Source organism: Cannabis sativa, chromosome 4, assembly GCF_029168945.1.
Source record: "Cannabis sativa cultivar Pink pepper isolate KNU-18-1 chromosome 4, ASM2916894v1, whole genome shotgun sequence".
Classification (NCBI taxonomy): Eukaryota; Viridiplantae; Streptophyta; class Magnoliopsida; order Rosales; family Cannabaceae; genus Cannabis; species Cannabis sativa.
The window spans coordinates 75,270,612-75,336,640 of NC_083604.1; the positions used below are offsets into that span (position 1 = coordinate 75,270,612).

The 66,029-nt window shown below is 32.1% G+C and overlaps 8 protein-coding genes across 21 annotated transcripts in view; all 8 read left to right on the plus strand.

Moving 5' to 3' along the window:
• Positions 1–3,662, plus strand: part of LOC115713000 (B3 domain-containing transcription factor VRN1) — a 4,599-nt gene extending 937 nt beyond the window's left edge. For 2 of the 3 annotated variants that reach the window (XM_061114509.1, XM_061114510.1), the window contains 7 exons: positions 979–1,072; positions 1,372–1,804; positions 2,008–2,213; positions 2,336–2,615; positions 2,718–2,905; positions 3,022–3,307; positions 3,442–3,662. In XM_061114509.1, coding sequence (XP_060970492.1) covers positions 986–1,072; positions 1,372–1,804; positions 2,008–2,213; positions 2,336–2,615; positions 2,718–2,905; positions 3,022–3,307; positions 3,442–3,518 — 1,557 coding nt within the window. In that variant the 5' untranslated portion in view covers positions 979–985 and the 3' untranslated portion in view covers positions 3,519–3,662. Of the gene's footprint in view, positions 1,073–1,371; positions 1,805–2,007; positions 2,214–2,335; positions 2,616–2,717; positions 2,906–3,021; positions 3,308–3,441 lie in introns of all 3 variants that reach the window. The other variant, XM_061114511.1, reaches the window with a different exon arrangement.
• A 3,614-nt stretch (positions 3,663–7,276) lies between these two features.
• LOC115712608 (B3 domain-containing transcription factor VRN1) lies at positions 7,277–10,191 on the plus strand. Of its 7 annotated transcripts, none has more exons than XM_030640913.2 (6): positions 7,277–7,717; positions 7,861–7,978; positions 8,805–9,234; positions 9,313–9,446; positions 9,547–9,826; positions 9,943–10,191. In XM_030640913.2, the coding sequence occupies exons 2-6, from the start codon at positions 7,871–7,873 to the stop codon at positions 10,008–10,010; spliced, it is 1,020 nt and encodes a 339-aa protein (XP_030496773.2). In that variant the 5' UTR covers positions 7,277–7,717; positions 7,861–7,870; the 3' UTR covers positions 10,011–10,191. The 7 variants fall into 7 exon arrangements, with proteins under 7 accessions (XP_030496773.2, XP_060970479.1, XP_060970478.1 ...); XM_061114496.1 differs by having other exon boundaries at positions 7,277–7,666; positions 7,826–7,978; positions 9,946–10,191; XM_061114495.1 differs by having other exon boundaries at positions 7,277–7,666.
• Positions 10,192–19,023: 8,832 nt separating this feature from the next.
• LOC133037154 (B3 domain-containing protein LOC_Os12g40080-like) lies at positions 19,024–22,057 on the plus strand. The gene is made up of 7 exons (XM_061113996.1): positions 19,024–20,075; positions 20,205–20,335; positions 20,459–20,519; positions 20,893–21,117; positions 21,198–21,329; positions 21,434–21,519; positions 21,653–22,057. Exons 1-7 carry the CDS (start codon positions 19,733–19,735, stop codon positions 21,914–21,916), a joined length of 1,242 nt encoding a protein of 413 aa, XP_060969979.1. The 5' UTR covers positions 19,024–19,732; the 3' UTR covers positions 21,917–22,057.
• Positions 22,058–28,502: 6,445 nt separating this feature from the next.
• Positions 28,503–38,947, plus strand: LOC115715055 (B3 domain-containing protein Os03g0620500). 2 transcript variants are annotated; one of them, XM_061114498.1, is made up of 12 exons: positions 28,503–28,874; positions 29,063–29,480; positions 29,612–29,790; positions 29,886–30,162; positions 30,247–30,405; positions 30,482–30,633; positions 30,780–31,119; positions 31,207–31,364; positions 31,582–31,819; positions 31,975–32,115; positions 32,235–32,416; positions 38,403–38,947. In XM_061114498.1, the coding sequence occupies exons 1-12, from the start codon at positions 28,806–28,808 to the stop codon at positions 38,661–38,663; spliced, it is 2,574 nt and encodes an 857-aa protein (XP_060970481.1). In that variant the 5' UTR covers positions 28,503–28,805; the 3' UTR covers positions 38,664–38,947. The 2 variants fall into 2 exon arrangements, with proteins under 2 accessions (XP_060970481.1, XP_060970482.1); XM_061114499.1 differs by having other exon boundaries at positions 32,235–32,270; positions 38,403–38,546.
• Positions 38,948–39,534: 587 nt separating this feature from the next.
• On the plus strand, positions 39,535–43,350 carry LOC133037380 (B3 domain-containing transcription factor VRN1-like). 5 transcript variants are annotated; one of them, XM_061114501.1, is made up of 7 exons: positions 39,535–40,000; positions 40,742–40,857; positions 41,228–41,642; positions 41,793–42,004; positions 42,122–42,398; positions 42,490–42,624; positions 42,709–43,350. In XM_061114501.1, the coding sequence occupies exons 2-7, from the start codon at positions 40,759–40,761 to the stop codon at positions 42,756–42,758; spliced, it is 1,188 nt and encodes a 395-aa protein (XP_060970484.1). In that variant the 5' UTR covers positions 39,535–40,000; positions 40,742–40,758; the 3' UTR covers positions 42,759–43,350. The 5 variants fall into 5 exon arrangements, with proteins under 5 accessions (XP_060970484.1, XP_060970483.1, XP_060970487.1 ...); XM_061114500.1 differs by having other exon boundaries at positions 39,540–40,000; positions 42,714–43,350; XM_061114504.1 differs by having other exon boundaries at positions 39,544–40,000; positions 41,507–41,642; positions 42,714–43,350.
• A 1,631-nt stretch (positions 43,351–44,981) lies between these two features.
• Positions 44,982–45,873, plus strand: LOC133037155 (B3 domain-containing protein At1g49475-like). Its single transcript, XM_061113997.1, has 3 exons — positions 44,982–45,047; positions 45,127–45,137; positions 45,249–45,873. The coding sequence occupies exons 1-3, from the start codon at positions 44,982–44,984 to the stop codon at positions 45,871–45,873; spliced, it is 702 nt and encodes a 233-aa protein (XP_060969980.1).
• On the plus strand, positions 45,839–48,404 carry LOC115713769 (B3 domain-containing protein LOC_Os12g40080-like). Its single transcript, XM_061114517.1, has 7 exons — positions 45,839–46,090; positions 46,201–46,700; positions 46,788–46,945; positions 47,067–47,304; positions 47,468–47,545; positions 47,666–47,847; positions 47,946–48,404. The coding sequence occupies exons 2-7, from the start codon at positions 46,526–46,528 to the stop codon at positions 48,204–48,206; spliced, it is 1,092 nt and encodes a 363-aa protein (XP_060970500.1). The 5' UTR covers positions 45,839–46,090; positions 46,201–46,525; the 3' UTR covers positions 48,207–48,404.
• On the plus strand, positions 45,914–46,495 carry LOC133037156 (B3 domain-containing protein Os11g0197600-like). Its single transcript, XM_061113998.1, has 3 exons — positions 45,914–46,090; positions 46,201–46,371; positions 46,475–46,495. Exons 1-3 carry the CDS (start codon positions 45,914–45,916, stop codon positions 46,493–46,495), a joined length of 369 nt encoding a protein of 122 aa, XP_060969981.1.
• Positions 48,405–66,029: the final 17,625 nt, after the last annotated feature.

Here is a 66,029-nt window from a genome sequence, read left to right on the forward strand (position 1 = left end):
GAAAACAAAAAAGTGAAGAAGAAGAAGAAAAAAAAAACTACATATATAGATAAAAAAAAACTGGGGAGTAGATTTGAAAGTGGCAATGCCATTTCTTTCTATTTGCATTTTTCTTGGATTTACTAGTCCTTCCTTTGCTTTCCTCTTATACTTCATGTTTTGAACAATCATACAGATTTCACATTCAAAGATTTGTTTTTCAAATGTCATTTTTGTTTGTTTGTTTTTTCTTTTCATTGGGATTAGTGGCCTTTTGTGGTTCAAAGCCACAGGAATAGTCAAGAAATCTTTCTTTAAGCTTCACTATCATTTTAATTTGGTTTTTGGGTGCGTTTTAAACCTGAAAATCTCACTCATATAGTTTGTTTATGCACACTTATTGACCTACTGATTTTTACTTTATTTGTAACAAAAACATCCTATATTACTAAGTAGTTGGGCCTGTATATCATTAGTCTATGGATTAGAAGTTCTGTTTATGTATTATACAAGATATTGGATTCTCAAGTATGCTATTCTCATGGTTTGGTTTATAAATTTGAAAAGCAAAAGTATATATGATCTTTGTATATTGAAATCGTACTCATAAAATAATATTGTATTTTTTGTGATAAGAAATCACAAACTACTTTAGCAGTCTGCGATCTTCATCTTATATAATCTTTACATATATTATTTCTATTATCTTTTCATTCTGCAGCAAGTGAGTTCCCCACAAATTTATAAGAAAATGTGGGGAAACTTTTATAATATACCTAAGCAAATTTGCATATAATAGCCCACATTTGTATTTGTATTTTGCTGTGCCTTTACCATACTAGTCTGAATGCAGCTTCATTTTAGCATCAAAGATAACTTTGAATTTTATTTTGTTTAATAGCTTTGATAATGGCTACATTTTGTTTTTGTTGGACTTACTATGCATAGTCTTGATATATAAGTTGCCTCAGTCTCAAGCCAAAGCTTTTGATTTTGAAGGGGAAAGATGCTAAGTGAAAAGCCCACATTTTCATCGAGGAATCCACATTTTTTCAAGATAATTCTGACAGAAACTCTCAAGGAGAACAAAATTGTAAGCTTGCATGCATCTCTTACTGTTTTTCTTTATATGAAAAACATGTATGATACTCTTTTGACCAAACAGAGTGATGAACCTTTGACTGAAAAACATTAAATGTTAGGTAGTAGTACTACAACATGGGAGTTGTTCACATTGCTGGATTGTCATTTTTGTTCAAGAGAAAGAAAGTTATTTGTCGAAACCATCTATTGAAATTTTAGGAATGTGAATCTTATGCCGAGGGAAATTTATTGACATGGTAGTGATTGATTATCTCAAATTTATTCAAGGAAATTCTATTTTCTTTGCAGCGGGTTCCACAATATTTTGTGGAAAAATGTGGAGAAACTTTAACTGAAAGAGTGTCTGTTAAGCTTCCATGTGGTTCCAAATGGCCAATGAAGTTAGAAAATGACAATGGGAAGTTCTGGCTGCAAAACGGTTGGCCAGAGTTTATGAAGCATTATTCTCTTAAAAGAGGCCATATGCTAACTTTTAGATATGATGGGAATTCTGAGATTTATGCTGTCATATTTGATACAAATACAGTAGAGATAGATTATCCTTCTATCCCTGTTTGTGTTGATAAGTCTACTATCGATGGTGAAATCCGAGTTCCCAAGAGGGAAGTTATTGATGTTGTTGACAGCATTGAAATCTTGGATGATATCTCCCAATGCCACGAAACAGGACTAAAATCCTCATGTTCTCGGCCTTTTAAGAGAATGAAAACAAGCTATACAGGTAAACACTCAAAGCAACATATTTTGTTTGAAAAGTACTAACGCCCATTATAGCGCAATAATAGTTGAGAATTCAATGATCAAAGGGAGCTCCAGGAATTCTAAGATAGACTAGAAGGCTTGTGAAATTACTCTTATAATAGTTTATAGAGTTCTAAATGAACTGATTTAAGTTACTATTTTTATGTTTCCTTCTGCAAATAGGGAAATTTGATTCACCTAAGAAAAGTAAAGGGGATAAATCTGCTAATACCACCACAAAAAAGATGCCATATGGGATTCCTAAATATATGAAAACGTTGGATGAAAGCGAAAGAATTGCAGCTCTCAAGAGGTCTAATGGTTTCAAATCTGAATACCCATTTTTTAAGATGGTCATGCAACCATACTACCTCCTTGGTGGGAAACTGGCAAGTCTCATTATAAACTTGCTAAAAGCTCTATACCAATTCCATGTTTGCCAAATCCCATTTAGAATGTTTTGTTTTGTCATATCGCTTAGCTTCCTTGTTTCAATTTTGTTTTGTTACAGACATTTCCACGCATATTTGCAAAGAAACATCTCAGTGACAGATCATATAAGGTAACACTCAAAGTTCCAAATGAGAAGAAAACTTGGTCTGTAACATACACTTATAGAGAACATGAGAGGGCAAAACCCAGGTTCCAAGGTGGTTGGGCAAAATTTGTTCGGGAAAATAATTTAGAAGTAGGTGATGTCTGTGTGTTTGTTTTGATTAAGGAGACAAATATTTCATTTGAGGTAGTAATTTTTCGTGCTGGAGCAAGCTCAGAAGGTTCTGTGGACATAAGTAAGTTTTGATCCTTTTTCTTTTAACTACTTTTAACTAATTGTATAATGCCCATGATTACATCTTTTTCTTCTTTTATCTCTTATACCTCTTTGTTTTTAGCTCATAATAGTTCTTCTGAGAAGCAAGAACATAGATGCAAATCAAGTCAGAGAACAGATCCACAGCTGGTTGAAAAACAACTTCCCTCGACTTTCCATGAGAGAGTCAAAGTTCTTGAGAAAGATGCTATTGAACATGAAAATACTTTATTCAAGATTGTTATACAACCATCAAACAAGCGGCTTGTGGTAAGTTTTTGTATAATCTAAATGACATTCTATATTCTCCAATTGAGAAGAAAGAAACATGTAACTATTTATAATCATTGCATCAAATTATCTCTCTTATTGTCTTTTCTTGGCAGTGTGTACCATTAGACATAGTTGAGAAATACATCAGGAATGAAGGTGATGCCATTCTTTCGATTCCAAATGGTAGACAATATTGGACTGCTCAATTTAAGATGATGAAGAGCTACATAGATGGGAATTGCAGAGCTATTATTTATAATGGTTGGAAAAAATTCATGGAGGACAACAATCTGGAAGTGGGTGATGTCTGTGTATTCGAACTTCTTAATGGGATCGAAATTTCATTTCAAGTGTTGATTGTCCGAGTTTCTGGCAATTTAAATCACCAAAGGCCTCAAGGTGAGTTATGATTTTTTTTTTCTTTCTTTTAAAACAGTGGTTGAGTACTCTATTAAGTTTAATTAGTATATTAGAATATGATTGTGAGTTGTAGTACTAAAGCATATTATTGCTACTCTTTACTTTGTGTTCAGCCAGTAACTCTGTAGAAGGTGAGAACAAGTCAAAGGAAGATGAGAGTGTGAAAATTGAAAGAGATGATGAGATGTGAAGATGTAATGAAACTGGGCCTTTGAAATGAATATACATATGTATAAACTTAGATTTGAAGATGACATGTCTCTTATATTAGATGTATAAACTGTAAACTTAATATTGTATTTTTTTTTTAATATATACTTGTCGCATTTAAGGTTATGTTAGTCGTTATTGTAAGAATATTGTGATCATATTGTGACAACTTGTTAGGCTCATCAAATTGTTAAGTTTGAATGTTTGGGTGTCCCTGAAAATATTTTCAGTCACTACAAATTTGGTAAAGGAAAAAATCAATCTTAAACTTAGAAAACAACTAACACGTAAATTAGTCTGGCAATGGAGGCCTCTCCTTTAGTGGCGTTGCTTCAAGAGATGCCTGTCAGTGTGCTGCATTGATGAGCTCCATAGTATTGACAGCCTTGAGTTCAATGGAAGAAGTGAAGGTTTGATCACAAACCATCTCAAAAGAATTCAAAAAACCAGTCTGATTAAGGGACAAGTACTCCCTGGCTGTTCCATGACCAAGCCACAGAGAGAAAGGGTCCATACAGTTAAGGTTAGTTAGTTAGTCAAGGCTGCTCTAGTAGCTGTTTTGGTTGTTTATGTTGTAATATAATAGTCTTCTGTAATGCGAGTTTATAAATACTTCTATCAATGCAATTGCTCAGTTACTGAGTTTTGTTATTTGTTATAATATATCCAAACTCTTCAATGTATATTACTTCACTTTTGTCATTTTCTAAGTCAAATCCCACTTTAGTGAGGGAATCTTTTACTCAAAACACTGACAGTGACATAACTTTTGTCTTTTGCCTAAGTCAAATCATAAATATGGATCGATTTTTGTGACCCAACATAAAATTAATATGAATTTGAGAGACACGACTTGATAGGAAAAAAAAAATGCTTAGACATGATACGAAAAAATATGAACTTAGGCATGATAAAATATGAAAAAAATAAACTTAGACATGATACGATATGACAAGCTCAAATATATAAATATTTTTTATATAATTGTGTGTAACTATTATTAAAAAAAAACATAAAAGTATCTAAAATTATAAAAATACACATATATTTTAATACTAGCAAAAAACTACGTGCGAGGCACGTATACTAAATTTTATGCTAGATTTTTTCTATGTTATTTGAAAGTGATACAATTAAAAATTAAAGATAAAATATTATTAGTTATTAGATGAGATTATTATTATGTGTATCTGAATATTATAGTTTATATTGTTGTCAATTAAAAGTGAATATCGAATGCAATATATTAGTGTTTAAAAAAGCTTGACGATTTAAATATGTTCTTAAATTAATCCAAAAATAAATTAAAAATTAATGTTCCAATACTTAAAGAAACATTACTTAAATGAGTGTAAGATAAAAAGAAAATTAAAAATCAATCTCTAAATTATTGATAATTAAAGATAGCATTTGTCTAAAAATTGTAGATAAGAAAACTAATGATAGTCATTGGTGGATTTCAATCTTCATTTGCTTCGATAGAGACAATAGTGTAATTTTTGTATTTTGCAGTTTTCATTCTAGCCGAGTCCGCATATATCTGGATTGTCCACTTTTTCGTTAATAAATTGAATATGGTAGTGTCGACAAAACGGCGGTGTTCCTGCAAACCGTGATGTATTTTCATTTAAAATGATTAGACATGGTGTGTATAGCTTATTTAATTAAAAAAAATCAACTTATGAAAGACATGTAAAACTATAAAAAGTGACCCATGAATTTCTCATATACTATTTTATTTTTAATAATAAATTATTTTATTTTAAAATAAATAAAAAGTCACCCATGAATTTCTCATAAACTATTTTATTTTTAATAATAAATCATTTTATTTTTAATATAAATAAAAAATCACTCCTGAATACCAAGAATTCTGTTATATTTAGGATCATTCTCGAAAAAAAATTAAAGTAGAGCAAAAAATCTATATGTAAAGAACTACGTAAAGAATAGAAGTATTTTTAAGCTATTTTAAAAACTTCTTTTAGAGAATTTTTCAAAGATTAAAAACTTGTTAAGTTCTACGTGACCTTTTTTTTTCTAACCATAATTAATAAAAATTATATGTATTATTTATTATTAAAATTCATATGAATATATAACCATGAACATACTTATTGAAATTGAAATTAAGATTGAGACACATAATACTTCAGTCAATAATACTATTAATATAGAAATTCAAATTATAAACATAAATAAAATTATGATCATATATAACTTATGGTTGACATATATAAAAGAATAAACTTACTTAAGCCCTCTTTAAAAAATATGAAACTTTTACCTCTCTATTGCATAAATAATAGGTAGATGATGATACTAATTTATTTGAGAAATCTATAAAATAAATAAAATCATAAACATAAATAAAATTATGATGATGATACTAATTTATTTGAGAAATCTACAAAATAGATAAATCAAACATTAAAATCAGGGTAATAAATGATAATTAATTTTAGTGTAGTGTAAGTCATATATAATGGTTAATTTATTTTTTAATTGCATCATATATACTTATACACGCATGGTGAGGTGTATTTCAATTAGATATTTTATTTTATTTTTATTATTAATTATTAATTGATCAAAAATTTTAATCACTAAGATAAAGAGCTTTTTTTTCTAAGCTACAGTAGCATAAAATGAATCATCGGAAAGGATCTAATCTAATTATGCCAAACTTTGCTAGGTACCTTCGATCTACCGCTTCGGTCGTAATGGATTGAATAACGTTTCAGATCACCAACTTCAGAAAAAAGCTCCTGCAGAATTCATATTTCGACCATATAAGAAAAATACTGCTTGTTCCATGATTCCATTAATGTTTATGTAAGACAATGTTTCATGTGTGCATACATACCCATGTTTACTTTAGACTTTAACATGATAATAAAGAAAGTGATTTCTACTCAACGTCATATACTGCTCACGTAAATGAATACTGTACTACCCGGTTGTTTTCTTTTTAAATAGGGGAGAGCTATTTAATATCAGTTCAAATATTAATAGGATTTGTTTTATTATTATTTTATTATATATAAATAATATTTTATTATTTTATTAAATAAAAATCAAAAGTCACCCCTGAATTTCTCATAAACCAAGAATTTTAGTTATATAGGCACACTTTATATAGAATAGATATAGCTCATCATTTGTATTAAAAATGTAAAAACATAGAACAGGAATTTGAACCCGTATAAAAAAATAAGTTAATTTATTTAAGAAAAATAGATCGATCCGAAGCACTACATGAATCTGAGCACGATACAAAATTACTGGACTTGCGGGTCGTGTCGGGCCTATTCTATAAATTGTTGTACAACACGGTTTGACCCATATTTTTATAGTACGACACGACACGACCCGTATTTTTTTATAGTACAGCACAATATGACTCATATTTTTTTGGGATTATTTCACAAAAACATAAAAACAACAAAAAAATTATAAAAATATGGTTTCACGGAATTTTAAATATTTTTACGATTTTTTTGATTTTAAATATTTTGGGATTTTTTATGTTGTAGTCTTGTTAATTTGTTGTTGATTTTTTGTTATCGGTATGTTATTTTTTATTGTTATTTTGATGTTATTTTCATGTCACTTTTATGTAGTTTTCTTGTTGATTTTATGTTGTTTTCGTATTATTTTTTGGAAAACCGTAAAAATATAAAAAAAAAAATTTTGAACGTAAAAATGCAAATATTTTATTAAAAAATGATTTCTTATCTAATTATTTTTTATTTTTTATTTTTATGGTTTTTATAGCCCAGCATGGAAAAATCGTGAAAAATAGGATGGGGTAGCACAGCGGAGTTATTTACAGGTATCAAATCCCAGCAGGAATCTCTTACACAAAAGACTGACATAAGAGAGAATTGGTGCACTAGATTCTTCTATAAAACAACACACTGACATAGCATAGAATGAGTAAACAAACAGGGGCTCTCTTCCATATAAAGTTTATCTGACTACGTTTCTTATATCTCATCATCACCAAAAACGACTTATTTCTTGTTTCCCTTTAGATAATACGTCATAGTGCTTTCTTTTAATTCCATAGAAGAAATGAGCTTGCTGCCCCAAATATTGTAACCAAAACTACAATACTACATAAAGGTTCTATCTTTTTATCTTTTGCATACAAAATCGTAAAATCTTAACAAAAGGGTATGTTAATTTTAGCATTATTAAAGATTTTAATTTTGTTTCTTGGTTTTGGTTTTATTAAGATGAGTATTCATTCATGGGTTGATTTGACTTGCAATTTTCTCTCAGCTACTACTCATCAGTAATTTTTCAATCTTTTGAAGTTGATCAACCATGTCTCGTGGTCCTGTGGGAGACAGTAGCCAGCAGCAACTATTTTCATCAAGAACTCCCCACTTTTTCAAGATTATTCTTGAAGAGACTCTTCAAGCAAACATGCTTGTAAGCATTATTCATCTCTTTCTTTTCTCTTACTAAACACATAACATTACTCCTTATAATTCTAAGCCAGTAATAAAGTTTTCATTAAGTAACAACCTCAATTAACCTCTATAAATAGTACTCTATCCCCTGCCATTTCGGGTGGGGGCTTGTCTTGTTACACAGAGAGAAATCACATAGTGATCGAGCCAATTTTTGAGAGAACGGAGGGATGTAAAAGGGGATTGTCTACTCTTGAAATAGCTTCCCCCATGTGAGATTGATATGTAATTTTGTTACATTGTTTAGTGGCTTGAATCTCTATCTTTCTTTCTGTAATTGTCATCAAAGATCATCAATAAAGATTCTTCATGATTCATGGTGGTATTGAGTATGAATCACATTGATCATAGCTCAATCTACTAAAACTCTGGTGTCATTCTTCCCTACTGTTTTATATTAAATTGATTATTTGGATTCTTGTTTAGTTTGTACTATTCTCTACTAACTGATCTTGTTCAAGTACTGTTCCTGTTTTTACACTTGCTTGCTTGTATATCTGTTACTAGTAATTTGAATCTGTTTATATGTGCTTCTTCTACACCAGCAAGAATGGTATGGTAGACCTATAGGAGTGTGTTTGTTTTAGACTTATATGATCCTAAAGATATTGCTTACACTACACATAACACATAACACATGCAATGTATGCATTTCTGATGACTTTACTGGTTTAGTGGTAACTGGGAAGTCCTTTTTTTGTAATACCAATCCCATATTTGCTTAACCTTTGATTGAGAGTATAATTCACTAGAGATTTGAGTCTGTTTAACTTTTTGTCTTGCAGCGAATTCCTCGCAAATTTATAAGGAAATATTGGAAAACTTTATCCGAATCGGTGCTTGTCAGGCTTCCATGCGGTTCAAAATGGAATATGAAGCTGAAAGAAAAGGAGGGAAGTATTTGGTTAGAGAAGGGTTGGCCAGAATTTGCAAAGCATTACTCCATAAAAAGAGGCAGCATGTTAATTTTTAAATATGTGGGGTATTCTGAGTTTCATGTTGTCATATGTGATACTAGTACTGCTGAGATAGATTATCCTTATGATAACATTGACTTACAATTCCAAGTTCCTAAGAAGGAAGCTGTTGAAGATGATTGTGTCGAAATCTCGTATCATTTTTCGCCTTCCTCCGGTGCCAAAACAAGGGAGAAATCTTCATATTTACCTTGTTCTCGGCCTCAGAACAAGAGAAAAAGAACAACAAGTCCTACTGGTAATTACCTAATATTGCTCTATTTTTTTTTCATGACTTACATGTTTTCTCATACACTTTATTTTCATCTGTTGCTAGAATTCAAAGGTAGAAATAGCCCTTACATATCTTTGGCTGAAAAAAATATAATTCTTGCAAGAGTTTCCTTTGAATCTGAAAGACCTTTTTTCAAGGCTGTTATGCAACCATCATATGTTAAAGCTGAGTTTTTTGTAAGTACTCACTATATGATCTACATTACTTTTCGCAAATACTTGTAGAGTAGTTGATTAGAAATATCTAATTATATCTCCTCTGTCATTTTCTGAGCAGAATGTACCACAAAAATTTGCATATAGATACCTTAAGGATCAAGGCGATGCTGTTCTTTGTGTTCCAAATGGTAAAAATTGGTCTGTGCAACTTAGAACAAGCATTCTAAGACATGAGTATTCTATTTCTAGACTCTGTTGTGGTTGGCACAAATTTGTGAATGACAATAAAATAGAAGTTGGCGATGTCTGCATTTTCGAGCTTCTTGATGGAACTGAAATTGCATTTCAAGTTCACATTGTCCGCCGCGTTGAATGTGAAGGTCTTCAATGGTGTAAAGGTTAGTTGTGAATGTGAACAACTATAGTAGTATTGAACTCAGTTCATGTGACTAATAATATTGTAATTTTCTTGGCTACCATATTAATTAACATGAGTCAAGTTCTCATTGTTTAGCAGGTGATTATGTTGCTAGCTCTAGTAAGCCAAACAAAGATGTGAGAGTTAAGATTGAAATGGACTGAAGAACTAGCACTTATTATAGTGGACATGGTTGTAGATCATGTAAAAAGTTTTTTTTTTGAGAACTAAGTAAAGTTGCTTATTTGTTTATTAAGCAATATGTTTGTAATGAGAATGTTATTATCTAGTAGTAACTTTATCAGATGAGAGGGTCAGTGGTGCTTAGCACTCTTTTAGGTATCATATTGTTAACCACTTTCGTTTGTCCATAAATTACACTATACTTTGGAGTTGTTCCTTACAACTGAAATAATTCCTTCCAAACTGAGAAATGTCTTGTCTCTATCCAAGATGATCAACTGAGAAATGCCATGGAGCTTTGCAATCTCTTCTACAAACACTGCTACTACTGTAGGTGCTGAAAAGGGGTGGCGAAAGGGGATAAAATGACCATATTTGGTGAGGCGATTCACAACTAACAAGATGGAGTCATAACTATTGGAAAGAGGAAGTCGTTCGATGAAATCCGTGGATATGTTCTCTTCTACGATCTGTATCAACCCCGTAAGCCGAGATCACATGACCGAGATACTCCACTTGGGGTTGGACAAAAATACATTTCTTTCGGTTAGAGAAGAAGGCTTTTTTAGGCGCTCCAAAACCATACCAAGATGAGTCACATGGTCTTCTAAAGAGGGACTGTAGACGAGAATGTCATCAAAAAATACTAACACAAAGCGCTTCAAAAAATCGTGAAATACCTTATTCATGAGAGCTTGAAATGTTGCTCGTGCATTTGTCAAACTGAAAGGCATGACTAAGAACACATGGTGCCATTGATAATTATTTGAGAAGAGAAAAATAACAAATAAATAATTTAAAAAAAAAGATGTGTTGAGAATCATGGGGTATGTTGAGAATCATGGGGTTCCAACTCAAAACCAATTAGCAATGAGTGGAGTAGCCCATGTTTCTTATATATGGCTCAATACTTTCACATTTAATCCATGTGGGACAATATTCTCCAATATCCCCCCTCAAGATGGTAGCTATTTTTGCTTACCAATCTTGAATCACCTTATCATAAGTAGTGCCATTTGCTCGCTTATTTTTTTTATTTTGCGGCTGGGAGTTCCATTTGCTCGCTTATTCTTGTTCGCGGCTGGGAGTACCATTTTGCTCGCTTGCGGCTGGCTAACTCTTTGTTAGGTGTGGATCGAAAGCCCGCTAGGGATATTGGAGAATATTGTCCCTCATGGATTAAATATGAAAGTATTGAGCCATATATAAGAACATGGGGTTCCATCTCAAAACCAATTGGCAATGAGTGGAATAACCCATGTTCTTATATATGGCTCAATACTTTCATATTTAATCCATGAGGGACAATATTCTCCAATATCCCCCCTCAAGATGGTGGCTATTTTTGCTCACCAATCTTGAATCACCTTATCATAAGTAGTGCCATTTGCTCGCTTATTTTTTTCATTTTGCGGCTGGGAGTTCCATTTGCTCGCTTATTCTTGTTCGCGGCTGGGAGTACCATTTTGCTCGCTTGCGGCTGGCTAACTCTTTGATAGGTGTGGATCGAAAGCCCGCTAGGGATATGGCTCTGATACCATGTTGAGAATCATGGGGTTCCATCTCAAAACCAATTGGCAATGAGTGGAATAACCCATGTTCTTATATATGGCTCAATACTTTCATATTTAATCCATGAGGGACAATATTCTCCAATAAGATGAAAAAAATAATAAACAATATTAAGAAAATAAAATAAAATTTCAAAATAAATTAAAATAATAAATTTTCAGAATTTTTCTAGATTTTTTTTGTCCTAAAAAATGACATGTCGTATGAGGTCTTCATCTTCTTTAGCAGCTGGGTCATTTGACCCGTTTCTTTGGTACACGGGTTGTGCGGATCCAACCCCAACCCGAACGGAAAAACCATTTCCAACAACCAAAATGCATGATTTCAATTCTAAAAGAATATAAATGCAAAAATTAAGAGATTTATATATATTTCATGCATTGAAAACATGTAAAATATGGACTTTAAATTCACAAAACATATCAGGTGTGAAACTTGGTTATCTAAACAAAAAATTCAATCTCCATGATTTTTCAAATTTTATTCATGCATAAAATCGATCTAAAATATTATATTAATGTAGTAATGCATATGAGATTCAAAATGAAAACCGAAAAATGAAAATAAAAATTTTTCGTATACAACGAACGAGGAATAAAATTTATGCATATATGTATATACTAGATGAGAGTTACGTGGCGACAGGGCCGGCCCTGGGCATAGGCGGGCTAGGCCTGTGCCTAGGGCCCACCTAGTCCAGGGGCCCAAAAAAAAATTTTGCCCTTTTAAAATTACACAATTTTTTTGCTGATTTTGAAAAATACTATTTTTTTTCTAAATAAGGGCCCAAAAAATAATTTTTACCCTATAGCCCACTACATTTCAGGGCCGGCCTTGCGTGGCGAGCCACGTAAATATTAGTTTTATATAAGTTCTAGTGGTTTTTGTTTAAGAATTTAGTAACTAAGCAACGGCAACAATAATAGTAGATAGATCTATTTAAATTTTTCATATTTGTAAAGATTATTTCGTAAGACCTCAATGTTGTTTATAACCAGTTTTGGCTGCCCAACATGATACAAAACATCAGACGATCAAAATTCAAGGAAAATAGGCAAGCACTAATCTGAACAATACAGATTCATTCAAATTAGCATTGCTTATTCTCCTTCCTCTTCATCCAAATTGTTCAAACAAGCATTGAGAATTATGATATAAATCAAATCTAGCCAAACCAGGTTACTTATATTACCTGAAAATGATCAATTTCAGCAGCCATTGACAACAATTCCAACAAGAGGCAAGGCCAGTCAGTACACGAGTTAGCTAAAGACCTCGAAAACCCACCTGTTTGATTCAAATGGGCAATGGCATTGGCTCTCCAATCTTGCTGAACCTTAATAACCTCCTTTGCCAATCTCAGAACCACAACTGCCTCCCTATAGTAGGAAGCCTCTTCTATGGACAAACTCTTCACTTTCTCGTCCAAACTCAAAACCCCATCAATCTCTTTGGCATTATATCGAGCAGATTGGGCGAAAAGCGCCCGATCCCACAAAACCGATTTGGAAACCTTCTCCGAAATGGCGGCCTTTGGAGAATTATTGCTTCCAATGATTCGTCTAAGTGCTGTACTAAGGCCATGCCATTTGTTAAGGGTCGAAAAAATTTGTTGGGAGTGTAGGAAATTTAAGATAGTATTTTACTATTCTGCCCTACACCAACAAAACAAACAAATCAATTTCGACCTTTCTCTGTTCACTTGACTTTTCAAAGTCAGTCCCCAAAACGGCTTCGTTTTGTCTTTGAACAAAACCAAAGAAGGATTCGAGAACCTTCTCATCCACTCCCTCACTCTCTGATTACTCGAAACCCTAGCAGAGAGTTTCTCTCTGAGAAACTCGAACCCTAACCCTAGCAAACCCAGAAATCCAAATACAAACACAACAACAAGATCAGATCTACAATGATTTGATCTAAACACACTCACACACACAAAACCAGAAAGATTTAAGTTAGAAAACACCAGATTTTTCCCGAAGTTCACCAATAAAATTGGCTACGTCTCTGTTTGAGCTGCTCCTCAAAGATGAGAGCTCGATTCCACTATATTTTGCTGTTCAGAAGTACATCAATGGAGATTCCAAGCCACAGGTAATTTCTGACTGGTAATCTCTTATTTAATACATGTATTTTGTGTTTAATCCCTCTCTCTCTCAATCTCTAACTCTCTGTTGTTTCTTTGTGCATGTACGAGCTTCGATCTTTTGTTTCTTCAAGTATTCAAAGCACTGAGTCTTGAAGAACACTCTCAACCTTGTAGATCTGGTTGTTGATGCAGGTATATATAGATCTAGGGTTTCTGGTTTTGTTTCTGTATTTGTTAGTTAGAGTAGTTACAGAAATTAGTTAGGTGTGGATTAACCAAATCCATTCTAACTAATTTCTGTTAGGGATTATAGAGGTCGAAGGCCAAATTAGGGATTTTGCATGTATTTCCTTTTCTGTCCTTTGTATTAAGTTTAATATCAGTGTAAGTGGAGGTTTACTTCAACAGGGAGCTTATAGTGCCAAGCTTAACACCCTGGTAGGCCATGGATTCTAGGCACTCTTCGAGCTTGGTTCTGCATTCCGACAAGTTGGGTTTCGGGCAATTGGACCAAGAAGTCCATGGAAGCGACTCCCCGTGTCGTGGGTGATGATCTTTGATGCATTCGGCGAAGTCTACGTAGCCAGTGAGGTGAGGGCCTTTGTTCCAGTCTCCAAGAAGACCTGAATAAAGAAAACAATAATGAGTGAGAAAAATGGTGAAAACAAATTGACACAGAAACGAATGGCGATTCAATTATGTTCGAGAATGAGAGTGGTTTTGCCAACGCCTCTGGGACCATGGAAGATAGGAGACTGATGAACTCGGGGATGGTTAGCGTGATTGTTTAACACAGTTTCCAGCAGTGGCCTCAGAAAAATCCGCCATGGTTTGTTGACCATTTTCTAAAATGTATTCAAGTTGCAGAGAGAATTGGTTTGTTAGAGAGATACGTGGGTAATATGATTTTTTTTTAATTTAAAAAAAGATTGTTTAATTTTTTGGGTTTAATTATTGGGTTTATTTGTTAACGGGAGATCAAACCTATTAACATCGTTAAATTTAACAGAATATTCAAGGTATATTTTGTTAAACCAAAAAATATCGTTAGATAAGCACTTTTAATATATAAAGATATAAAGTAGAATATTCTACTTAATATTATGCAATAAAATTATTGAATAAATAAGCATTATAAGTAAACATATATGAGTGAAAATATAATTATACATATGTATACAATACTAACAAAAATATGTATGAAAATAATATTTTGATGTATAGAAAATGATAATGTTGAATGAATAATAATATAAATCAAAAGGATTAAAATGAAAAAAAAATTCTTTCCATCAGCCATGAAGATCATGAAGGACAAGTATAAATATATATACACAAAAATATTAAAATTTAAAATAATCAAGACAGAGATAAAATCAATCTCGCACCAACGGTTACAAATTTATATGAATTATACGAAGCAAATATGACCATGTGAACTCCTCATCTTCCTCACTCCTCAATCAGTTAATTGTTTTCGTCCAGCTTTCTGTATACCACTGAATAACCCCCTCAGTCATCACTGAGCGAGCTCTTAGTCTCAGAGATTTCTAAAATAGAGGAGAGAGAAAGTGAGGAGCAATTACAGCGGCTTGTGTGTTTCGCAAATGAAGGATGCTTGATGACATGGATACATTTTTAGTATTTTTTAATTGATGCTTACTATTGGAATGAAAAAGAATATCACAAAAGAATGTATACCATAATGTTCTTTATATCCTCTCTTTCTTATTTTTTTTAATTATTATTTTATCATAACATAAGAAAATTGGTTTATGTAATATGTATTAAATAATAATATAATATTATTTGAATAATTTTTAAAGATGCTTATCATTAGATCATTTTAGACATAAAAAGTATAAAAAAATAATGTGAAAGACAGATAAAATAAAATAATATATTTTTAAGTGATGTGAAAGTTTTTGATATGCTACCATTAGAGATGCTCTAAACTATTTCTAGTGAAAATTACATGAAATATGGGATTTCATAACAAAGTTAGAAAAATATGGCATTTTTAGGTTTGCCACTTTTCTATGGCATTTTTTCACATTTAAGTTTTTTATGGTATTTGATATGCCATATTTTTATAAACTTATTATCCAATCCCATATTTTATGTTTTTGTTTTTAGCTTAATTAGTTTTATTTATTTTCTTAATTTATTTTACACTTACATTTTAGGGTTTCTTTTTATTTGAAAAATTTACACCAAATACTACATTTTTTTTCAAACATTACATTTTTAATTTGACAAGAACATTTTACTTTTATACTTTTATTAATTTTTTTTTCTTTTTTACTTATTGAAACTTCAAAAAGTTTTTTTTTTTTTGTCTTTTTTATATATTTTTTAGTCAATTTTGTTCTCTTTTTTTCTTTTCGAAACTTTTAAGTCGATTCTACTTTTTTTTTCTTTCTTTCGCTTATCTCTCTCTATTTTTTTTTTCTAATTTCTCTTTGTGTCTCTCTTTTTTTTTTTTCAATTTTTTTCTCAACCTAATTTTTTTCTCTTAATATATATAATAAGTGTACATTTTTATATTTCATTTTTTTTTTTACAAAAATTAAACTTGTTTTTTTATTTAAACTACTATTCGTTTTTTTTTTTGTTAAAAACTAATTATTCCATTAAAAAAGCAGAAAAAAAAAACCAGTTTCATCAGTATCATCCTGAAAAAAAAAATATAAAAAATCATAATCTAAAGAGAATCCAAACTTTAAAAACTAGTTTCATCAACATTGAAAGAAACTAATAATTTCATTTAAAGAATACAAAAAATAGTTTCATCAACAAGATAATGAAAAAAATTACAATCTAAAGACGATACTAACTTTAAAAACCAGTTTCATCAATATTAAAATAAACGAATTATTTCATTAAAAGAGGCAAAAAAAAAAAAAAATAGTTTCAACAATAACATAATAAAAAATACACAATGCCTAATAACTAAACTTTTACAAATTAACGATACTAAATTTAAAAACCAGTTTCGAACATATAAAATTTATATCAATACCTAATAATCAAACTTCTAACTTCATTCTTTATTTTGGCATTTAATTTTTTATTTGCTTGCTTTCAAAAAATTAGAGTTAATTTAAACATCTGATATGCGACAAATATAACAAAGAGAATCACAAATTAAAATCAAAGAGAAAAAAAAAAGAAACAAAGAAAATTAAAGAGACAAAAGTGCAATAAAAACCATAAAAGAATAACAAAAAAAAAAACAGTGGAATGTGAGAAACCAGTTAGTAAAACAACCAAAATAAAAACAAACAAATAAAAACCAGTTTCTTGAGATAAATTAATAAAAAATTGAATAAAACTCAATTATGAACAACAATAAAAAAAAATAATTAATTAAATAAACCAGTTATGAAAATAATAAAATAATATGTATGTCAGAAACTGATTAATTAAAATAAAATAAAAATTGTTGTTCAAATATCATACAATAATAAAACTGGTTTTATACAAACGAAAAAATATATAATAATATCATAAAAATTGAGCAACCCCATTACAGAATAGTTAAAACATGTGAAACCAGTTTCGACATGTGAAACCAGTTTTGACGTTATAAAAAATCATAACAAAATACAAATGTTAATAATAAAGTTAATTGAAACCAGTTTCATCAGACAATCAAATAAAAACATACACACACACAAATATACAAAAAAAAAATACTAATCACAAATATAATCAAAACAACACATAATGCCTACCAATAATTTAATAACAAAATATAAGTGTAAGTTTCCAACCTAGAAACAAAATAATAAAAAAGTAACTTGAAAAAAAATTCTAATAACATAATGAAATTATTTTTTTTATTCTTTTAATGAAATTAATAGTTTCTTTTAATGTTGATGAAATTGATTTTTAAAGTTTATATTATCTTTAGATTATAATTTTTTATATTGTTTTTTCTTCAGGATGATGTTGATGAAACTGGTTTTTTTTTTTTTTTAAATTGCTTTTAATGAAATAATTAGTTCTTAACAAAAAAATAAAGAAAAAAAATAGTAGTTTAAATAAAAAAAAAACAAGTTTAATTTCTGTAAAAAAAAAATAATATCTATAGTTGAGATCATTTTTTATTTATTTTAGTATTTTATTTTTTTAAAAAAGAAAAAATAAATAAAAAGAAACACAAATTTTAAGTTTTTTATGGCATTACTCAAGACTTTTTCCCATATTTGTAAGTTTTTTTTAAAAAATGCCATATTTAGTGCAATTAAGTTTTTATGCCATATATATCAAAACTTATCTTTATTTTCCCATATTTTTGTAAATAGCCCCTATTTCTATTGGGAGATGTAAAAGTTTAGCTATATTTTGTACAAAAAGTAGTTTTGTGATATCTTTACATCAACTTTTACTATTGTGCTTCAATACATAATTGTAAATCTTGATACAAAATTTAATATGCTATTTAATGTTGACTTAATAATTTATTAAAAAATATAAAATAATAATAATAATACAAAGTTAAATATAAAATTTAATAATAAAATAATAATAATGTAAGTCATTTAATGCAAAAGAGTATGTTAACTAAAATTGAATAATAAAATATTAAAAATGACATAATAGTAAATGTTTAAGCATAACATTTATTGTGATACAAATTTTACATCATGCTATGTTGTATTTGGATCACTTTTAATTATGTGAGATTTTTGTATCATAATTTAGCACACCATTAGAATAGATAGAACAGACTTTTAACAAAGTGAACAGACTTTTAACAAAGTGAACTATATTTTGCATTTTTATCTCTTATTTGGATATCCATTAGAAATGCTGCAAGAGCTCTTCTATTATTATTTGAAGAGAAATGTTGAAGGGCACTAGTGGTGCCTAACACATTCCTTTGTGTTAATATTGCTATTGGTCCAACTAAGTATCGAGTCCTATATAATTTAATATAATAGCTTTTAGAGAGTATCGCTAGCTAATCGCAACGCGACATGTCGCAAAGGTGCTAGGCACCACTGGTGCCTAATAACAATGCTGTTATTTGAATTTCGGATTTCTTTTTCTTTTAAATTTTGGAGATTTAGAGTTTTGAATTTTCCTTGTTGTTTATTAGTAAAGGCTTCTGAATGGATTGGGGGTAACGTAACATGTTTCAATGGCAGTGTTAAAAGTAAGGAAGATTAAAGGGCAAGCTTTGTTTGTAGCTAGATAACTTATCACCCTGAACTTTCCATATTAATGATTGAATTGAATTGAATTGAATTGAATTGAATTACACACTTATCCAAATATTGCTGCTTTAACAACCTATCATTAATTAAATAGCAGATTTTGTTGTTTGATTTGGGGATGAGGAACTGGTTTAGTATGAAATAACTGCTCCACATTTTCTCAGAGCAAAAGACTTCAACCATGGCTTCTGCTAGCCAGATAGCTCAGCAAAAGTCTTCTCCAACTGCACCACATTTTTTCAAGATTATTTTTGATGAAACTCTTGGCCACACCAAGTTAGTAAGTGTGCTATGTACTCGTACTCTCTCTGCTTCAACAGTACATATTTTTCATCTGTGATTTTTGTATGCACTTCAACTATGATTTCTGGTATCTTTACCTAAGTTTGAGGATGGAATATATTATCTTTGTTTTCATTCTCTCTACATTCGAGTTCTCAACTCTGTTCTTTTTGCACCAAGTTTGTCTAAAATGTCTACATTCATAAAATCTAGCTTGAAACTATTGTCTATGTATCAAATATACAAGGATGACATGTTCTAGCGAGTCTATTGATGATATGTAGATTTATAATTTATTAAGTTCATAGACTCTGCAACATGAAGTTTGTAAAGCTTTACCATGATATTTATTGTTTGCAACCATAGACTTTATCAAATTTCCAGAACTGAAGATGACTTTTGATTTTTGTAGTGTAGTCTTGGCCTGCACTCATGTAGTTATGTTTCTCTAACATGAACTCTTCACTTCAGTGGTAGCTTATTTTCCATTTTATTTTGATTTTCCCTTGTGCAGCAAATTCCTAAGACATTTTGGATGAAATACTGTGGTTCCTTGTCGAGTCAAGTAATTCTTAATCTTCCATGTGGATCAAGATGGGAGATAGGATTGACAAAAAGCAGTGATGGAAAAGTATGGTTAGAAAAAGGTTGGAATAAATTTGCACAACATTTCTCTTTAAGCAGAGGAAATCTGTTGGTTTTCAGATATGAAAGGAAAGAGTTCCATGTGATTATATGTGGAATGACTACTGTAGAAATAGATTATCCTTCTACTAAAGTCTTGGATAACATTCCATTGCATCCTAAAACAAGGGTGAAACCTCCATTACCATGTTCTCAGCTCCACAAGAAAATGCAACAAAGTGGTCTCGGTAAAGGTATTTAATCTAAATCTAAACCCCAGAATCCATCTACCACTAGAGATTAATTTTGTGAATTTGTTTATAATAAAAATGGTTTAGTAATATTTTCTGCATTGTCTTTCTTACATGTTCACCTGGAACTAGCAAGCGCATCAATCAAAGTAGAATCAGTTGACACTATAGCTGTTGAAAGAGCCAACGACTATTTTCAGTCTGAATATCCTTTCTTTACTGTTATTATGAAAGCATCATATACAACTGGTCGGCATTATTTCGTAAGTAAATCTTAAGCTCATAATTTCCATGACATAAAATGTCTGTTTAGTTGTTTTTCGCTTGCTTCACTTCAACTAATTCAATCTTCCTTCTTTCTTGTTCTTTTTTGTAAATTCTTGCAGCATATACCATGCTGGTTTGCACAAACATACATTAAGAAGAAAGAATGCGAAGCTAGCCTGGGTAAATACCATTTTGGACCCTCTGTTTTACAAAAGTTACCAATTGGACCCTGTGTTTTGTTAAATGACAAAATGGACCCTGTATTTTCTAAAATAGTACAAATAGGACCCTGAATTGATTTTTTGTCAAAATAAAGTTTAATTATAATCCGATCTAAAAGTGCTATGACAAAACTGTTTACATTTTTTGTATCTGTTCGTATTAAGCATTGTCTTCAAGTTGGTTGTATTAAAAAAAAAGTTGTCAAAAATTAAACTCAGGGTCCTATTTTTACTATTTTAAAAAATACAAGGTCCATTTTGTCATTTAACAAAACACAGGGTCCAATCTGTAACTTTTGCAAAACACAGGGTCCAAAATGGTATTTACCCAGCTAGCCTTTGGATTTCAGATGATAAATCTTGGCCTGTTCATTACAAAGTTCGATTTTCAAGTGGATCGACAGTAGCTGTACTCATACATGGATGGAAAGCATTTGTGCTGGAAAACAACTTAAAAGCGGGGTCTATTTGCAAATTTGAACTAACTAATAATGTCAATGATGTTTCGTTTAGAGTTTCGATTGTTAAGCCTGATGATGGTGCATATAATTACTTAGGTAATAAGAAGTAGTTTACATAAATTTCCAATATAATGCAATGTGTGTATGGTTACAGTATTAACAAGTGCTGTTTTCAGCTACCAAATTAGCAAGTACATCAAAACAAAATGTGAAACATTATACTTCTTCTACCAAGAATGACAGAAGGAACATGATTCCACAGAACATATTTTCAGAGAGAGAAGAGAAAAATGTTGCTAAACTTTCAGGTATGAGTATGAATCAAGAATACCATTTTTTTTAAAGTAAATTTATTATGTCTGTTTAAGTATTAGCTTGCTAAACTTTAAGCTCATATCTGAAGTGAATACAGGCAATCAAAGCACTTGTAATATGCCTCCATCTTCAGAAAATCCCAGCTTCCAAGTGGCTTTGCAATCAAATCGCTCTCATAATTTGGTATGTAGAAAATGTTGCTCTGGTTTAGTGATAAAATGTGTACTTTCTAATGTCAAAGCTGTTACCATTTTTAATCTATCATCAAGAGAGTATTAGTAGTAATGAAATTCAATATTAATTATATTTTGTGCAGCTTATTCCATTGACTTTTGCAAGGCATTATCTTGGAATTAAAGAGGCACAAATTATGACTCTCTGGGTTGGTGAGAAATATTGGCATGTGAAGTTGTTAGCTTATAGATCAAAATATGAGTTTTCTGCTGGATTTGCTGCATTTGCAAGAGCGAATTCTCTAAAGCTCGGGGATATCTGTGTCTTTCAGCTGATTAAGAGAAATCAAACTGAGATGAAAGTTTCCATAATTAGACGAAATATGAAATTACTACTTCCCAATTAATATGTAATGTGAAAGTTTGCTACTTGTGTTGTAATTAAACTACTTAGATTTATATTTCATTATTATTGTAGTTTTTGCAACAATATTATTGTGTACCAGTACTATTATTAAGCAAAATGACAATTTTTATATTTTGTAGGTTTCAACACAATGTATATTATTATTATTATTATTATTATTATTTGTTCATGTTAAAATTAGACCTCACTGTAACCTTTATTATTACAGTTTTACAGATGAAGTGAAAATTACAAATAAAAGCAAACAGAATACAACAGACAATCAGATCCTAGGTGGCTTCGCCTCTAGTGGATCAAGAACTAGTTGTTAGTTACAACCGAAGTTGTAACTAACTCCTAGTTCTGTGATCAACCCTAGAACTACAACTATAAAAGGAACAGAAGAGAAGAGATGAAAATATACCAGAAGCAAAAGCCCTAGGTTACCAGATCTGAGAGATTGTTCAGCTCCATATGTTGTTTCAAGTTCATGCACAAGAAACAGAAGTGAGTTAGTGAGATAAACCAGAAAGAAAAAGAAAAACAAACACAGAAAACAAAAGAGAGAAAACCTAGAAATACCAGTCGATCTGTGACTTGGATTTCTTACCTGTTGTAATATTCATGCTTCATAGTGAAAGATCTGAGGTCGATCTTCAAGGCGAGCTCAAAGAGGATGTACCCCTGATTTAGGGCGAACCTCTATAATCTCTGGTGTTAATTTTCTAACCCTAACCTAATGATCTATGTTTGATATTTGTATGTGTGTGTTTTGGGTTGTTTCTGGGAAGGTTTCTGGGTAAGATCGATCAATAGATCGAGGAGGATCTCGGTTCTAGGTTTGAGAACCAGAGAGAAGGCAAGAGAGAGAGAGAGAGTTTGAGAAACTCTCGAATGTTCGAAGGTGCAAATGAGCTAGGGTTAGCTCTGATTGAACTTACTTTTGTTCAATCAAGAACGACAAATCGTTTGGTTTAAACGATTTGTCGTGTGAGTGAAGAACGACAAGTTCCATTGTCGTGCAGGAGAAAACGACCAAAGTTTCTTTGTCGTTGATTGAGGTTTTAAATTGAATTTTCTGGGACACGTTTGTCCCTGTCGTTTTGACATATTTCTTGAGTGGTGTAGGTCAAACTTGGAATTTCACCAAGTAAAATTCCTACAGTGGTATCAGAGCTTTGGTTCAAGCTTAAATCAACTCAAGAAAGAATCAAGAAAGTGATCGAAGGGCGGGAGAAGAAGAAACACAACAAGAAGTTGTGGACAGTGGGAAACCTGTGGAAATTCCACAAACTGATAATAAATCAACCTTTCTAAACTCAACTCAATTTAATTTTGATTTTTCTAACATGAGCAATATCAAGGTTGACATTGATCGTTTTGATGGATACGTGATTACGGGATGCGGAGGAGAAAGATCGAGATCCCCGCCGGCTCAACAAAATTACTTAGGGTTCTTGAAGACCCTATTGAATGGCGAGCAACACTTCAAAGATTCAACAAGAAGAACCGTTGGAAACCACTTTGGAATCATAATTTTCAACCTTTCGATGCCATTATCGGATTGGTTGATAAAGCAAGAAACACCTTAAAATTTGGAAGAAACTTGAAGACAGCTTTCAACAAAAATCCCTAACTAACAAGATCTACCTAAAAGAAAGGATCTTTGGGTTTAAGATGAGTCACACTAAAAACCCTAGATCGAATCTTGATGAGTTTCTCGAATGCACATTGAATTGGCTAATTCAGAGAGAATGAAGCTCGAAAGTGATGAAAATCGAGGCAATAATCATTTTGAATTCATTGCCCGATTCATACGTAAAAAAGGCAATCAAGTATGGAAGGACTTCAATCACACTTGATGAAGTCATCTCACTCTAAAATCTAAAGACTTAGAGATGAAAAGTGAAAAATCAGAATTCTGCAGACATGGTGAAATGAACCTAAGTAGGGAAGGCCATCTCACAAGAAACCCTACCGGAACAAGGGTGAAGTAATAGTGCACATCATCATAGAAACTCAAACGAGAGGGAAGAGTAGATCACCATCAAGAGATTCGGTGATTACGGGGTGTTTCTATTGTGGAAAACCCGGACACTATAAGAAAGATTGCTATTTCTACAACAACAAATACAAGAACAAGAAAGGTGGAAGGTTTCCGGAAAGATCAGATCAAAAGCAACAAACGACAAGCAACAAGAAGCAAACTACTCGATGGCTATATGATAGTGGTGAAGTCTATGTTGCATCTACATCTTTCAAAGATGACTGGATTTTGGATTACGGGTGTACTTTTCACATGACAAATTCTAGGAAATACTAACGACAAAATTCTAATGGTGGCAAAGTAATTACGGGAAATAACAACACATGCAATATAGAAGGTTCGGAGTAGTGTAAATTTTAAAATGTTTGATGGGATTGTCGTAACCCTAACCGGTGTAAGGTATGTACCTAATCTTGCTAGAAATTTAATTTCTATAAGTGTTCTAGATGACATGGGTATTGTTAGCAAAATTGAAGCGAGTTCAATGAAGCTAAGTAAGGGTGCTATGACAATAATCAAAGGACACAAACATGAAGGGTTATACTACTTAGATGGAGAACCGGTGACTCATCGCAACAATGCGGTCACCAAAGAATCGAAGACCTAAAAATGTCCTATGGCACATGAGAAGGTAGGGGCATATCGGTTGAGAAAGGCCTACGGATCATGAGTGATCAAAGGCTACCGGGTAAGGACAGTAAGTAAAGTGGATTTCGTGAATCCCGTGTCCTAGGTAAACATCATAGGTTAAAGTTTAAAACTCGGTATTCACAAAACTAAGCACATATTGGAGTATGTTCACTCGATCTTTGGGGACCGGTAGAAAACTCCAACACATGGTGGAAATGTGTATTTTATGTCTATTGTTGATGACCAGTCTAGAAAAGTTTGGGTATTTTTACTTAAACATAAAAATGAGGCTTTATCTAAATTCATACAATGGAAAACCCTAATGGAAAATTTAACTAATCAAAGGGTTAAAACCCTAAGGACTGACAATGGCTTAGAGTTTTGCAGTGATGAATTTAACGAGGTATCGTGGCCTGTTGGAATTCAAAGGCACGAACGCGTGAGAATTACTCCTCACCGTAATGGGGTAGGCGAGAGAATGAATAGGACCTTGATGAACAAGGTCGGATGCCTATTATTGCAATGGGCTTACTAAAGGATTTTGGGAGAAGCCGTGTTAACGGCGGCCTACCAGTGAACGAAGTCCATCCGGTGCCATTGAATTCAAGACACCAGAGGAGATGCGGTCGGGGTAAGCCTCACGATCTCTCAAACTTAAGAGTATTTGGATGTGCCTTATGCACATCGTAGTGTTGGTAAGTTAGAGCAGAAACTCTAAAATGTGTGTTCCTAGGCTATCCCGAAGGTACTAAAGGCTACGAGATTATGGGTAAGAGAGAAACAAGGTTTTAAAACCATAAACAAAAGTAGGGATGTTGTTTTTAAGGAAGATTTATTCCCTTGTATTACTAATAATAATGCAATATCTAGTCCTATTTTAGACACTAACCCCCGGGCACATCTGTGGACATGCAAACAAGGAACACTCAACCTAATACCGTTCGGGTGGAACCGAATTGTGGAAAATACTCGGGGAGATGAAAACTTGGTAGGAAATGACCAAGTTCGGGATGACAACATTCGGGTGGAACCTATTGCGAAGAAGGACAAGAAAATGAGGAAATCCAAGACTACGTGAACCGAGAGATAGAACTAGAAGGGTTCTAGACCTACACGAGATTCAGCTTCACAGCTTGGGAAGAAGTGCTAGCCTATGCATTCTTTTGTGCTATGGGAGTGGAAATGACAGAACCTAAGTCCTATGAAGAAGCTATGACTGATAAAGATGCCAAGAAATGGTCCAAGGCAATGGACACAGAGATGGAATCTCCGAGAAAGAACAAAACCCGGATACTTAGTGAAGAAACCTAAAGGAAAGAGCATAGTTTCATGCAAGTGGCTTTTCAAACACAAAGAAGGACTCACCGAGACGGATCCTAAGAAGTTTAAGGCAAGACTAGTGGCTAAGGGATTTACACGAAAGAAGGGATAGATTTTAATGAGATATTCTCACCGTGGCTAAGTATAAAACCATCGAATTATACTTACCATAGCTACTCAATTTGACACAGAAGTTGATCAAATGGATGTAACTACGCATTTACACATACGGGGAACTCGAGGAAGAAATCTACATGCAACAACCTAAAGGATATGAGGAAAAGGGAAAGAAGACTTGTGCACTTAACCGTGATTAAGTCCCTGTATGGACTTAAACGATCACCAAGACAATGGAACAAAAGGTTTGATGAGTTCATGATCAAGAAAGGGTTTTCTAGAGCTATTATGACACTGTCTATACTACAAAGAGCACTAAGATTGATGAAGTCATCTACTTACCGCTGTATGTAGATGACATGCTCATTGTGAGCAAGGAAAGGACCGAGTTAACCTAATGAAAGGTTGGCTAAGGGAAGAGTTTGAGATGAAGGACTTAGGCAAGTGCGCTAAGATCCTAGGCATTAACATCTCTAGGGACAGGGAACATGGGACACTAAGGCTACATCAGAAAAACTACATTAAGAAAGTCTTAGAGAATTTCTCTATGACTAATGCAAAGCAAACTAAGCAACCTATGACTAATCACTACTACCTAAGCAAGGAGCAATGTCCTAAAACTACGAGAGAAAGAATCTATGGAGTGAAGTGCCTTATTCTAAAGTGCGGTGGGATCGATGATGTACCTAATGGTAAGCACCTTAGGACGACTTAGCCTATGCCATTAGTGTACTAAGTAAGTACATGGCTAACCCGGAGTAAACAACACTTTGGGAGGCTATGAAATGGTTACTAAGATACTTACCGGGATCTACGAAGTGGGATTAAACTACAAAAGAAGGGACAACAACACGAATGATCCGGGTACGGTGATGCGGACTATCACGGTGACGAGAGATAGTAGAAAATCTACCGCCTATTTCTTTACACTGTATGGGAATTGTATCATTTGGAAAGTACAACTGTACTCGTTGTAGCATTATCTACAACGAGAATCCGAGTATGTATCAAGTATTCAGAGGCTATTAAAGAAGCCATTTGGCTTAAGGACTATTTAGATGAACTTAAACTCCTAGATGAAGAACCTACAATCTATTCAGACAGCCAGAGTTGTATCCACTTGTGTAAGAATCCTGTCTTTCATGACAGAACCAAACATGTGGAAATAAAGTATCACTTTATACGAGATAAAGTGACACAAAAGGTTGTACAGATAGAGAAAGTTCCCACTGAAGAGAATCCTTCTGATATCGGTACTAAGGTGCTACCCTTAACCAAGTTCAAGCATTGCTTGGACTTGTTAGGGGTTGGTAATGGTGGATGACCACTTTACCACTGAGCTAAGACACGAGGACGAAGAACTATGATAATAAAGATTACAGATGAGATCTAAGGTGGAAATTGTTAAAATTAGACCTCACTGTAACCTTTATTATTACAGTTTTACAGATGAAGTGAAAATTACAAATAAAAGCAAACAGAATACAACAGACAATCAGATCCTAGGTGGCTTCGCCTCTAGTGGATCAAGAACTAGTTGTTAGTTACAACCGAAGTTGTAACTAACTCCTAGTTCTGTGATCAACCCTAGAACTACAACTATAAAAGGAACAGAAGAGAAGAGATGAAAATATACCAGAAGCAAAAGCCCTAGGTTACCAGATCTGAGAGATTGTTCAGCTCCATATGTTGTTTCAAGTTCATGCACAAGAAACAGAAGTGAGTTAGTGAGATAAACCAGAAAGAAAAAGAAAAACAAACACAGAAAACAAAAGAGAGAAAACCTAGAAATACCAGTCGATCTGTGACTTGGATTTCTTACCTGTTGTAATATTCATGCTTCATAGTGAAAGATCTGAGGTCGATCTTCAAGGCGAGCTCAAAGAGGATGTACCCCTGATTTAGGGCGAACCTCTATAATCTCTGGTGTTAATTTTCTAACCCTAACCTAATGATCTATGTTTGATATTTGTATGTGTGTGTTTTGGGTTGTTTCTGGGAAGGTTTCTGGGTAAGATCGATCAATAGATCGAGGAGGATCTCTGGTTCTAGGGTTTGAGAACCAGAGAGAAGGCAGAGAGAAAGAGAGAGAGTTTGAGAAACTCTCGAATGTTCGAAGGTGCAAATGAGCTAGGGTTAGCTCTGATTGAACTTACTTTTGTTCAATCAAGAACGACAAATCGTTTGGTTTAAACGATTTGTCGTGTGAGTGAAGAACGACAAGTTCCATTGTCGTGCAGGAGAAAACGACCAAAGTTTCTTTGTCGTTGATTGAGGTTTTAAATTGAATTTTCTGGGACAAGTTTGTCCCTGTCGTTTTGACATATTTCTTGAGTGGTGTAGGTCAAACTTGGAATTTCACCAAGTAAAATTCCTACAGTTCAAAAGATATCTAGTAAATGGTTTTGAATATTAACAGTCACTTCAAAATTACTATCCTATATTCCGTGGTTTTGTTGTGGTTTGTCTTAATTTCATTAGTTTTTAGAGTTAGTTGGCCAGTTTATTTAATTAATTAGTGTATAGACATGTAATGTAATGTGGTTAATAATCATTAATGCAAGGTAAATAAGTCCAAGTTAATAGCTGCTAATTACTCAAGGAAGGGGAAAAGTTTCAAAAAAATAAATAAAAGGGGCAGCATGTTTGTCTAGACGTTTAATAATATAATATAACATTTTTTTTTAAGAGAGTACACTGTTTGTTTATAAATGTATTGTGTTGTGCTTTAATATGATCAGTTCTCTAATAAAGTTGTTTGTTTCAACTTTCAACAATGGCTTCTTCTCCTACTGCTCCCCATTTTTTCAAGATTATTCTTCAACAAACTCATCTGAACAAGCTTGTAAGTATACCTTATACCCTAACATTTCTTCTATGATTTAATTTATTACACCAAGCCAAATCATATATTAACTTCATTTCTTCTATAAACCATGAATAATGTCTTGATTTAAAGAAAAGGAACATATTGTATATACATAAATATTTATAAATTGTGTGGTCATGTAATGTTTCTATTTCCTTGTGCAGCAAATTCCTTATGGATTTTGGGTGAAATACTGTGGCTGTTTACCAAGTCAAGTATTTCTTAAAGTACCTTGTGGATCAATATGGGAGGTAGAGTTGACAAAAAGTAATGATGGAAAAGTATGGATGGAAAAGGGTTGGGATAAATTTGCACTACATTTTTCTTTAAGCCGTGGAAATTTCTTAGTTTTTCGATATGAAGGAGACTCTCATTTCCATGTTATCATATTTGACACAACCAACACGGAGATAGATTATCCTCATAGTCCTAACCATTTTGAAAAGCAGAATGTTCATATTGATGATGATGATGATGATTCTATTCAAGTCTTGGACAGTTTTCCAAGGAATCCTAAAACCAGGGACAAGTCTCCAATACCATGTTCTCGGCCCCAAAAGAAAATGAGACCAAGTGTTCCTGGTAAACCACAAAGCAGCAATACTAAAGGTCTTTCTTTCTTATTATTATTTGTTAATAAAACAGAACAATAGTTTTAGTAATTTTATTTTTGCACTGTCTTTCCATAATACATATGATCACCACCTTTGAAGTTATGAAAAATGGAAGCTTATCAAGTAAAGTAGACAAATCTACCCCGAAAAGATACCAGAAACCGTCGCCTGTCTACAGAAACACCACAGCTCTTGAAAGAGCCAAACTCTTTGAGTCTGACTATCCTTTCTTTGCTGTTATTATGAAAAAATCATATGCAACTGGTCAGAGAAATTCTGTAAGTAAATTGTTGTTATATCCTTTCTTTCCTTCATCATGTACTTCACTTAAAACTAATCATTTCATATTTTTTTTTTCTAAAATAATTTTTAGCAACATATACCACGCTGGTTTGCAAGAACATATATTTGTAAGAAACAATGTGAAGCTAGCCTTTGGGTTTCAAATGGCGAATCTTGGTCTGTTCATTACAAAGTCATAGGTGGATCAAAAGCAGCCCAATTCGTTCATGGATGGAAAGCATTTGCAGTGGATAATAGTTTGGAAGTTGGTGATATTTGCAGATTTGAATTGACTAATAGTTATGGCAATGAAATTTCATTTAGAGTTTCCATTGTTAAGTGTGATGATGATGCGTACCATGACTTAGGTGAGAAAAAAGTGTTCTTAATTATCATTATAATTCAATGTGTATAAATGGTTGAAGGATTAACTTATAGGTGTTGTTTTTCAGCTGCAGAGATAGCAGCTACACCATCCAAGAGAAATGTGAAACTTGATTCTTCTTCTCCAAGCGATGATTCTTCTTTTGCGAGTGATGATGAATCCAGCATCCTTTCACCGAACATAATTTCAGAGAAAGAGCAAAAGAAAACTATTGTTGAAGATTCAGGTATGGATGTCAATCAAGAAACATTCTTAAAACAAAACTGAGTTATCAGCACTTGTTATTTAATGAAAATGTGCAGATAAGTCCGCAAAGTTGATGTCCAAAGCAAACACTGGAAACAAAGGCGCTTATAAGAAGCCTTCATCTTCTGAAACAACCAACACTTTCAGCTCAAAAAATGGTAGCCACAAAGTGGTTTTGAGACCAAGTCACTTGAAAAGACATAAACTAGTATGTAGAAATATGTTGCTCTTATAAATACACATCATTATCATGACATCTTTGTGTCAAATTTTGTTACTTTTGTTTTTAATCAATCAAGCATCAAGAGAGTACTAATAATAATTAAAGTCAAACATGAAGTCTTATTTGTGCAGAATATTCCAAAACATTTTGCAAGGCAACACTTTAAGGACAAGACACAGACTTTGACTCTTTGGGTTGGTGTGAGATGTTGGCATGTGAAGTTTTTGGTTTGTAGAGAATCTTCTTTTTCTGCTGGATGGAAGGAATTTACAAGAGCGAACTCTCTAAAGCCAGGAGATGTTTGCATCTTTGAGGTGATTAATAAGAACCAGTCTGAGCTGAAAGTTACCATTATTAGAAAAACTGGTGAGAATTCTTCTTTTGAGAGTGATGATGAATCCAGCATGGTTTCACCAAACATATTTTCAGATAAAGAACAAGAGAAAATTGTTGTGGAAGAAGAAGATTCAGGTATGAATATGAATCAAGAAAAGTCAAATATTCTTAAAACTAAACTAACAGAGGTATCAGCACACTTGTTTTATACACTTAATGCAGATACAGATGAGTCCACCAAGTTGATATCTAAAGTTAACACTGGAAACAAAGGCACTAATAAGAGGGCTTCATTTTTCGAAACAACCAGTCATTTCTTCTCGGAAAATCCTAGCCTCAAAGTGGATTTGCGACCCTTGCACTTGGAAGGACATAACCTAGTATGTAGAAAAACATTGCTCTTATAAATATATGTTTTAATAATAAATATTGCATATGTCTTTCAAATGTTAAATTTATACGTATATCATCTTGAATAAAGATATATCATGACTTCTTTATGTCAAAATTGTTGCTTTATTTTTTTCTTTTAATCTAGCATAGCATCAAGAGAGTACTAGTAACAATGAAAGTCAATATCAACTCTTCTTTGTGCAGAATATTCCAGTGCATTTTGCAAGGCAACACCTTAAAGATAAGACTCAAACTATGACTCTTTGGGTTGGTGAGAGATGTTGGGATGTGAGGTTATTGGCTCATAGAAAATATTTTTCTTTTTCTGCTGGATGGAAGGAATTTACAAGAGACAACTCCCTAAAGCCAGGAGATGTTTGCATCTTTGAGTTGATTAAGGGCAACCAATCTGAGCTGAAAGTTACCATAATCAGAAAAAGTGGTGAGAATGCTAGTATGTAATGATCATGTTAGAAAGTGTTTACTTTGTTTAGCTGTTGTTGTTATTGTCATGATGATCTTCTAAACTATTTTCTCTGTTCTTGGTTTCTTAATGATCAATATTTCTGTGTAAGATTGGTTATGTGTTGTTTTCAGCTTCAAAAATATCAACTGCAACACCATCCAAGCGAAATGTCACGCTTGATTCTTCATTTGCTGGAAACAATAAAGCTAGAAACATTTCACAGAACATAATCAAAAAGAAAGACAGAGAGAAAGTTATTGCTGAACTTTCAGGTATGAATATGAATCGATCAAGAATAATGTCATTCTCTCTTCTCTCTATGTTTATTTTTTGTTTCTTAAGAAAATTATATCAGATTATTACAAAGCTGTTTATTGTAAATTTAATGCAGATAAGTCCACTAATCTGATATCTGAAGCAAACACTGGTAATAACCAAGACAGGCCTTCTTCATCTTCATCTAAATTTTCAGTGGTTAAGAGAGCTTTTGAAGTAGCTAGCCATTTCTTTTCAAAAAATCCAAGCTTTAAAGTGACTTTGCAATTAGATCATTTGCATCGAGGATATAATCTGGTATATGCAGAAATTAATAATGTTGCTCTAATCAATATTTGCTTTAATGATTGTTGGATTAAACCTCCACTTACACTGATATTAGACTTGTTAGCTAAGCATTCTGTTACTTTCTGTTAGTTAGTTAATATTAGTTAAGTTCAGTTTTGGTTGTTATTTTCTTATTCAGCACGTGTACTTTGTATCATCTTAGTATATAATAAAGAGGTCTCAAAGCTAACCAGTTGGTTAAGCTTTTCTTGGCATTTTCATTCTTTGGCTCTGCCTTTATGCTCTGCTTTGTTTTCTCTTCTTTGTTTTTGTTTTCTGCCATTAATAAGCTTCTACATGGTATCAATCGCCATTGACCTCTGTCATTAATGGCTTCCACTGGAACCAACACCGATCCTTCAAACTCTACTGCTACCGCTGCTACTACTCAACAAATCTCTTCGTCTACATGGAGTCCTTTCTCCAATTCTCTTTCTGCCTCTCTTACTGTCAAATTAGATCGTACCAATTTTCTTGCTTGGAAATCTCAGGTTGTTCCTACGGTCATTGGGCATGACCTTGATGATACTCTGTTTACAGGAGTTCCTCCTCCTCAGCATCTTGTTAATGGTGTCTCCAACCCTCAGTATCAACAATGGAAGAAGAACGATCAGCTTCTTCTCTCTTGGTTGCGATCTTCGATGTCTGAAGGAGTTCTTGCGTCTGTTGCGAATTATACCAGTTCTTACTCTGTTTGGAAGGCCCTTGAACAGAAATTCACCAGTCAATCACGTGCGCGTCTCCTACAACTCAAAGGTGAATTTTCTCACATCAAGAAAGGGTCTCTGTCAATATCTGATTATATTGATAAAGTCCAAACTCTCTCCGATTCTATCTCCATAGCTGGCTCCACTATTGGGAGTCAAGATGTTATTCTTCAATTACTCAGCGGATTAGGTCCCGAATATGACCCAGTTGTTTCTGGAATAACATCCAGAAGTGATGAACTCACCTTGGAAGAGGTTCAGGCTCTCTTAATGGCTCATGAAAGTCGCCTAGATCATCACAATACTGTCAATGATCTTACGCTCAAGATGGAAGCAAATCTTGCTTATGGGGCATCAAGAACTGGTTTCTTTAAACCATCTCAGAATCCTGGACGTGGCTCAACAACTGATGGTTATGCCAGAACTCAAGGACGAGGCTTCAATCGTGGTTCATATGTCAACTCCAAGCTCATTTGTCAAGTCTGCATGAAATCTGGACACACCGCAGCTGTGTGTCACTACAGATTCGACAAAAATTTTGTCTCCCCCAAACCTGGTGTCTCTACTCCTCGTGCTTACTTGACTGAATATGAACTACCTACTGATTCTCATAACACCACTGTTCTTCCTGACTTTGGTGACGATCTATCATGGTTTGTTGACACTGGGGCAACAAATCATATCACCAACAACCTAGAGACTCTTGAATCATCAAATGTCTATGCTGGATCAGAAGCTCTGGCTGTTGCTGATGGTAAGAAAATTCGTATCTCACACATTGGATATACCTCTTTACCTTCCTCCATTAATTGTCCATTAAAGCTAAATTCTGTCTTGCAAATACCCTCCATTAAAAAGAATTTAATCAGTGTTTCTAAACTAACTGAGGACAACAATGTGTTTCTTGAATTCCATAAAAACTGGTGCTTTGTCAAGGACAAAGACACTGGACAGGTACTGCTCCGAGGGAAACTTAAAGATGGGCTATACCAGTTGGGAGATGCTTCCTCTTCAACTACTCTGCAATGCAATCTTGTATCTAGTCAGTTTGTTGACTCTGAATGTGTCTGTAATCCAACATGTTCCAAGTATAATAATCCTGGAACAAATTGTACTTTCTCCTCAATCAATAAAACATCTACTGCTTCTGATTGTTCTACCCTTAACCCTGCTCTTTATCATTTTTCTACAAACAAAGATGTTAATACCTGGCATTGCACTCTCGGACACCCTGCTATAAACACTTTAATCAAACTTTTGCCCCATCTTCCTCACACTGGCTCAATTAAAGATTTGGCTTTCTGTAGTGCTTGTCAACTTGGTAAAAGTCATACCTTGCCCTTTCCCTCATCTGCAACTAAAACCAGTCAACCTCTTGCCTTGATACACACAGACCTATGGGGCCCCTCCCATGTTGATTCTAAGCAGGGATATAAGTACTATGTACACTTTCTTGATGATTACAGTCGATACACTTGGATCTTTCCACTTACTCTCAAATCTCAAGCCCTTGAAGTGTTTCTAAAATGGAAAAGTTTAGTGGAAAAACAATTTAATCTTCCCATTAAATCTGTCCAAGCAGATTGGGGAGGGGAGTACAGACCATTTAAGAGGTTTCTAGAGGATCAAGGTATTCACTTTCAACATCCTTGTCCAAAGACTCATGAGCAAAATGGCAAGGCAGAAAGAAAACATAGGCATATTACTGAAACTGGCCTAACTCTCTTAGCACAATCTGGTTTGGATTTATCTTATTGGTGGTATGCTTTTAGCTCTGCTGTTTTTACCATCAATAGATTACCAACAAGAGTCTTACAATATCTCTCACCATATGAGACTCTCTTCCATACAAAACCAGATTACAACATCCTAAGGTCCTTTGGATGTGCTTGTTTTCCCCATTTGAGGCCTTACAATAGATACAAAATGGAGTATCGATCTCAACAATGCCTTTTCTTGGGCTATTCCTCACATCATAAAGGATATCTCTGTGAAAGTCCTGAAGGCAGACTGTACATTGCTCGAAATGTTATTTTTAATGAGCATCTCTATCCTGCAAAAGGCTCCTCTACTATGACTCAGGTACAATCAAACATCTCACCTTCTTCTACTTCTAATACATTCTCTCCTATCTCTGTATCTTTGCATACTGACCCAACTTTTGTTGCTTCTGGTCCTGCAATATCAACTACACCTGCTGCAACTGAGTCTCCACTACCCACTGCTCACATAGCCCTCCTCAGAATTTACCCCAACCCCCAATATCACCTGTTCTGTCCCACCAACAACCTTGTCTCTCTCCCAGCATAATCCCCAAACACTTGCACCTGAGCCAAATGCAACAATTTTACCTACTGGTTTATCTCAAACCCGTGAAGATCAACAATCATTAACCCAAAGACTTGCACCTGAGCCAAATGTACCATCTCACCCTACTAGAAGCCACTCCATGAAAACTAGATCCCAAAGTGGCATTACCAAACCAAAATCGTACCTTGCTACTAAACACCCTCTCCCTGAATCCCTTATTCCCACAGAACCAAAAAATCTCAAAGAGGCTCTTAGTAATCCTAAATGGCTGGCTGCTATGAACTCGGAGATTCATGCTCTCACTCACCAAAAAACATGGACTTTGGTTCCCTATACAACAGATATGCAGGTCATTACAAATAAATGGGTTCATCGTGTCAAGCTTAACTCTGATGGCAGTTTGGACAAGTGTAAATAAAGACTTGTTGCTCGTGGTTATCTTCAAACTCCAGGCATCGATTACGCAGACACCTTCAGTCCAGTTGTTAAACCGGTCACTGTTCGACTTGTTCTTTCACTTGCTGTCAACAATAACTGGCCCGTGAAGCAATTGGACGTGAGTAATGCCTTTCTCAATGGCAATTTAAATGAGGTTGTGTACATGCAACAACCTCCTGGATTTGTTGATGCCTCTAGACCAGATCACGTTTGTCTACTTCACAAAGCTTTGTACGGGTTAAAGCAGGCTCCAAGAGCTTGGAATGATAAGTTGAACCAAACTTTGCTTCGTTGGGGTTTCCAAGGATCTAAATCTGATTGTTCTTTGTTTATTCATGGAGCTGGAAACAATCTGGTTTACATCCTTGTGTATGTGGACGATATTCTAATAACGGGACCAAACTCATCTCTCATCAACCATTTTATCACTGGTCTAAACACAGAGTTCTCTTTAAAAGATTTAGGCCCTATTCACTATTTTCTGGGAGTGGAGGTTTACAGGAATGACAAAGGTATGTATCTTAGTCAAAGCAAATACATTACAGATTTGCTTACACGGGTTCACATGGAGGGTGCTAAAACGTGTTCAAATCCTACTAGTTCCTCATCCAAACTCAGCTTAAATGACAGTGATCTGTTTGAAGATATCACACTGTATAGGAGTACCATTGGTGCTTTACAATACCTCAATTTGACAAGACCAGATGTTGCTTATATAATCAATAAACTTAGCCAATTTCTCCATGCCCCCACTGTCAAACATTGGGAGGCCTGCAAGAGGTTGCTTCGGTATCTAAAGGGAACTTTATCAGATGGGCTATGGCTTAAACAAAGTGACACTCTTCAACTTCAAGGGTATACAGATGCAGATTGGGCCAGCTGCATAGATGATAGAAGATCAACAGGTGGCTATCTCATGTTTTTAGGAGAAAACTTGATCTCTTGGTCAGCAAAAAAGCAACATGTCGTTGCTCGATCAAGCACAGAGAGCAAGTTCAGGGCCCTTGCTCTTGCTGCTGCTGAAGTACAATGGATTACTTCTCTGCTCTCTGAACTCCGTGTCACTCTCTCTCAATCACCTGTGTTATGGGTTGACAATCAAAGTGCCACTGCACTTGCTGCCAACCCTGTGTTTCATGCTCGATGCAAACACATTGAGATCGATCTTCATTTCGTTCGAGACCTCATCTCAACCAAACGACTCTCTGTTCGCTATGTTCCTACGTTTGATCAAGTGGCAGACATCTTGACTAAACCATTAACTACTGACAGATTTGCTTATCTTAAAGGCAAACTTCAAATGGCTTCCTCGCCATTTCGTTTGAGGGGGGATGTTAGCTAAGCATTCTGTTACTTTCTGTTAGTTAGTTAATATTAGTTAAGTTCAGTTTTGGTTGTTATTTTCTTATTCAGCGCGTGTACTTTGTATCATCTTAGTATATAATAAAGAGGTCTCAAAGCTAACCAGTTGGTTAAGCTTTTCTTGGCATTTTCATTCTTTGGCTCTGCCTTTATGCTCTGCTTTGTTTTCTCTTCTTTGTTTTTGTTTTCTGCCATTAATAAGCTTCTACAAGACTCAATACAATTAATACAAAAGGACAGAACTATAAATACAAGTAAAAATCCTAAGTTGGCCTTCGGCCTCTAGAATCCCTAACAGAAATTAGTTAGAATGGATTTGGTTAAATCCACACCTAACTAATTTCTATAACTACCTAACTAACACATGCAGAAGCAAAAATAGAAACCCTAGATCTATATATACCTGCATCTAAGCCCAGATCTATACAGTTGAGAGTTTACTTCAAGATACAGGAGTTCTAAGCTTGAAGGAGAAGAAGGAAATAACCTCGCATGTACCAGGAAAACAAACAGAGAGTTAGAAATCGTTAGGGAAAGGGATTAAACACTTAAACTTGTAAAATAAAAGAGATTACCAGTCAGAAAATTACCTGTGACTTGGAATCTCCATTGATGTACTTCTGAACAGCAAGATTTTGTGGAAATCGAGCTCTCATCTTTGAGGAGCAGCTCAAACGGAGACGTAGCCAATTTATTGGTGAACTTCGGCAAAAATCTTGGTATTTTCTAACCTTAATCTAATTCTGTTTGTGTGTGTGGTTGTGTATAGATCAGATCATTGTAGATCTGATCTGTGTGTTGTGTTTGGGGTTTGATTTCTGGGTTTGTAAGGGCTAGGGTTCGAGTTTCTCAGAGAGAAACTCTCTGCTAGGGTTTCTAGCATTTCAGAGAGTGAGGGAGTGAATGAGAAGATTCTCGAACCCCTCTTTGGTTTTGTTCAAACACAAAACGAAGTCGTTTTGATGTTCAGACTTTGAAAAGTCAAGTGAACAGGGAAAGGTCGAAATTGACCTTAAATATTGATTCGTTTGTTTTGTTGGTGTAGGGCCAAGATAGTAAATTCCTATCTTAAATTTCCTACAATGATAATCTCAAATTATGCATACTATAATTAAATTATGATGACATTTTTGGTGCAGCCTATTCCATTGGATTTTGCAAGCCATTATTTTGAGGAAAAGACAGAAACTATTAGTCTTTGGGTTGGTGAGGATGAATACAGGCATGATGTGAAGTTAATTGTTGATGGATCAGAATATAAATTTTCTACTGGATGGGCTGAATTTGCAATGAATAACTGTCTTCATCCAAGAGATACATGCATTTTTGAGCTAATTAAGAGGAGTATTCAACCTGAGATGAAAGTTAACATATTTAGACAACATGTTTTATACTTTTGAGCTAAACTACTGAAACTCAAGTTAACTAATTATTTAAGAATTGTTAGTGCATATATAATGATCACTCTTCTGTGAGAAATGTTACTGGTGCCACTGTTAGTTATTAATAGACTTCTGAACTAAATGTTTTGTTGCTACTAGTTTTTATTTTTTAATGCATATTTCGAGTGGAAGGATGGCCTTGATATACGTGGCGCCTAAGCTCCTGAAGTACAACGCAAGAAAGACGGAAAATGCTTACTCTGGCATTAATATGCTCATCTATTTAGTGTCATTTTTGTTTTTATATTTGAGCTATAGTTTTAACTTTTTAGTTATTATAAATTAATGCTCAATTAATTAATTTACTTTTTTTAAAAAAAAAATTAAAATTATTGACATGGCTGATTTTATGTTGTTTGAAAAGAATAAATAGACCTTTTAATAATAATAATAATAATAATAATAATAATAATAATAATAATAATAATAATAAGAGAATATATATAAATTACATATATTTTATTTGGGTATGAGAGATTTAAATTTGTGAGCTTTCTTTGTGAGGAAAAGTGAGGAATTATTAGGCTATGGTTATGATTAAGGATGCAGCCAGACTATCCATTGTAATTAAAGGTTATGTTATGAGTAAATCATGAGTCATTCAAAAGTGAGAAGTGGTATAATTATATAATTATGGATTTATTACATGTTAGATTACTCAAACTGAATAAGATCTCCTGTTAAACTAATCTAATTTTTATTAAATATGTTCATTAATGTTGTTTACTTTATTATTAGAGGTTTAATTTTTTATAAATAAAAAATTAATTGACCTGTTAAATTTTAATTGGTTTAACACAATGTAATAGGAGATGTTGATTCACTCAAACTCTACGACCAAGAGAATAATTAGAGATAGGGATGTCGTTTCGTCATTTCATTGTCGTATATGAAAAATACCGTACGTGGTTTCATTTCTCCATCTCTCTCACGCAGCACTAACCCTAATCCTCATTCCTCGTCACTCTGTTCATTGTTTTCCTTCAACTGCTTTCTGCATACAACCCATCAACCCCCACTGTCTCACCACTGACCAAGCTCTCAGAGATTTCTAAAATGGAGGACAGAGAAACTGAGGACCAATTCCAGCCGCTTGCGTGACCCGCAAGCAAGTTTCATTCTGGATTATTTGAATTCTGGATTTCATTATTTTCGAGAATTAGGGTTTCGAATTTTCGTTTTTGTTTATTATTGGTTGCAGATATTAATATATAAAACTAAAAGGCTTCTGAATCGATTGGGGGTATCGTATCGTCTTTCAATGATGAATGAAAATGGCAGCACGGTTCGTTAAAGTAAGGAAGTTCAAACGGTCTTTGTTTCTAGCTATTGATATATAGAATAGCTATAGAAAGAAGAAGATGAAGGTTTCCATAATAATGATTGAATTACACACTTATCGAAATATTCATGTTTTTACTTATCATTACATTTTTTTTTTATTAAGCAGATTACTCTGATGAATGTGATTATAGACAATTCTTTAAACCAATCACACATATTGATAGTACATATTGGGTTTTTCTGTATAAAACTTTGTTAATTAGGATTAAAAGAAAAAATTAATAGAAAGAAATAATAAAACTATGAAAAAAAAAACCTGAACAGAGAAACATTCATGTATTAAAATTAAAATAGTATATGTAGTAACTCATAAATTACTTTTTTGTTTTTTAAATTGGTCTTATATTGCTTTTAAATAATAGTTTTTTAGAAGTTAATTAATATATAGTTTATTAGTTATTTATTTATTTTATATTTTATCCAAACAGAGTTTTATGTATGCATATATATATATGTGTGTGTGTGTGGTCTTGCACTTATTACATTTCTATTTGTATGTCCATAACAATTCTTGTAGCAGTAGAACTACTGTAGAATTGACTCTGGCTCTGTGCTTTGCCGTTGCTCACAGACTGCCTTGTGATACTTAAGTAGAGCAGAGCTTGAGAGAGTTGCTTTCCCTGTCAAACAAGCTTTTTTTTATTTTTTTTATTTTACCTGATCTCTAGTTCTAACAAAGTTCTTTGTTTCAGAGCAAAAAAGTTAAACCATGGCTTCTGCTAGCCAGAGAGCTCAGACAAAGTTTTCTCCAACTGCTCCCCATTTTATTAAAATTATTCTTAATGAAAATATTGGGAGAACCAAGTTAGTAAGTATGCTATGTACTCTCTCTACTTCAACACATAATTTTCTTCTGTGATTTATGTAATGTATCAACCTCAAATACGAGCGGTTTCTATGACATATTTGTATACATATATATTGTTGTGATTTGTGCCACCAAGTTAGTTTGTCTAATATGTGTACTTCCTTGGAACTATTGGTAGTGAGTCTTTTGATGGTATGTAGATTTATAACTAATTAAGTTCATAGGTGCTCTCATCAAATTCAGATTAAATGCCTTTGATCTGTATAGTGTGGTCTTAGGCTTCAACAATCATGTAGTTATGTTTCTGTATCGCTCTTCACTTTAGTGGTAGCTTATTTTCCCTTTTATTTTTTGGTTTTCCCTTGTGCAGCAAATTCCTAAGACATTTTGGATGAAATACTGTGGTTCCTTGTCGAGTCAAATAATTCTTAATCTTCCATGTGGATCAAGATGGGAGGTAGGGTTGACAAAAAGTAGTGATGGAAAAGTATGGTTAGAAAAAGGTTGGAATAAATTTGCACAACATTTTTCTTTAAGCAGGGGAAATCTAGTGGTTTTCCGATATGAAATGAGAGAGTTCAATGTGATTATATTTGGAATAACTATGGTAGAAATTGATTACCCATCTAATCCAATCCTTGTTAAGAAGCATGTACATATTGATGGAGATGATGTTTCTTTTGAAGTCTTGGAAAAATTTTCACTGCATCCTAAATCAAGGGTAAAATCTCCATTACCATGTTCTCAGCCCCACAAGAAAATGAAACAAAGTCCTCTTGGTAAAGGTATTTAATCTAAATCTAAAATGAATTTTACCCCAGAATCCATCTACAACTAGAAATTAATTTGTGAATTTTTTAAGTTGTTTGTTTATAATAAACATAGTTTAGTAATATTTCTGCACTGTCTTGTCTTACATGTTCACCCCTTTAAAGTTATGGAAAAAGGAAGCTCATCAATCAAAGTAGAATCTGGTGACACTATAGATAACACAACCACTGGCTTGCCTACCTCGAAAAGATACCAGAAAACCTTGTCTGTCCATAGAAACATCTCAGCTGTTGAAAGGGCCAACTACTTTCAATCTGAATATCCTTTCTTTACTGTTATTATGAAAGCATCATATACAACTGATCGGAGAAATTTCGTAAGTAATCTTAGCCTTATATTTTCCTCGGTGTAAATTTTTTGTTTAGTTGTTTTTTGCTTACTTCATTTTAACTAATCAAATCTCTTTTCTTGTTCTTTTTTAAAATTCTGGTAGCATATACCACGCTGGTTTGCACAAACATACATTAAGAAGGAAGAATGCAAAGCTAGCCTTTGGATTTCAGATGATAAATCTTGGCATGTCCAGTACAAAGTTCGATTGACAAGTGGATCAACAGCAGCCGAATTCATCAATGGATGGAAAGCATTTGTGGTGGAAAACAATTTGGAAGTGGGATCTATTTGCAAATTTGAACTGACTAATATTGTCAATGATGTTTCATTTAGAGTTTCTATTGTTAAGCCTGATGATGATGCACATAACTACTTAGGTAATAATAAGAAGTAGATTTTCTTAATTTCGAATATCATTCAATGTGTGTCAGTGTATATGGTTACAGTATTAACAATTGTTATTTTCAGCTACAAAATTAGCAAGTACATCAAAGCAAAATGTGAGATATGATGCTTCTTCTACTAAAAAGAATGACAAAGCCAACATATTTCCACAGAACATAATTTCAGAGAAAGAAGAGAAAATTGTTGTTAAACTTTCAGGTATGAATATGAATCAAGAATGCCATTTTTTTAAAAGTAAATATCTGTTTAAGTATTAGCTTACTAGCATATTTTGTGCATTAGTGCAGATAAGTCCAGGAAGCTCATATCTGAGGGAAATATGGGCAATTTAGGCACTAGCAAGATGCTTCATCTTCAGAAAATCCCAGCTTCCAAGTGACTTTGCAATCAAATCTTTCTCATAATCTGCTTATTCCATTGACTTTTGCAAGGCATTATTTTGGGCAAAACACACAAATTATGACTCTTTGGGTTGGTGAGAAATATTGGCATGTGAAGTTGTTGGCTTATAAATCAAAGTATAAGTTTTCTGCTGGATTTGCTGTATTTGCAAGACAGAATTCTCTTCAGCCCGGAGATATCTGCATCTTTGAGCTTGATTAAGAGAAATCAAGCTGAGATGAAAGTTTCCATAACTAGACCAAGTGTGAGATTATTACTTCATAATTAATATGTAATGATGATGCATATAATCATAATCACCTTGGTGAAATGTATTGCTGATCATACATAATCACTTCAAGGTCAAAACTTCTAATCTTTGAAAGTACTAGTTAGATTTTATTATTGCTTTATGTAGCTTTACAAGTCTGTTAGAATTGTAATTTTCATTGAGTGTCGTTTATATGTTTAAAGAAACTGTTTAGATTTTATTTTATTATAAAAAAAATGGCCTCCTCTTTTGAAGGGATTTTTTTTTTGTTAGAGCCTGCTTAGCCAATCCTCCAGAAAGCTAGATAATAAGATTTTTATGTTAGTAAAGATAATTCCTAGCTCATTCTGATATAGTGGCTACTCCAATTCCAAAATTAAGGACAACGAATCTAAGAAGATCATGTGATGATAGGTAATCCAACAACATCTTGTACCCATTTTAATCCTACCAAAAGAGCCAAAGCTTTTGTGTGAAGACTCAATAAATTTGTTACACAAAACCATTCATTGAAAAAATTTATCAATCCTAATTAATTAATATTTCAGTTTAATTAAGAAATACTAATCAGAACTGTAACTCTACATTTATTAAATTGGAGTTATAGTTAAAAACTTAATTATTAACAAATATAAAAAACCTTGTAATAGTTTAGATAGGAATATTCGAAACATGGTTATGTGAGAAGAAAATAGCTACTCTATCCAATCCAAGTCCAACCATGTTTTGAGTTGGAAACTATAGTGGATACTGGATATTGTCCCACAGAAATAAATGGTAGAGTCCACTTGAAACTTCATAATTCTCAACAGAAACAATTCCACTTCTCCCTAACTGTATTTATTGTGTCCCTCCTAGAATTCCTTTTGGAGCTTGACTCTTCACCATATTGTTTTTTTCTTTTTAAACCAAATTATCACAAACCAAGCCGCACTTAACATTTCCTCAAAAGCTTCCATATTGAATTAAGATATTGAACTTTTTTTCTTTTTTATATATTACACAATATACAATAATAAATGAATCTATTACTCATTTTCCATATCAAATTATTAAAATGGTAATCAATCACAAATTAGGGTAAATTTTTATTACTAAATTTGTGGTCTATAATAAATATTAAACTCAATATATACTACATACCGTATATAATCAAGCAGAAAATTCTCTATTACATATACATTTTATAGTAATTGATAATCAAATAGAATCAATTTTGTAACAAACTAATAAATGCATTTATTTTAAATGAAATGATATCTCCTTAAATATATCGTAATTACCGGAGTGGGGTTACAATATTATTGTGTACCAATATATTGTAATTGTACTTATTAAAAAAGAAAATGACAAACTTTTATACTTTTGTGTGTTTATTAAATATATCAACACAATGTATTATTATCTAACAAAAAAGAAAATCATGGCTACAATCAACAACGCTAGTCTCTAATATTGTTTTTGAATATCAACAGTCAGTTGTGGTTTGTGTTATAATATCCAATTTCCAACGTTTTTGGGTTGCCTAATTTATTAAATAATTAATTACTATAAAATGTGTAATCTAATGTGGTTGATAATCATTAAAGCAAGGCAAATGACTCCCAAGTTAATAGGTGCATAATTACAGAATGAATAAGGAAAGGGAAAAGTTTTAAATAATAAAAATAATAAATAAAAAAATAATACATAGGCGTTAAAGGATATCAATATAATCATCATCATAAAGATTTCATATCTTTTGATAGATGAGGAGTTTGGAGAAGACCTATAACCAAAAAGCATTGATATGACACAAATAGTTTTAAATAATATTACATTACATTTCTTTATTAGCTCTTTTAATACAGAAGAAAGTGTTTGTTTGTAAATATATTAAACTTCTTTGTTTCAAATTTCAACCATGGCTTCTTCTACTGCTCACTACTTTTTCAAGATTGTTCTTCAACAAACTCTTCTAAACAAGCTTGTAAGTATACCTTACCTTATAGTTTATTACACCAAACCAAATCTTATATTAAGTTTTCATTTTTCCAACTCCTTATAAGATGATTATATAGTGAGTCTTCTTTGACATAATTAATTTTTTAGTGTGGAGTGTCTATACATTTACCATGAAACTGTTTGCAACCATAGAATACTATGTCTTGATTTTATAAATATATGTAAGTATTTTGTTTTGGTCTTTCCTTTTGCAGCAAATTCCTAGTAGATTTTTAAAGAAATACTGTGGTGGTTCCTTACCAAGTCAAGTATTTCTTAAACTACCTTGTGGATCAAGATGGGAGGTGGGGCTCACAAAAAGTAGAGATGGAAAAGTATGGATGAAAAAGGGTTGGGATAAATTTGCACAACATTGTTCTTTAAGGCGTGGAAATTTCTTAGTTTTTGGATATGAAGGAGACTCTGAGTTCCATGTAATCATATTTGACACAAACACTATGGAGATTGATTATCCTTCTAATCATCCCAACCATTATGAGAAGCATAATGTTGATATTGATGAAGAAGAAGAAGAAGAAGATGATGATGATGATGATGATGATGATGATGATGATGATGATGATGATGATGATGATGATGAGTCTATTGAAGTGTTAAACAGTTTTCCAAGGTATCCTAAAACCAGGGACAAGTCTCCAATACCATGTTCTAGGCCCCAAAAGAAAATTAGAACAAGTGGTCCTGTTAAAGCACCAACTAACAACCTATCTCATCTTAGAAGGTCTAAAGCCAAAGGTACTTACTCTAAACCAAAATACATTATTTGTTTAGAAAACAGAACAATAGTTTAGTAATTTTATTTCTGCATTGTCTTTTCATACCTTTGAAGTTATGAAAAAGGGAAGCTTACCAAGTAAAGTAGACAAATCTACCCCGAAAAGATGCCAGAAACCGTCATCTGTCAACAGAAACACCACAGCTCTTGAAAGAGCCAATCTCTTTGAGTCTGACTATCCTTTCTTTGCTGTTATAATGAAAAGGTCATATGCAACTAGTCTGAGAAATTTTGTAAGTGAAATCTTATATATAGATTGTCATTTCAGGCTTCCTTGATCATGTAATGTATTTCACTTGAAAACTAATTAATTCATTTTTGTTTTAATATAAATTTATGGCAGCATGTACCATCCTGGTTTGCAAGAACATACATTATTAAGAAACAATGTGAAGCTAGCCTTTGGGTTTCAAATGGTGAATCTTGGTCTGTCCATTACAGAGTCGTAGGTGGATCAAACGCAGCCGAATTCAGTGAAGGATGGAAAGCATTTGCACTGGAAAATAGTTTGGAAGTTGGTGATATTTGCAAATTTGAATTGACTAATAGTTATGGCAATGAAATTTCATTTAGAGTTTCCATTGTTAAGTGTGATGATGATGCTTATGATGACTTAGGTGAGAAAGAAGTGTTCTTAATTATCATTATAATTCAATGTGTACAAAAATATGGCTGTAGGATTAACTTATAGGTGTTGTTTTGTAGCTGCAAAGATAGCAGCTACACCATCTAAGCGAAATGTGAAACTTGAATCTTCTTTGGCGAGCGATGATGAATCCAGCATGATTTCACCAAACATAATTTCAGATAATGAACAAGAGAAATTTTCTGTTGAAGATTCAGGTATGAATATGAATAAAGTAACATTCTTGAAACTAAACTAAGTAACAGTGTTATCAGCACACTTGTTGTTTTGTAAATTTAATGCAGATACAGATGAGTCCACCGAGTTGATATCTAAAGCTAACACTGGAAACAAAGGCACTTGTAAGAGGCCTTCATCTTCAAGAACAACCAACCATTGCTTTTCAGAAAATCGCAGCCTCAAAGTGGTTTTGAGACCAATTCACTTGCAAAGATATAAACTAGTATGTAGAAAAATGTTGCTCTTATAACTATATCATCTTGAATAAAGATATGTACATTATTATCATGACATCCATGTTTCAAATAATGAAATTCAATTAATATCAAATCTTGTTTGTGCAGAATATTCCATTGTATTTTGCAAAGAAATACCTTAAAGACAAGACTCAAACTATGACTCTTTGGGTTGGTGAGAGATGTTGGGATGTGAGGTTTTTGGTTGGTGAAAAAGATTTTTCTTTTTCTGCTGGATGGAAGGACTTTACAAGAGAGAACTCTCTAAAGCCAGGAGATGCTTGCATCTTTAAGTTGATTAAGGGGAACCAATCTGAGCTGAAAGTTACCATTATTAGAAAAAGTGGTGAGAATGCTAGTATGTAAATGTAATGATAATGTGAGAAAGTGTTTACTGATCTTGTGAAGTTGTTGTTTCTTAATGATCAATAATTTGTTGTTTTCAGCTTCAAAAATAGCAACTGCAACACCGTCCAAGCGAAATCTCATGCTTGATTCTTCTTTTGCAGGCAATAGTAAAGGTAGAAAAATTTCCCAGAACATAATCAAAAAGAAAGAACAAAAGAAAGTCATTGCTGGACTTTCAGGTATATTCAATTGTTAATCAAGAATGTTAATCATTCTCTCTTCTCTCTATGTTTATTTTTTCATTCTTAAGAAGATTATATCAGATTATTACAATGCTGTTTATTATAAATTTAATGCAGATAAGTCCACTAATCTGATATCTGAAACAAACACTAGTAATAACCAAGACAGCCCTTCTTCATCTTCATCTAAATCTTCAGTGGTTAAGAGAGCTTCTGAAGTAGCTAGCCATTTCTTTTCAAAAAATCCAAGCTTTAAAGTGACTTTGCAATTAGATCATGTGCATGGAGGATATAAACTGGTATGCTGAAAGCAATAATGTTGCTCTAATCAATATTTGTTTTAATGATAATATCATATAATACAATACATTAAATTATGATGACATTTTTGGTGCAGCCTATTCCATCGGATTTTGCAAGCCATTATTTTGAGGAAAAGACAGAAACTATTAGTCTTTGGGTTGGTGAAGATGAATACAGGCATGATGTGAAGTTAATTGTTAATGGATCAGAATATAAATTTTCTACTGGATGGGCTGAATTTGCAATGAATAACTCTCTTCATCCAAGAGATATATGCATTTTTGAGCTGATTAAGAGGAGTAATCAACCTGAGATGAAAGTTAACATATTTAGACAACATGTTTTATACTTTTGAGCTAAACTACTGAAACTCAAGTTAACTAATTATTTAGGAATGTTAGTGTGTAATGTTACTGGTGCCATTGTTAGTTATTAGACTTCTGAACTAAATGTTTTTTTGTATGATCACAGTACAGGAGTGACTAACCAAAACTACTTAATTATCATAGTTTTGTTGCTACTATTTTTAATGCATATTTCGCTTCATGATTTATATTTCATTTGCAAAAATATAATTTAAGTGTTGTGCTGAAGCTTTTTAAAATATAGGTTATGTCGTGCAATGTCATAAAAAATTATGGGTTATGCGGCCGTGTTGTGTCATAAAATAATATGATCTGGGCCTACAATTATAGGGTAAGCCCGACACAACCCGCAAGTCTAGTAGTTTCGCGCCGTGCTTGGATTTGTCTTGTACTATATTCGAGTGGGTCTATTTTTTTTGTGTTTATTTAAATAGCCTAGCCTATTTTTGTATAGGGACTTAAATTCGTGCTTCATGTTTTTGTATTTTATTGATATACTAATTATTAAAATATGTGTATTTATATTTTAATTAGTTTTTTATCAATTTTTAGCAATAGTTACACATAAAAAAGTTATAATTATTAGAATTTGAATGTTATTATAATTTTAATTGAAAATAAAACTAGCTTCTAAAGTGTCGTGTTTTCGAGGTAATTTATATTCGTGCTAATGTATCGTGTTTTCGAGTTTTTCGTACTGTATCGTGCCTAAATTCATATCTTATGGTCTTGTCATGCCCAAGTCCATATTTTTTTTGTTCATTGTCGTGCATAAACACATATATTTTTATGTCAGATCGTGCTCATGCCAATTTCGTACTATGTGAAAATACTTAATTCATATTTAGAGCACTTATTTTGTGTGATAAGTAATTTTATAATATAATTACTAAATTCTAAAAATAGACATAAGAATTACAATGTAAGAATATTTATTGAAATTAATTAAATATCATAACATCTCTAATGGATTAATGTAAATTTTATACTAAATTTAACTCAAAAAATAAATTACTCAAATTTTATAATTATACTTCAATACACTATAAATAGAATAAATTGTGTTTTAATAAGAATGTGTAAAAAATTAACAAAAATATTAAATTTTTATTAAAAATATATAAAAATCATATTAAATATATTTTGTATTAAATTTAACTTTTAGCATATATAAATTTAGACACTACAACATTAAGGAGCAATAGCGGCGGGCTCCTCGGCCGCTATTGCTCCTTAATGTGGCCGCTAAAGGGCAATAGCGGCGGACCTCGGCCGCTATTGGTCCGCCGCTATTGCTTGGCCGCTATTAATAGTATTAGCGGCCAAAAACAGGGTCCGCCGCTAATACTATTAATAGCGGCGGAGCAATAGCGGCGGGACCCCGCCGCTATTGCCCTGTGTCAGACTTCGTGTTTCGAGACTGACACAGGGCAATAGCGGCGGGGTCCCGCCGCTATTGCTCCGCCGCTACAACACACCAGAATAAAAAAAAAATAGTAATTATTTTTAAAAATTTATTTATATTATATATAAATTTATTTATATTATATATAAATAAATAATTAAATATTTAATAAATAAATCTAATTAATATAATTAAACTAAATATTAATCTTCATTAATAATTAAATATTATTAATAATTTAAAATTGTCTCCAAAGTAATTAACTTTAACATATTAATCTTAATAAAATATTGTCTCAAAATTAAACTAAATTATTACAAAACATAAATAAATTATTCATTAACATCTTCATTCAGGTCTCTAATTATGAAGTCTTGATCTGGATTATTTTCGGTACGAGTCCCCGAAGCCCGTGGCGGAGAAGGCACATACGCTTGGTCTGATGATAAACCCAGCGTCAAATTACCGAGCTCAGCTTGGTTGAAAATGGGAGTTGAAAAAAATTGGTTCTCCTGCGATGAACTCCCAAATAATCCAAAATCAGCAAAGTTTGAGCCGAGCGGAGGAGACTCTGACGGTGTTCGGTATAAGAACTGATTCCCCATTGGCGGAGCGGAGGCTCGTTGTTGCTGGCCGAGGAGACTGGCCCGAGGAAAAGATTGGGGTTCGCTCGCAAAAAAATTTCAAATTGCTGCTGTGACAAATTTTGGAATTGTTGTTGCGAGGAAGGCTGAAATTGTGGTTGCGAAGGAGGTTGTTGTTGCTGTTCCGGAGGAGCGGCATGACACTGAGAAGACGAACCACCAGGCGACTGCGACTGACTATACGTTTGAACGAAATTGTCAAAGCGTGGGTTAAATATTTTATGATTTACATATTTTATGAATTACACATTTAAATAAAAATTTTATTCATTAATATTTACAACTTAAATTAAAAAAATGAACAAATTACTCTTTAAAAATATTTTAATTTTTATGTTATTTATTAATTTATATAAAAAAAAAAGTAATAACTTATTATAGTTTAAACTAATTTATTTAAAAAACTTTATTCATTTAATTACCAATAATTTTAAATTAAAAAAATAATTAATCTCTTTTTTAAGAATTATTTATTTTAAAAAAAATATATTATTTAAAAATTTATATAATATATTATAATTTAAACTAATTTTTTTATTTAATTTATAAAATTAAAAGTTCAATTTTTTATTGAATTTTTTAAATTTTTTTTTTGAGAAATATTTAATTTATAAAATTAAAACTTTATTTTTATAAAATAAATTTATATTAAATTATAATTTTTTAATTCCATTATTAATCTTAATTTTTTAAAATAATAAAATTATCACAAACATATATGTGAAATTACAAAACTTACAATTTATTAATACCAAACATAAAAGTTTATTAGTTTAATTACAATTTATATTAAAATAAAAAAATTCATTTTTATTATACTTTTTTATTTTTTTCATTGTTTTTATTTTTCTTTATTTAAAATATGTGAAATTACAAAACTTACATCCTAAAATTATATTTGATAACTTTTTCACTATTCTCACTATATTATCATGATAATTCATACTTAATATACTAAACAAAATTAATTACATTAAATACAAATTATAATATAACAACAACAAATAAACATTAATAAATAATTTCAATTCCACAAAATAATTAAAAAATGTAAATAAAAAAATACAACAATAAAATATTTATATAACTATACAAAATAATATATATATAATATATACTTATATAAACAAAAATAACATTATTATATATATAATATACAAATAATACATTATATTTAAAAAATATAACCAAAAATCATATATATATATATCCACAGTGTATATATAAACCAAAATAAAACAATATATATCAAAATTATATATATATATACAGTGAAGTAAAAACACAAATAGTATATAAAACAATAAATACCCAAATCAAAAATATATATATACAGTGAAAATATATACACAAATAAATCAAAAAATACCCATATCAAATATATATATATAAACAGTTAACATATATACACAAATACAGATTATTATATATATATACACAAATAAAGATTATTATATATATATACACAATATATACTATTCTTTTATATATATATATACTAATAATAATATTACAAATTATATATACTAAAAACTACACAGATCTATATATATACACATTCTAAAACACCTAATATATTGCAATTTACATAACCTAAAAATTACACAAATTTATATATATATATTCACAGAATACGAAATATTAAAAACAATATATACATTATACATTACAATTCCTAACATTTCAAAAAACATTTCAAACATAAAACAAAAAATTAAATTATACAAATCAAAAATATAAATCTATATAATATAAATACCTTAAAACAGAGGCTTCGGAGGCGGCAGTGGCGGAGCAAGTGGTGGCTCACGGAGGCGGTTTGGGAAGTGAGGCTTCGGAGTGGGCTGATGCGGTTGGGGGAGGCGGAGGGAAAAAATTTTAGGGTTTGATTTTTTTTTGAAAGAAAACGAAAAATGGTAAAACTGGGTCTGATGGGGTTTATATAGGCATTTTAGTGGCGGGGTATTAGCGGCGGACCCCGCCGCTAATAATAATTAATTTATTTTTTTTTTAAAAAAAAAACTGATTACTATTAGCGGCGGGGTCCGCCGCTAATACCCCTCCGCTAATACTTTCAAATGTAACGGGCGGGAATTTTCCCGCCCACTCATTAGCGGCGGACTATTAGCGGCGGAGCCCGCCGCTAATACTATTAGCGGCGGAGCAATAGCGGCGGGTCCGCCGCTATTAGTATTAGCGGCGGAGCAGTTGCGACGGACTGCCCGCCGCTAATATGATTTCAAAAAAAAAAATAAACACGGCCAACAATAGCGGCGGACCCCACTCTCCGCCGCTAATACCTATGTTAATAGCGGCGGAGGGGGTCCGCCGCTAATAAGTCCGCCGCTATTGACTTAAAATGTTGTAGTGAGACCACATTATGTACTATAATTAGACTTCAACTTTATAATACCACATTGGAGATACTCTTATTGTCATTTTTTTTAAGATTTTTTAGACTACATGTTGAAATTTCTAATTTTTTTACTTTTATAAAGCAAGGCGATTTTTTTTTCTTCAAAAACACTGTGTAAGTTTTATACAGTGTACTGTGTTAAATTTTCACAGTTGTTCTACGGTTATTTTTTTAATTGTTCCACTACTGTTTTAATTGTTCTGTTTTATTATTTTACGGTTGTTTTATAAAAAGAGAGTATTTTCGTAAAATAATCCGTGTGATAGTAAAATTATAAAATTTTATTTAAAATTCAATATTTTTATAAAAATCTTTTTTTTTATTATTTATTTATTTTAAAGGGCTTGATAGGCCTATTATCTATACTAATTAATTGAGGAAATTACGTAGAATATGACATTTTTTTCTTAAATTTCATAGATATGGAAAAATTAGAGATTTACTTAACTTATGGCTTTTTTACAATTTAAGTTAGTTGTTTGGAAAATTATTTCCATATTTTTAAGTTTTTATTAAATAAAGCCATATTTTCATTTTATTAAGTTATGTTTAGAGATTTCTAATATTTTTTAAAGCAAATCATTAATATATATATACATTTATATTATTTTTATATTATAATTATTTTATTTATTTTAACTCTACATAATCATTCTTTCTTAACTTAAATTTCTATTTTATTTTTTCTTTAAAGAAATCTATTTATTAATATATGTAGAAGGTTTATTTTATTTTTAACTTAATTATTACAAAGTATTTTTTTTTATTTATTTGAATATAAATTAACATTTTGATATTATATTTTATAAAGGAATACAATGATATTTTATTTATATTCTCAGGTACCAAGTTACTTTAGAAAGCAGGATAAAAGACAAAAAGACAAAAACAAAAAAACATGTTACTTTTGCATTAAAACCAGTCAAAATATAACACACTAAACCTAATTTAATATTTCAGGTTCCAAGTTACTTTAGCAAACATCAGGTTACTTTTGATTTGTCAATAGGTTACATGTGTAAGAAATATAACACATCAACCAAATTTAATATTTCAGGTATCGAATTATTTTAAAAAATATTGGGTTACTTTTTGATGTTGCGAATGTTAGACTTTTTATTTGGGCTTACATTAAGTTTTATTGGTTTTATTAAAACTTGGGTTGATTGGATAGTTCTTTGCTGTGTTAGCCCATGTTGTTGGTGATCAATTGCTAATGGGCTTAGCATCTGTGTGTAAAGTCTAGGTGAAGCAGAAGTGTGGGCTTTTCTAGTTGACTGAAGCCTTTGATGAGCAGGCCCAAATTTCAATTCATGGTTTTGTAGCTAAGTCCCCTCCCTAACTCTATAAATACATATTGTCTCATCACAATTGTATACCTTTTGATAATCAGATAAATAAACTGCTTCTGATTTAGAGATCTAGGGAGGAAGACTTAGTTGATAGTATTGCACTATCAAATTGGAGTAACTGCTGTGAATCAAACAGAGATAATTGCTATGGATCAATCAGGTACACATACCTAATTATTATATATTACTATTGTGTTCTATGTTATATACAAATAGATCTTGGGTATATTATTAATTTTCTAACATGTGGTATCAGATTGCCTATTGTATATGATTTAGAACCTATAATTAGTATAATTAATTTGTATATGTTAATTATCCATAATTTCATATCAATTTCGTTATTATTTTATGTGTAATTTTTTGTTTATAAATCTTAAAAATTTAGGGGTTTTATTGATCGTTAAATTCTCTTTCAATTGATATATTATATACATGAAATCATTGTATATATTAAGAGAATTTTAATTTTAAAGTTTTAGGGTTTATATGATTATAATGTGAAATTATAATTGTGTATTTTGATTTTATTGTTTTTAATCTAAAATTGATTATAGATATCTCATTATTAATTGTTTATGAATGTTCTTAAATGATTAATTTTGTATTTTGATTAAGATTGATATTCCAAATCAATTTTTTTATGTTCTTTATTTTTGGATAGCTTTTCTTTAGATCTATTGTTTTTTAGAAATTAATAGCCGAAATTAGACATTTAGATTGATTAGAAATCGATTCCCGAACAAAACCCATCAAGAATCGCGTGTTTTCGTCGATTTTTTGGCCGGAAAACACCACAGACCCGACTGGGCCGAACCGGGTCGCGTGACCCGCTTGCAGGAACCGGCTGGAGGAAGAAGAACCAGCCCAGCCGCGAAGCCCACTCGCGCAGGCGGCGCGTGGGGGCGCGTGAGGGCTCCTGGGATGTCGTTTTTCGACGTTTTTTTTTCAGCGTTATTAAAATTCAATTTCTGATTTTTCTATGATTTTTAATTAATTTTTTGACTCCGTTTAATAATTATTATTATTTTAATGATAATTATGCAGTTAAAAAAAAATTATTAAAAATAATTTTTGATGATTTTTCAAAATCCGTAAATCATAGAAAATTTTTTGAGTTTCTTCTCGTCCCATAAGACATAGTCACTCTCTTGTTTAATTTATCTTGACTATGTAATCTCCACCAATATTCTTTATTTCACATTTTTCCATTAATTGTTGTTCTAAAGTTATAAAACTTGATTATTTGATATAAAAATAATGTGTTATGGTGGACACTTTATTTTTTTTATCAATATAATAAAAGCAATTATATATCTCTTTTAGAAATTTGGTTGAAAATTATTAATTTTCAATGATTGTTTTATCACCAAATTTCACATGTTGAAGAAAATATTATATTTTTGGTTGACTATATGTGTAATTACTTGCCCAAAGGTAGTATTTACATATATTAGTTCACATTCCATGAAGTGAGTTAATATTAAATGTATATATTTTAATTATTTGCCCAAAGGTAATAATTTAAATATATAAATTTATTATTATTTTTTGCTTGAATTAATACATATTTTTAAGAAATTTATTTGCCCAAAGGTAATAAAATTCTTAAATGATATGTATTTTTTTCTTTGTTGTTAACTTCATGAAGGTAGATCATGTGTGTGTTATATTCTCACCCCAAAGGGGAGTTTATAATGACCAGTTGATTCTACAATATTTTCTAATACATTGCTCATATTGCTTATTCAAGTTTTAATTTTTGAATTTTTTCAGTCTCCTTTTCTGTGAACAACAATAATGCTTCCATCCATATTTTGAATGCTTCCAACTACAAGACATGGAAACGAGATGTGGAATTTACTTTAGGCATAATGGATATGGACTTGTGCCTACGAGAAGAAAGACCTGCTGATCTTACTGACTCCAGTACAACTGCCGAGAGAACTCATCATGCACAATGGGAAAAGTCAAGTCGACTTAGTCTTCTTACTATGAAAAGATCCATTCCTGAACATCTATTGAGTGGTTTGCCAGACACTACAAATGCCAAAGAGTTTTTCAATGCTGTAGAAAAATTATACGACACTGGTGAAAACGCTGAAGCTGGACATCTTATGGATGAAATGACAACCATTAAGTATGATGAATTAAAAGGAGTGCGAGATTTTATTCTGAAATTGGTGAATGTTCAGTCCAAGTTAAAAGATCATAATATTCCTCTTCCTGACTCTTTCATTATTCATCGAGCTCTTCATGCTCTTCCTGCCTCTTTCAGCCTAATCAAGACAGCATACAACACTTACAATCAAACATGGACTATCAGCGACCTAATTTCTCAGTGTGTAGCTGAAGAAAGCAAGCTTAAAAGGGAGAAGAATGAATCTGCTAACTATGTTTCTCACCTCAAGCCCAACAAAGGAAAAGGAAAATTCAAGAATAAAAATGATGGTGCTACTAAACAGAATGGTAATAATAAGGAGCATAAGAATAAACAGAAGAATAACAATGGAAAGTCCAAATACTCTAATGTGAAGTGTTACTTTTGTGAAAAATTTGGGCATCGGAGAACGGACTGTCACAAATTTAAGACTTAGTTAGAAAAGAAGCAAGCACAATCAGGTAATCCTTTGGCATGTGTTTGTTTTGAATCTAATCTAGTTGATGTTCCTATTGATTCTTGGTGGTTAGACAGTGGTGCTACTGTTCATGTTTCTGCTTCCTTACAGGGGCTAAGGGATCTCAGGAAGCCAAGTGAGAGGGAGTCCAAGCTTAAAGTGGGCAATGATGTTGGAGTTGACGTTATCTATGTTGGAACATTTATTCTTGAATTACAGTCTCGTGATAAGATTATTCTGAACAATACTTTTTATGTTCCTACTTTTAAAAGGAATTTAGTTTCGCTTCCGCTTTTGGTTAAACAAGGATATTCTTTTCATTTTGCAAATGATAATGTTGACATTATGCTTGACTCTCGAATTATTGGAAATTGCTTTTATTCTGATGGTCTTTACAAGTTGTCATTGGCTCCTTTAGATTCCTCTTTTAATGTTGTGAATACTGTGGGTAAAAGACCTCATATTAAGGAAACATCCTTATTGTTATGGCACAAAAGATTGGGTCATATTTCCAGAGAAAGGGTTGATCGTTTAATTAAATCTGAAATACTTCCTCCTCTTGATGCTTCTGATTGGGATACTTGTGTTGATTGTACTCGTGGAAAATTGACTAAAACAAGAAAGAAGACTGCAAACCGCAGTCAATCTTTATTGGAAATTATCCACACAGACATCAGTGGTCCTTATTCCACCACGTTGTGCAGAAATAAGTATTTTATCACTTTTATCGATGATTTTTCTCGTTATGGATTCACCTATTTAATTAAAGAAAAATCTGACGCCCTTGATAAACTCAAAATTTTTCGAAATGAGGTTGAGAAACAATTAGGAAGAGTCATCAAAGTTGTTCATTCTGATCGTGGAGGAGAATATTATGGTCGTTATACGTAACTGGACAACACATGGGGCTTTTTGCAGAGTACTTACAAGAAAATGGTATAGTTGCTCAATACACTATGCCTGGTTCACCTGAGCAAAATGGCGTTGCTGAAAGGAGAAATCGCACTCTCATGGATATGGTTAGAAGTATGATGAGTAGAACAAATCTTCCAGAGTTTTTATGGGGTGAAGCACTTATGACTGCAACTTATATTTTAAATCGTGTTCCCAATAAATCTGTTCCCAAGACACCTTTTGAGTTGTGGACTGGGCGGAAGCCTAGTCTTAATCATCTTCGAGTATGGGGTTGTCCAGCTGAAGTAAAGATTTATGATCCTAATTTGAAAAAGTTAGATCCGAGAACAAATCGCTGTTATTTCATTGGTTATCCAATGCGCTCAAAAGGCTATCGCTTTTACTGTCCCACTCGTGGTACGCGAATTGTTGAATCTCAGACTGCTAAATTTCTGGAATTTGATGTTGCTGAAAAAATTCCTTCAACATCTCTTGAAATGGGAGAGTCATCTAAAGGAATTTGTATTCCTATGTCTTTTTCAAGAGATGATAATAATAGCAGTCTTATTCTTACTCTAGTTGATAACACTCCCATTGCTGATGAATATATTGCTCCTAATATCTAAGATGACAAGGGTTCTATTATTGATGAAGGACCTATTAATGAAGAAGCTCCTGTTGTTAATGAAGATCCTGTTATTGAAGAAATTCCAATTGTGGAATATGTCATTCAAAATGATGTTCAACAAATAGAGGTTATTCCAGAAGTACCTCCTATATGGAGATCTCAAAGACAAAAGATGTCAATAAGGTGTGATGATAATTTTATTTACCTTGGAGAAGGTGAATGTGATCTTGGTCATTTTGTGGAAACTCTTACTTATAGTGAAGCACTTAATTGTCCACATTCTTCAAAATGGATAGAAGCTATGGATGATGAGATTAAGTTCATGGACAAAAATAATGTATATGTGAAAGTTAGTTCTATTACCTGATGGTTTCAAACCAATAGGTTGTAAGTGGATTTTAAAAACTAAAAGGGATAAAAAGGGACAGATTGAAAGGTTTAAAGCGTGTTTAGTGGCTAAAGGCTTTACTCAAAGAGAAGGTATTGATTACACTGAAACTTTCTCACATGTTTCCACTAAAGATTCATTCAGAATTATTATGGCCTTAGTTGCGCATTTTGATTTAGAGTTGCATCAAATGGATGTTAAAACTACTTTTCTGAATGGAGAATTGAATGAGGAAGTCTATATCTCTCAACCTGAAGGCTTCGAGGAAAATGGAAATGAAAACTTGGTTTGCAAGTTAAAACGATCCATTTATGGTCTCAAACAGGCATCTCGCCAGTGGTACTTGAAGTTTGACAAGGTTGTGACATCGTTTGGTTTTGTAGAGAACAAGTTTGAGTAATGTATTTATATGAAGATCAGTGGGAGTCATCATATTTTTTCTTGTTCTTTATGTAGATAATATTTTACTTGCCAGCAGTGATTTGTCATTACTAAATGAGACCAAAAGTTTTCTGTCTACCAATTTTGATATGAAAGATCTTGGAGAGACATCTTTAGTTTTGGAGATTGAGATTTATCATGATAAGAATTGAAAATTTCTTGGCTTACCTCAAGAAGCTTACAATAATCGTGTGCTCAAAAGGTTCAACATGGATTTGTGTAAAGCTGGTTCTGTTCCTATTCTGAAAGGGGACAAGTTCACTAAGCAGCAATGTCCTAAGAACGACTTGAAAAGAGAAGAAATGAAGAATATCCCATATGCAAGTGCAGTAGGGAGTTTGATGTATGCTTAGGTTTGCACTAGACCTGATATTGCTTTTATGGTCGATGTTCTTAGGAGATATTTATCTGATCCTGGCCATGATCATTAGGTTGCAGCTTATAAAGTTTTGAGATATTTGCATAGAACGAAGAGTTTTATGCTTGTGTATAAGCATGTCAACAATCTTTAAGTTGTTGGTTATTCAGATTCAGATTTTGGTGGTTGTGTAGATGATTTAAAGTCAACTTCTGGCTATATTTTCACTTTTGTTGGTGCTGCTATTTCTTGAAAAAGTGTTAAATAGACTTTAATCACATCATCTACTATATATGTTGAGTTTGTCGTATGTTATGAGGCATCTTTGCAAGCTTTATGGTTAAAGAATTTGATTTTAGAGATACGACTAGTTGATCCTATTTCCTCTCCTATACTAATCTATTGTGATAATAGTATTGTTGTTTTCTTTTCAAAGAATAATGAGATTAGTAGTGCTTCCAAATATAAGGAAATAAAGTATCTCACTATTAAAGACTTGGTTAAGAAAGGAGACATTGTGATAGAATATTGAAAGACCGAGTCGATGTTAGCTGATCCTCTAACCAAAGGGTTAAGTGCCGTGCTGTTTAATAAACATGTTGTTAATATGGGCATTTTAGAATCTTTTGATCTTTTGGGTTAGTGGGAGTTTAGTTTTCTGTTTGTTTTTAGAAATTATTATTTATAATTTTCTGAATAAAGTTATGAACTACATTTTATGTTTCAATACTTTTTATTATTGAATGGATATGTTTTTAATTATGTTTTGTTATATTCTCGAGAATGATTGAATTGAAAGCATGTGGTTCATATTGTTGTGATCATTGTCTTTTAAATTTATTTACTTATTGACAATGATATGTTGTTGGCTTAATTCTTTAAGCAAGTTTAGTGACACTTACTTATTTTAAGTGGTGTATGTTTAATTTCACTGGCTTATTTATTAAGCATCACGATATCAGTGAAATTGAGGACTGATAAGGATATTATGTTATTTTAAATTGATCACATGTTGAACATAAATCCTTACCACACTACTAGACTTATTGACCATGTCGATTTAATACTTTGGTATTTGTGATTATGAATGTCTTTTGTTGAGTTAAAAACAATATGACTGTCATAGTTCATTATCAAAGGTTAAATTGGACCGGTATGTTGAGATGCTATCAGAGAACTATCATTTTTTAAAGTGGCCACAAATGTTTTCCTGTTGTTCAACCCATGAGTCGTTTTCAAATAAAATTATTTTGATATATAATATATATGTATTAAAATTAATGTAGCCCAAGTGGGAGAATGTTAGACTTTTTATTTGGGCTTACATTAAGTTTTATTGGTTTTATTAAAACTTGGGTTGATTGGATAGTTCTTTGCTGTGTTAGCCCATGTTGTTGGTGATCAATTGCTAATGGGCTTAGCATCTGTGTGTAAAGTCTAGGTGAAGCAGAAGTGTGGGCTTTTCTAGTTGACTGAAGCCTTTGATGAGCAGGCCCAGCCCAACTATGGTTTTGTAGCTAAGTCCCCTCCCTAACTCTATAAATACATATTGTCTCATCACAATTGTATACCTTTTGATAATCAGATAAATAAACTGCTTCTGATTTAGAGATCTAGGGAGGAAGACTTAGTTGATAGTATTGCACTATCAAATTGGAGTAACTGCTGTGGATCAAACAGAGATAATTGCTATGGATCAATCAGGTACACATACCTAATTATTATATATTACTATTGTGTTCTATGTTATATACAAATAGATCTTGGGTATATTATTAATTTTCTAACAGCGAATAGGTTACATATGTGTAAAAAATGTAGCACATCAACAAAATTTCATATTTTAGGGACCAAATTACTCTAGAAAGCAAAATAAAAGATAAAAGATGAAAAATTATGTTACTAACAAAATTCAATATTCCAGGTACCAAGTTACTTTAGAAAATATCAGGTTACTTTTTGATGTTATTAATAGGTTACATGTGTAAAAAAAAATATAGAATAACAAGAAAATTTAATATTTCAAGTACCAAGTTACTTTAAAAAAATATAATAAAAGACAAAAAGGAAAAAAATGTTATGTTTGCATTAAAATCAGTCAAAATGTAGCACACAACTAAATTCAATATTCTAGGTACCAGGTTACTTTAGAATCATCGAGTTACTTTTTGATGTTGCCAATAAGTTGCATGTGTAATGGTAGTGGAGTTAAAAAAATATTATGTTACTTTTTGATATTGCCAATAGACTACATGTGTAATGGTAGTGGTATTAAAAATATATCGGGTTACTTTGTGATGTTGTCTCTAGCATATGTTAATTTTTATGGCATTTCAAAGTACTAGGTTACTATTTGTTATGCATGTAATTATTTAGGTTACTTTAATAATGTTAAAATAAGTAGGTTCCTTTTATTATTATCTTTATTAATTGTTTCAGGTTACTTTTATAGTTACTTCTATAGTGTCCAAAAAGTATCAGGATAATTTTTTTTTTTTTACTTCTTTTTACTATGTTTTTTTTTTGTTATTGTTTTTTTTAAGGTTCCAAATTAATTATATGGTGTTAAAAAGTATCACTTATATGACTATTAGGTTACTTTTTTTTTTTATCTTTATATATTGAAAATTAACATTTTATTTTTTTCTTCATATTAATTAGGGTAAATAGCTAAATATATATGTTATTTCATTATGTGTGGCACTAGCAAACTTAAAATCCAAATTTAAAAAAAAATTAAGATCAATGACAAAACTTCATAAATATTTGTGTAGAATATTAAAAGTTATAAAAAAAACTTTAGAAATTTGTTATTGGGTGTCAAATAAAAAATTAGACTATTACTCAATAAAAAAGAATTTGATTGTTGCTAAAAAGAAAAAAAAAAAAAACAAAGGAGAAAATCTTGACTTAAGCAAAACACTGAAAAAAATGGGGGTTCTAAAAAATGGGAGTTCTCAACTTTCCAAATCATTAGTTGAGAGAGATTATATATACTAATTAGTTATTTCCATATTTTAAATTTTTTATTCATTTTTCCAGTTTTTATAAAATATCTTTATTTCTCCATATATTTCTAAACCACTTCCATATTTATAAAATAAACCCTAATTAATTTGACTTTACAAATATTTACCTTCAAGAAAAAAAAAAAAAAATCATTGGTTGTAGTCCCTTTCAAAATCAAAAGAAAAAAGAGAGGAAAAGAATAGATGGAGATGTCGTTTAATCAAAATATTGTGCGTCGTTTCATTTTTCCACCAGCCTCAATTCATGCGATACTTCTCGTCAGTCTGTTAACCTATTTTTGGTCAACTGCTTTCTCATACCACCGATCTAAACACCACACTCTCCACTCACCCAACTCTCAGAGATTTCTAAAACTGAGAACCAATTCCAGCGGCTTGCTTGTTTCACAGCCAAGTTTCATTACTGGAAAAAAATCTCAGACGTCTATTGTTATTTTGAATTTCGGATTTCAGTTTCTTATTATTTTCGAGAATTAGGCTTTGAATTTTCGCTTTTGTTTATTGTTGGTTGCATATATAAAAGGCTTTTGAATCGATTGGGCGGCCAATCCCATTTCGTCGCCGCCAATCCCGGCCGTCGCAGAGCATGTTAATGCATACAGCTTGTTTACGGTGACCCGAGGCTTTAGCCAGGAAGAGAAAGAGAAGAGTAAAACTTGGGGTGGTGTGCCTGGGAATTCTCGAGCTTTGATTCGAAGAAGAAGATAAATGCAGAAATCAATATTACGCTCCAGAGTTATTCAATTTGTGTTCGATTCTGGTTCTTACTCTCAAAAGTTCTGGGATTGAAATAATAGATTTTGAAAATTTGGGTAAATACCATTTTGGACTTATGTTTTGCAAAGTTACTAATTAAACCATTGTTTTGTTAAATGACAAAATAAATGTTGTATTTTCTAAAATAGTACAAATAGAACTTTAAATTGATTTTTTGTCAAAATAAAATTTAATTATAATTCGATCTAAAAGTGATGTGATAAAACTGTTAAATTGATTTTCTGTATATGTTTGCATTAGGAATTATCTTCAAGTTTGTTATATTAAAAAAATGGTCAAAAATTAAACTCAAATCATACTTTTACTATTTTGGAAAACACAAAACATAAGGTCTAAAATAGTTTTTACTTTCAAATATTTAAATTATAATAATTATAATAATTTTTTAATATAATTAGAGTAAAATATTATTGAAAATTATATAAATATATTTAAAATTATAAAAAAAATATGTATATACTTTAGTAATTGACTCATTAATTGAAAATTAAAATACAAATTTAAAACTGAATATGAAAACGGACCAGCACAAATTTGAGCACGACATGAAAATACAAAATCTTCAAAACGTACCGAGTCTATCTTTTAAAAATATTGGCACCAGACATACAACATATTCTTTTATAGTATGGCATAACATATTTTAAAAAGTACCATATAATATAGATTGGGCGTGTTAAACAAAAATTTCACATTTAAAATATTAAAATAAATGCAAAACACAATTTCACCTATGCCAAAATTATAGCATAAGAGTTTATTAATTTAAGTTCGACCCATCCAAGATTATAAGAATAACTTCTTAATTACAATCCTTTTAAATAAAGGAAATACCCTTTGATTCCAATTACAATGACATTAAATAATTAAAATAAATTTGGGAAATTTGGGGTAAATTTGGAATTGCAGCTGAACTCAGTCCATTTAATTAACCGACATACCTTCTTTGTGAAGGATCAAGCCACTTGTAGTTCAGAATGCGGTATTTTAGAATTTGGATATAAGGATTCCGGTAGATGACCATTTTCAGGAATCCTTTGCTATTTTGAGAATTCGGAAAAATTCCTAAGTGTATGACCTTTTATAGAATTTTGAGAGTTGTGTTTTATACCATTTTGCGGTATTAGCGACTGCACTTAGTCTTAGCAACTAAGTTGCCTACGTATCCTTTTATAGGAATCAAGTCAAACGTAGTTCCGACAATCTTTGTGAAAGTTAATTCACTTTGCCATTTTGAGGTGAATGACCTCATTTAGCATTTTGAGATAAGAGAACCTCACTTGAGATTTTTTTGAGGTAAAAGACCTCATTTGAGAATTTTGAGGTGAATGACCTCATTTAGAATTTTATAGAGGTGAATGACCTCATTTGGGATTTGATGAGGATTTGTGATTGTACCTAATCTTAGCAATTAGGTTGCCTACGTACCCAAAATGGGATCAAATCGAACGTAGTTCATATTATTTTAGAAGATTTTTGATCTTGTATTCTTTAGAGACATTGAGTTTATTTTAGATTGAAACTCATTTTTAGTCTCACATGAATAAATTTAGTTATCACTTGAATGACAATTCTATTTTAGTGAGAATGAATTGTGAAATAATTCAAACTTACTTGACTTGGTGTCTTTAATTAAGTAATTTGAATAAGTAGGAGTTGAGAGAAATTTGTTTTGACAAAAATATGTATTATTTTGTTATATCTTGTCACATGTTTGACACTAGAATTTTTGTTTCTATTTTTCTCCTCCCATTAACTTGATTGCACATTTTTTATTTGCTTTCAGTACGTATCAATGTTTCTCTTAAACTTTTGATAAGTAGTACAACATTGATATATGTTATGTGTACTGATTTGTTTAGTAGCGTAATATATGTATATTCGTGACACAATATCATCCTTTTTCACAAACATGAACATACATATATATAAATGACCTTATGTAATATCTCTCATGCATATATATATATATATATTAATACATACATAAAACCGAGATCATTTTTTATGCAATTGATTCATAAGCCCAAGTAGTTTTTTTATTTGAGATATTGCTTTATATCGATTGAATATATATACACATATATTCATTTTAGATTTTCAAATTGATTATATCTCTCCTCAAGTTCAATTAAAGTCTTTTACGATAAAAAAAGACTTTTCAACTACAAAAATAATTTGGTCAAAATCAATCAATCTCATTTTGTTAAATTGATTCTTAATGACAAATTTGACAGCATAACCTTTCTCTTTATTTAAGATTTTTATCTTCTTCTTTGATTATACACCCCATATTGACTTATTTTCTGAAGTCTAGGGAATCAAAGAGAAATATAAAAATCGTATATGAGAAATTTGGCAGAATAACAACAAAGATATTTGTATTTTTTCTTTTGATTATATACCACATATTGACTTATTTTCTGAAGTCTTGTGAATCAAAAGAAATCATAAAAATATCTATGAGAAATTCATTGCAGGAGAAAAGAAATTTAGTGTGAAAGAAAATAAGGGCAACCCCTTAATTTACCTTGTAGAAATCTTTTGAAAATGAGAATATCAATACTCTAAAATTCAAAGTAATATTTCTTTGAAAAATTTTGACAAAGTTTTCTTTTCTTTCTCTCCTTCCCCCCGTTTGATTTTTTTATCCCTCCTTATAAGCTAATTTTTTTACGATATATTGATATGAGAGTGGAGAGGTGAATTGTGGGTAGTTATGAGTTAGTGGAGAGAAAAATAGGGATATATTATTAATTAATAATATATATTTTTTTCTGACCGATTCTTTTTTTCTTATTATTATATATTTTTTATATAATAAAATTTTAAAAAAATCGATTCAACAGATGCCCCCTCGAGC

Bases quoted from the DNA above. Each gene is read 5' to 3' on its own strand.
- LOC115712608 (XM_030640913.2), top strand. From the start codon at position 7,871: ATGTCTCGTGGTCCTGTGGGAGACAGTAGCCAGCAGCAACTATTTTCA. The intron at 9,235-9,312 runs GTAATTACCTAA...ATCTGTTGCTAG, and splicing joins AAGAACAACAAGTCCTACTG to AATTCAAAGGTAGAAATAGC. The intron at 9,827-9,942 runs GTTAGTTGTGAA...CTCATTGTTTAG, and splicing joins AGGTCTTCAATGGTGTAAAG to CAGGTGATTATGTTGCTAGC.
- LOC133037154 (XM_061113996.1), top strand. From the start codon at position 19,733: ATGAAATACTGTGGTTCCTTGTCGAGTCAAGTAATTCTTAATCTTCCA. The intron at 20,076-20,204 runs GTATTTAATCTA...ACCTGGAACTAG, and splicing joins ACAAAGTGGTCTCGGTAAAG to CAAGCGCATCAATCAAAGTA. The intron at 21,118-21,197 runs GTAATAAGAAGT...TGCTGTTTTCAG, and splicing joins TGGTGCATATAATTACTTAG to CTACCAAATTAGCAAGTACA.
- LOC115715055 (XM_061114498.1), top strand. From the start codon at position 28,806: ATGGCTTCTTCTCCTACTGCTCCCCATTTTTTCAAGATTATTCTTCAA. The intron at 29,791-29,885 runs GTAAGTAAATTG...AATAATTTTTAG, and splicing joins CAACTGGTCAGAGAAATTCT to CAACATATACCACGCTGGTT. The intron at 32,417-38,402 runs GTATATGCAGAA...TTTTTGGTGCAG, and splicing joins TGCATCGAGGATATAATCTG to CCTATTCCATTGGATTTTGC.
- LOC133037380 (XM_061114500.1), top strand. From the start codon at position 40,759: ATGGCTTCTGCTAGCCAGAGAGCTCAGACAAAGTTTTCTCCAACTGCT. The intron at 40,858-41,227 runs GTAAGTATGCTA...TCCCTTGTGCAG, and splicing joins ATATTGGGAGAACCAAGTTA to CAAATTCCTAAGACATTTTG. The intron at 42,399-42,489 runs GTAATAATAAGA...TGTTATTTTCAG, and splicing joins TGATGCACATAACTACTTAG to CTACAAAATTAGCAAGTACA.
- LOC133037155 (XM_061113997.1), top strand. From the start codon at position 44,982: ATGGCTTCTTCTACTGCTCACTACTTTTTCAAGATTGTTCTTCAACAA.
- LOC133037156 (XM_061113998.1), top strand. From the start codon at position 45,914: ATGAAAAAGGGAAGCTTACCAAGTAAAGTAGACAAATCTACCCCGAAA. The intron at 46,091-46,200 runs GTAAGTGAAATC...AATTTATGGCAG, and splicing joins CAACTAGTCTGAGAAATTTT to CATGTACCATCCTGGTTTGC. The intron at 46,372-46,474 runs GTTGGTGATATT...ATGATGACTTAG, and splicing joins CACTGGAAAATAGTTTGGAA to GTGAGAAAGAAGTGTTCTTA.
- LOC115713769 (XM_061114517.1), top strand. From the start codon at position 46,526: ATGGCTGTAGGATTAACTTATAGGTGTTGTTTTGTAGCTGCAAAGATA. The intron at 46,701-46,787 runs GTATGAATATGA...AATTTAATGCAG, and splicing joins ATTTTCTGTTGAAGATTCAG to ATACAGATGAGTCCACCGAG. The intron at 47,848-47,945 runs GTATGCTGAAAG...TTTTTGGTGCAG, and splicing joins TGCATGGAGGATATAAACTG to CCTATTCCATCGGATTTTGC.